At 37.6% G+C, this 72089-nt stretch overlaps 5 protein-coding genes and 2 long non-coding RNA genes across 7 annotated transcripts in view; 6 read left to right on the top strand and 1 right to left on the bottom strand.

The window, feature by feature from the left end:
- The first annotated feature begins 5245 nt into the window (after positions 1–5245).
- Positions 5246–7156, top strand: LOC145460406 (adenosine receptor A3-like). The gene has a single exon (XM_081445186.1). The coding sequence runs from the start codon at positions 5297–5299 to the stop codon at positions 6248–6250; it is 954 nt and encodes a 317-aa protein (XP_081301312.1). The 5' UTR covers positions 5246–5296; the 3' UTR covers positions 6251–7156.
- Positions 7157–9788: 2632 nt separating this feature from the next.
- On the top strand, positions 9789–23545 carry LOC145502424 (melanocortin receptor 5-like). The gene is made up of 2 exons (XM_081481753.1): positions 9789–12288; positions 23488–23545. The coding sequence occupies exons 1-2, from the start codon at positions 11410–11412 to the stop codon at positions 23494–23496; spliced, it is 888 nt and encodes a 295-aa protein (XP_081337879.1). The 5' UTR covers positions 9789–11409; the 3' UTR covers positions 23497–23545.
- Positions 18770–23525, top strand: LOC145502470 (uncharacterized). Its single transcript, XR_014051327.1, has 2 exons — positions 18770–18828; positions 22702–23525. It is a non-coding gene; the product is annotated as an uncharacterized LOC145502470 (long non-coding RNA).
- A 6263-nt stretch (positions 23546–29808) lies between the features above and the next one.
- Positions 29809–31314, top strand: LOC145502052 (uncharacterized). The gene has a single exon (XM_081481350.1). The coding sequence runs from the start codon at positions 29809–29811 to the stop codon at positions 31312–31314; it is 1506 nt and encodes a 501-aa protein (XP_081337476.1).
- A 7446-nt stretch (positions 31315–38760) lies between these two features.
- LOC145460419 (uncharacterized) lies at positions 38761–43273 on the bottom strand. The gene is made up of 2 exons (XR_014039841.1): positions 42516–43273; positions 38761–39649 (listed from the first exon to the last, which is right to left on the bottom strand). It is a non-coding gene; the product is annotated as an uncharacterized LOC145460419 (long non-coding RNA).
- An 18283-nt stretch (positions 43274–61556) lies between these two features.
- The window catches only part of LOC145502054 (proprotein convertase subtilisin/kexin type 4-like), a 297387-nt gene continuing 286854 nt past the window's right edge, over positions 61557–72089 (top strand). The window contains exons 1-3 of the mRNA XM_081481351.1: positions 61557–62260; positions 64604–64708; positions 64899–64988. Of these exons, the coding sequence (XP_081337477.1) occupies positions 62000–62260; positions 64604–64708; positions 64899–64988 (456 nt within the window). The 5' untranslated portion in view covers positions 61557–61999. The remainder of the gene's footprint in view (positions 62261–64603; positions 64709–64898; positions 64989–72089) is intronic.
- The window catches only part of LOC145502390 (proprotein convertase subtilisin/kexin type 6-like), a 6552-nt gene continuing 6051 nt past the window's right edge, over positions 71589–72089 (top strand). Inside the window, exon 1 of the mRNA XM_081481709.1 lies at positions 71589–72089. This exon is cut by the window's right edge and continues 490 nt beyond it. The gene's annotated coding sequence lies outside the window, so the exon portion shown is untranslated.

Genomic DNA, 72089 nt, shown 5'->3' on the forward strand with positions numbered 1-72089 from the left:
ACTTTTCAGTGAAATTAAAGTTTAAGATATTGATACAGGAAGAAAAAAAGAAAGAAACAACAACAACATTAACGGTACGTCACAAGTATAGGGCAAAGTCGAAGTTTAACACCAATATCAAGAACCCAAAGGTCTTTAATTTAACGGGGCTTTTTCACTTACTTACAGGTAATTAAAAAATGTCTGTTTTTTTTTTCATTGTATGTAAATTATTATCTAGCTCCTACAGAGAGGGCTGATGACTATATTTTACTGTTAAATGGCGGATATCACCGACAATGCAAAATGAAATTTTCTATCAGAATAATTAAATCTTCAAATGGTTTTAGCCTCCAACGAGAGCTGTCGACGTATTACAAAGCTTCCTGCCAATCACTGAAAGCTGACTACAAACTAGCAATACGCACCTGCTTCAGTTAGAAATAAGGTTCTTTTTTTCTGAAAGATTAATCAGGCTTAAATCGATAGCTCTAACTGATCAGCAAAAAAGAGCCTTTTAGGACCAGAGAGCCATCTTCGAGGTAATTTAGGTTAAGGTTAACTATACATGCTAATTCTTTGAGTCTGCAAACTTTCGTTTAGGTCGGGTAGCTGTGTGCCAACATATGTACCCTGTTGCTTTGATTCTGTAAATGAACACCCTCTCAATTCCAAGTGGAAATCTGAAGTTTAATTATCGCGTGATTATTGTGCTAAAATCCACTGCGGTGGGTATAATATGTACTTAAAGTCCAGAATCTTGTTATTAGTATTAGTATCTAGACCTAGTTTAATACAATCCAGGGAACGACTAGGCGAGTGATTCCAAAAAAAAAATTGGACAACCGCGAGGCGCGAAGGCGATTTGAAGTTACGAACAAGGATACTTAGTGAATTGTACGATACGAGGTCCAACCACTGATAAAGCGAAACAAAAACAAATTTGGAGATTACGAGTCTTTAAAGGGGCACTATCACGACGATTTTGATGTACTTCTGGTGAAAGTGAGTTGAAATTATGAGTGAGTACCTTCGTTTGTACGTAAACTCTTTATATCCGACGTAATGTAGACGAAAACAGTTGATGCGTTTTCTGAGTGGAAGCTACCTTATTATAAAATTTCCTCGCCGTAGTGCGGACGGGACCTAAACGATACTTAATATAATGTTAACGCTTTAACCAACAGGAAAGATATCAGACGTTTCTGACTTAAAATAAGGAAATTCGTCAACAAATTGAGGTAACTAGAGCAACGAATCGAAGAAGAAGAAGAAGAAGAAGAAGAAGAAGAAAATGGCAAACGTTTCAGTAGATGGAAACCACACCACGATTCAAGTGATATTTTGCATCCCTGGTCCTTATGAATTTTATCAGCAAATGCTTTTTGCAAGTCTTAACATCACTCTGGCAATCATAATATTTCTGGGGAATGCTCTGGTTATTGTTGCTCTTCAGAAGGCATCGTCTCTACGTCCTCCATCGAAACTCCTCTTCTCTTGCCTTGTGAGCACCGATCTTGGCGCAGGTATTGTTCTGCCTCCTCTTTACATTGTTCATGTACTGTCTCCAAAGCATTCCAGGCTCTGTTCGTATCTTTCAATGAGTACTTGGATCTTTGGTTTAACGTTTTCCGGGGTATCTCTGTTGACACTCACTGCAATAAGTGTGGAGAGAGTTATCGCCCTGAGATTGGGGCTAAGATACAAACAAGTGGTAACTTCGAAGGAATTTTGGTTTTTATTATTGCATGTTGGCTTGTTAGCAGCTCTATAGTGAGCTTGTTACCATAACGATAACCTGCATAGTACTATTATTGACTGTGGTGACTTCCACCGTCTGTTACACGGTGATCTATCCAAAAATCCGCCGTCACCAAATTCACATGCAGGACCAGCACATTCACCGAGGGCAGCCAAACAGAGAAGGCGTTCCACTGAATATAGCACGATACAGAAAGTCAGTGGCAAGTGCAATATGTGTGCAATCAACATTGCGTGCTTGTTATCTACCATTCGGAATAGTATTTGCTTTATCGGGAATTACTGGCTAATTATATACATGTACACCATCAATTTCCTTGGCTTTGAATGTAACGATATCCCTCGTTGTCTTAAATTCAGCTCTCAATCCATTTCTGTATTACTGGAGGATCACAGATGTACGTCAAGAAGTTAAGTACATGATCAGGCAGTTTTGTTGCTTCTTCTCGAGTTGAATGCCAGCATTACTTTTTGAAAGAAATTAAAATCAACTTCGTATAACAATATCGAATCTTACTCTAAAAAAAGTACCCTAATATTTAAACACGATAAAAACAAATAAAAGAGTCACGATATTTTAAAAATAGAGTTAAGCTTAGATATCTACTATTCAAGCTGCTTCGTTGGGCATCCTCTCTTTATCCAGTTGCGTGTTGTTTTACTCGCCCTCAAAGCTCTGTTGACGAAGATCCCTGATTTTTCCAACGTCTTCGTGAGAGCCAGTATGAACTTTGCTTATTTGGCTAGCTTTGAAGCTATAGAGAATTCATGGACCCACCCTTTCGGAAAATGCGTGATATCTCTCTACGTGAGACAATAACAATAATCATAACCATAACCATAATAATAATAATAATAATAATAATAATAATAATAATAATGACGATGATAATGATGATAATGAAAATAATAATAATTAATCTCTATGGAGGAAGTTCCCGTCACATTGAGTAAAATTATAAGGCATGATTTGTTCCAACGCTTTCTTTACATAACACAGCGCTCTGCGAATAACGTCTTTCGCAATTTGCAATTCACATCCCCAGTTTCCACGCTTTCCGAAAGGAACGCCTGTCTTTATGAAGTCCCATTTGGTGGCTAAGAAAAGGAACAGCCTGCATTTACTGACTCGGGTTTTTATAGGGAAGCCCGAGTAATTAGATTATTTGCCATCGATTTCTTTCGCGTGATAGTTAAGCGAATAATCTGATTGTTTTAGGCGTATAAATCTACTCAACGTTTAAAACTTCATCTATTTACAGGCACTTCGAAAATGTAAAAAAAAAAAGTGGCCCTCATTTTGCCAACAATCGCACACTGCTAGGCCACTCGGTATCTTTAAGAGAATAGATAGTAAGTTGCGTATAGCGATAAAAAGAACGTCTTGCGCGATAGAACTGTTAATCTTCACCTCTAAAGGTATCTTTTCGGAGATAAAATAAGGGCCTGAGGTTCTCTTTTGTTACACAATGATTATGTTTAGGGTATCCTACAGTAGCTATGATCAAAGCAATTTTGTTATAAAATACAAAATTGTCGTATTTTAACAGCGCTTACTTCAAAAGTTAGATCAAAGTAAGTTGTTGAATCGTTGGAGAATTGACTTCTGAAAATAAAGGATGTTCAGGAAGCCGAAAAAAAAGATTTATATAAGAAACAAAACTTCCGCGCTCGTAATTCGTGACCAGCTTATGTAATAATGATAATGTTGACAGATTGTTGTATGACGACTGCCGATCATTAATATTCAATTTTGTACGTTTATATTCCTTTGTGCTCAGACTCCTCTTCCTTTCGAGGGAATCTTTTTCTATAAGGATTCTTTGGAGATGAAAAAAGTCTTGATGTTTTCTCATGTGACACGATTGTCAAATTTAGAGTTTACTTTATCAGACTGGACTTTTTTTAAGGTGCAACTCCTGGGAAAGGACGTATGAAAAGCAAATATTCCGCCTTTGCAATACGTGACTTTGATGTTATTGTTAGCTTTTAACAGCATTAATTCACGAGGCTGGTGATAATAAATAATTAATGACACATCGTTTCATAGCAAAACGTCCATTCAAATAATGATATTTTTTTCTAAAATAAAATATACTGTATTATTGCTTCGAATTTATACAAGGCAGAGTTTAAAGCGAGGCTTTAATTTGTTTAAATTTTACAAACTAACAAAGATATCGATCTTAGTTTTTTTTAAATTATTATTATTATGGAAACGCATTAACTGACAGATGAAATGGCCTTCAGTAAGGTGCCTATAATTACTGAGGCGTATGGGAACTAACTAACACAGCCACCTGTAAACATTAGAATTGGTGCTGTAAAGAAGGAGCGCTGAGCCAAAGCATGACAAGTTTGTGAAAAGGAGACCAAACTAGACAGGTATAATAACGTTTTATCTTCTTCTTTTTCTAAATCTAAACTGTAAAAAGTAAGTACACTTAATTTATTTATGGCAGGTCTGGGGGAGTTGCGCGGCGAATCTTGAAAAAAAATATGTGATGACAATATATTTACGACAAGCATTCAAACATGTACATTCCGTTTTCGTATGTTTGAGAAAGGGGCGTCAGTAATAAAATATTCCCATTTGTAAAAGAAGAGAGATAAAACCGTCTTTACTCTTTATACCTTATTCATGTGAACTTGGATTCGAGAGAGTTAGGCACTTCAACTATCACCATAGGCTGGATTTAAGCATGAATGTGATTAAAAAGTATATTATGACAGTGTTTTTAATGGACATGAAACTTCGCATGTTTCACTATCAGTAAACCTTTTAAGCATATCAGAACGTAAAATACGTAAAGCGATTCCCACGCCCAATAAAACGTCGAATGGTCAAGATTACTTGCGATAAGTAGTTACGGATAAACCTTCAAACGAGGAGTTCCGAGTTCCCTTGCCTAGGGAGCTCAGGAGTTGAATTTTCGTACTTACTGAAAAAAAAAAGGAATTCGTCATATCATATCAGAGCAATTTTGTTATAAAATACAAAATTGTCGTATTTTAACAGCGCTTATCATCCAATGCTTGATACCATTCACTTAAAAAAAGCGATTGTGTGATGGACCTTTTCGTGACGATTTCGTGTTTCACGTATAGTCAAAAAAGCCCTCTAGAGATTAATTTGTCGTTCTATTTAACTAAGTTAATGGGTTGGCATACATCTTTTTTTGCGTCGGTAGATGCTCGAAACAAGAAAACTTCAATTCCGTTATTTAACACTGTAGGTAATAAATTCTCACCGGGTGTTTAGTAGAACTCTTAATACTTATTCCTTAGACTTAATATTGCGATAGGCATACTGACTGCTTTATATTCATTAGAAAAGTCGTCCCAACCAAAGATTGTTGCACGAAAGACTGACTATTGCCGCAGGCCAATCTAAAGGAAGTTCAAGAAAATAGGAAGTGGCTTATTTTTGTTGAAACAGCTTGATATAAACACTCAGGAAAGCACAAGATGGGTAAAATATTCAACTAACCTCTCGAATAAGACAAACTGAATGTAGAAGGAAGAAATCTTGGCACCTACCTCAGAGCATCACACGATGAAGATGGGGAACCTAACTGTGCATAAGAACGAGACAGCGATTCAAGATTCATTTTGCAATACAAGACTCCTCGATATAAATCAAAAGATAATCATTTCTGCATTTAATGTTCCCCTTTCCATCACAGCATTACTGGGGAATATTCTGATCATCATTGCACTTCAGAAGCCGTCTTCCCTTCATCCATCATCAAAGCTTTTGTTTGGTTGCCTCGCAATCACCGATCTCTGCGTGGGCCTCATAGCACAGCCTCTTCGTGTTACATATCTGATGTCTCCAGAACAGTCCAGACTTTGTTACCATGTTTGGGTCCTTTATAATACCTTAGGTCTCATTTTTTGTGGTGTATCTCTGTTGACACTGACTGCAATTAGTATAGACAGACTTCTCGCCCTGATATTGGGGCTACGATACAAACACTTGGTAACTTTGAGGAGAGTTTGGGTCGTTGTTGTTATTTCATGGCTCTCAATAATTGCCATTGTAATCACAATCTTTTACAACTTTTCAATTAGCGATTTTGTGGTTAGCACGATCTTATTGCTGTGTATAATAATCTCAACTTGCTGTTACACAAAAATTTATTTCACATTACGAAAACATCAAGCGCAGTTACAGGGCCATGCTCACCAAACACGATCGAACAGAGGGTGCTCATGGCAATCCAAGAGATCTACTCCTCTAAATATAGCGCGATACAGAAAGTCAGTGTCCAGTGCATTGTGGGTAAATGTGACGTTAGTGGCTTGTTACCTTCCTATTGGTGTCATCATAGCTATATTTGCTATCACTAAACGAAATACGCTATCCATTGACTTAGGTTGGGAAATAACGACGGTAATCGTTTTCTTAAATTCATCCCTAAATCCTTTTATTTACTGCTGGAAAATCAGGGAAATAAGGCTGGCGGTGACGGACACCATTTCTCGCTTTTGTTATTGCTTAAGGTAAATGTGTACAAATATGTCTTTTTAAGAACGCATCAAGCTTGGAACATAGGCCACCCATATACCTGAAAACATTATTAGCTACAATATAATGATTAACGGATAACTTTAGGGATTCAAACAAAATGATGTAATGGTAGCGGAGAGGTAAGAAAACACCTGCTTTAAGGGTATATCCGCACAAGTTTCCTTCTGACAATTTTAACTAACAGCGCATGACCATTAAGGGCCAATACATTTAGGAAGGGTATGTATTTCCTCAGGACCCTTAAGTGATCCACTGGTTCGCAATAAAGCATTGTCTACCCAGTATCTAGTACACAGGCTGGTCAAGAATAGTTCGTCAATCAGTTGGAATGATAGCACCTCAGAAACGGGTAATTTTGAAAAGAGATTAAGGAGGCACCATTAAGCAAAGAAAATATAATTGTTTTCTAAAGTCACCACTCATCACAATATTTGTTTTAACTTATTTACCTTTAGTGATTTGTTAAATTGGTAGTTGGAGTTGGCAAATAATAAGCATAACGTGGACTGTTCGATTTTAAAGGGTGCATTAAAGAAGCTTAGACACAGAATATTGAGTTATTTTTACCATGCATAAAATTTCCTTAAAATTGAAGAAAACCTGCAAATAATAGTTTACTAATTTAGAAAAACACCATAGGGTTAATAATAAACTATAAGGGACCAAAGATGATCAAGGATGGAGGACATAAACTCGGATTACAAAAGACGAACTTGAAAATTTAGGCTAAACTTTTCGAGATGCGCAAGCTACTGTAACGTCTCTATGTTTAGACGTCTAATAATCTCAGTTGATGTTGCTATGGGCAACTAGTGGATCGACGCTACAGAAATGTTATTACTATTACAATATTACATTATCACAAAGGTAAATAAGGTAAATAAAGTCCATCATTTGATGGACTGCTTACTTTGATCTGAGAAACCCTTTCACAAGCATAATATGTAATATATTGCTGATGCCCTATCGGAGTTTTTCGGAAACGCAATATTCAGGCACGAAAGTAAGGGCATACTGGGTATGAACCCTGAGACGTACAGGCTAACTCGTACCCCTACCTTAGTACAAGGGGGGATAGAGGAATTCCCCCCCCCCGACATTTGACGGAGTCATTTGACCCGCTATCTTGGATTTTACTATTCTTTTTTCAAAAAAAGTTAAGAAATAAAGAAAATTAACGCAAAATTAAACCAGAATTCGTATGAAATGTATAAATTCATAAATTTGTGATATTTGATGAAGAAAACTGGAAAAAAACTACAGAATAAATTCTCTCAAAAACCTGATTTTTCATCAGACTTGATAGTAATGTTAATGGTAACTTTATTTACAGACGGTAAATCCTTCAGAAAAGATTGTAAAAGATCAGCTAATTATCGCTAACTAAACTAACTAACCTAAACTACATACTAAAAGCTGCTTTACAAGGATGCCATGTTAAAACTCATTCAAAACTGTGGTGACGTATGCAAATCATACAAAGATGTTGCTGCACGAAGGTCACTGGATCGGCTGTTCCACAACCTGCCTCCGCTGAAAGCGAAACTCGCCTTCAAATAATTGGTGCGGGGCTGCGGAAAAGCCAATTTATTTTCAGTGTTCCTAAATCGATATGATGTTATGCCTAGCACTCAGATACTCAGGGGTATTCCCATCTAAAGATTTGCACATCATAACAGCAGCTTATTCAAATCTTTGATATTTGAGTTTACACCAACCCAGTGCCCGGAACAATTCATCGATATTAGAGTCATAATTGGCACACATTAAAATACGGGATGCACGATTTTGGAGCTTCTGAAAAATTTCAGAGAGACCACTGCCACAGTTTCCATAGACAACACTACAGTAATTAAAACATGGTTGAACTGGGCTATCATATACATTAATTAACATAATAAAGGTGTATGATGTCGTATTCGCTTGATTGCACCCAATGAAGAGGCAAAGGCAAATGTTTTGTATATGACATGGAATTTGATGGTTGCCATGGCAACGTCAAAAATGATCGCCACACAATTGACATACGAATATTTTAGCAGAGAATGAACGAGCAGCTACTGAAAGTTTCAGCCTCTTTGAGTAAATCTTCTGAGAGTTAAAGGATAAAGTATATGATATAGAATATTTAGCACAGATATCAAGAAGTATCGAGCAGGAAAATTGAATTTGTATTTAATTTGAATTGACGGCTACGGGATATTTAGGCCAACAGTTATTGAGCCATAGGATACTCAGTCCCTTCTCCCCCTCCCCTCCTAATGAGGTCTCATTACTGTCAACGGTCGAAAACAGGAATAACTACGCGAGTGGTATAGAAAAATGAGCATACTGCTTCCTGCAACAGGCGACATACGAAATCGTTCCTCGTAGGGTTCCTAATAGCGATTAGGCGGTCGTTGGTGTCAAGTTAAATAAACCAAACAAAATGCTTTCAAATCCTAGGAGAATGACTCCTGCATTACCTTTTCAATCCTACATTCTTTCGAAAAAACAAACCTGCAAAAAAGAAGAATTCAAAAATTGTCACTTTTGGCTGCATTGAAAATTAAAAGAGAAAATTCAAGGTCAAAAAGACAGATCAACCGAAAATAAAGTCAATATTTATTCAGGTATATAATAATAATAATAATAATTATTATTATTATTATTATTATTATTATTATTTGTATATGTGATTGGGGGCCAATCAGGAGACCCAGAGTTGACATGAATGAGTAATTGTATTTTTCTAAGATTGACATGTTATAAATTAATCATCTGAGAATAATTAGTTTTGTTTTTGTTTTCGTTTTTGTTTTTGTTTTGTTTTTTGTTTTTTAACATGTATTTTTCTCAGCCTCGAAGAACCAAAAAGAATGTTCGAACTAGTTTTGTGATGACAAATGCAACTTATTTTGTGTACCTCTCTGTACCCCCGTAAATAAAATTAGAAGTAGAATCACGTGTCTTGCTTTCTTTGTTCCAGAACAAATAAACATACTTGTACGACAGGAAGACATTTAAAATATAAACAGTTGAATATAACCGAGCATCAAATACTCCAATTGCACCTCGGCAATGATAATAATAATAAAGACAAATTGTACCTCAAAATTTATCAAGGATATCAGCCTTTAAGGCATTTTGCTTAGAAGAAAGAAATTTTCATTTTAGTTAAGGCACAGCGATAGCGGGTGCATATAGACAGGGGTAAAAAGTTTAGGTATTTCGGCTGTAAAATAACAGCAGCAGATTGGAGGCAACATCCCTTTTTTTTTTAGAAACATAATATTACCACGGTAGCTACATGCATGCAGTGTCTTAAGAGTTTTGGGTATTCATAATACATTGTTAGGTAATTTGCACATTCATAATTTATATATACAACAAAAACACAACAATATTTATCAATACACCGATCCTGTAGAAAGGGCCTGAACTATGGGCAAAATCTTTGAAACTTTAGAAAAAAAAATAAAAGAGCTATTACAGCCCTTGTCCCTTTATTAAGGCTGGTTCCGCTAATACACAAACAAAAGTATAATCAACATACGTAGACGCAATAACAAAAGGCGTTAATTATCAGCAATTTACTGCGTTCGCGCAAGTCGGTACATGCGTCAGAGTAAGTCAGCTCTAGCAGGTGTTTTGGTCAACAAAGCAAGTCCTCGAAAATAATATTTAAGGGAAAACGAAGGAACGATTTCTGACTGCTAAACTAAAAGGTGAGTACATTGAAACTCATGCAGTATTAGCTCGTGGACTTATAGGTAAGGGTAGGGGGTAAATCACGTTTTTTTTTTTTCGCCTCCACAAGTGGGATACGTTTCTGATAACATCAGGGTTGATGCATTTTCTTCGTGTCGGGTTAGTAACTGGTGTTGCCGAATTTTTGTAGCAGTTTGGCGAGTCCGTAATACGATTCAAACATTGAGAATAAGGATTTAAAATAACGTATTACGATATTCGTTACGCTATGATATCCAGACTTCCAACAATATTTTTGCATTGTTAACTGGTATCTTGGAGCAATACCATGTGATATTTTTTGCTCGACCTTTTCGCGTCTTTCTTCCGTCGAGTGGTATATGGGTCAAATTGTATTTTTTTCGAAATTAGAGATAAATCTTGTGACTACCTCATCACCGTATTATTGTACTTTGCAATTGATAGCCTACTTGTTTTCACGAGCCTAAAGCTGGTTTAGGAAACTAAGGTAAACATCTTCAGCCAAACGCCCGAACAATATTTGATGCAAGTGATAAATCTTCTAATTTTCCTATGTGCTGATATATATCAATTGTTAGGAGAAAGTACTTGTAGGCTTTATGGCATAAGTGGACCACACACATGAAATCGCACAATCATAATCACGCATCTTTATAGCCCTAAGAACACGTACATGTCTTCGGCTGCGAAATTCCCTTTTTACATTTCACAACCCCTTACCTGTCTGAAATGTTTATACTTAGCGCGTCTTCTCACGGTTATGGACTTGGATGTTGTGTTCCCCAAAAGAAGCATAAATTTTACAAAAACAGTTTTGTATTTACCCGTAGTAAATAGAGGGAAATGGTTAGGAAACCTGGCAAAGTTCTTTGTTGTATGTTTTTGTGCGCTATTTTGGGATTTGACCCTCCACACAACCTGACAAAATACAAACAGTGGTTGTATGTGCTCATTCGAAGCATTCCGATTACGTAATTCACGCAAAGTCGACGAGCATAGAAAAGAGATGTGCAGAGTCAAGGACCTTCCAACATAAATCTCAACATGCATGTTTACTTCTTTGATGTTTACCGGTCCTCCTGACCGCTTCCCTCAATTAACTATGATTTACCGGAGCAGAAATTTGTAATGATTTGCCCTAGTTTAAAGGGAGAAAGTTTACTACTTAGGTTTATGGGTAAGCCAGAACTATACTCTCTGCTCCAGAGAAAATATCAATTATTAGCTATTAATAGGAAATAATCATTCCAATTCAACGACAGGAGCAACAAACGACAGCTAAACTACTGTTACTACGCTCAGCAGGACGCATGAATAGAGTGTTGAAAACGTCTTCGTGAAAGATTGTGGACTTAACAAAAGGAGTGCCAAAACTGAAGAAACATTAACATCTAAAATTACCGGCTCAGAGGGAGAACACGAAAATGGCGACTTCGAAAGTAAATGGAGATGGAAACTACACAAGTCTGTGTAGCACAGGTCTCCATGGCACACATCAAAAGATTGTGTATTCCACAGTCAGCAGCACGCTAGCTGTAATTGCAATTTTGGGGAATGTTTTGATCATTGCTGCTCTTCAGAAGGTGTCGTCACTTCATCCGCCATCAAAACTTTTGCTGGGTTGCCTAGCAACCACTGATCTCTGTGTGGGCCTCATTACGCAGCCTATACATATCGTCTTCTTGGCATCACCAGAAAACTCCAAGAGTTGTTACTATCTTAACTTGCTTTTTAATAGCACGGCAGTAATTTTTGGAGGAGTGTCTCTGTTAACACTGACTGGAATAAGTGTAGACAGGCTTCTCGCTCTACTGTCGGGATTAAGATACAGACAAGTGGTAACCTTAAGACGTGCGTGGATTTTTGTTGCCGTGTTTTGGCTTTTCTGCCTTGGAGTTGCGATGATGTTCTTTTACGACTATCTTATTACTATATCCATCATTTGTATAGTGATGTCATTCTGCATATTAATGTCAATTCTCTGTTATACGAAAATCTACCTGAAGCTTCGCCATCACCAAGCACAGGTACAAGAAAATGTCCACCGAGGACAAACGAACAGTGAAAGAAGTTCGCTGAACATAGAACGGTACAAAAAGACGGTCTCCAGCGCATTATGGGTACAAATTACATTAGTGGTTTGTTATCTCCCGTATATTATCGTAACTGCAATAACTACCATCACAGAAATGCATACACAGTTCCTTGACCTTTTTTGGGAGGTAACGATATCTCTTGTATTGTTCAACTCATCTCTAAACCCATTTTTGTACTGCTGGAAGATGAAGGAAGTGAGGCAAGGAGTGAAAGTCACAATCAGACAGTTGGGGTGTCTCTGAAATTTCTTTATAATAGCTTAATTGTCACTTTATTCGACTATGGTGATATTGTTGCGGGGAGGGGGGGGGATTGGTATCTGAATTCAAATGCTTAAATGGTGAAATTAATTTTAATTTTTCAGTCAAAACTTCAAGTTCCCATCATACTTATAATACACGCAATAAGGACAATTTCCATTATCCTAAGGTGCGTCCCAATTGGTATAAACAGAGATTTGTTTTTCATGCCATAAGGGAATATAATGACTTAGAACCTAGTATAAGAAGAGTGAAATGTTCACATATTTTTAAAACTAGCTAGACCCTTTTGTATAGCTCAAGATTTCTTTGTGGTATTGTATAATTTTACCGTGTTAGTTCTGTGTATTTAGTTTGTAATTTAATTTTCTACATAGGGCTTCCTTGGCGAATTGTGTTCCCTGGTTAAATAATGTCATCACCATCATCATCATCATCATCATCATCATCATCATTGCTTAACTGTTTAGTATCTTTTCGTACGGATACCTTATTTATTAGATAGTCTGTAATCTTGCAATCGTTATGTCGCACACCCTAAACTGGAATCACGTGGTTATACCATTATATCATTGTACATAAATTAGTGTTGTTCAGTTCTAATAAAGCAGTTGTGTAGAGCACTTGTCACGATTCATTGCGTACTCTATAGTAGTACTCCGGATCCTAATACACAACACTGTACAATGTACCTGGATCTAAAGATCATTTACATTGTCATCGGTATGTCCGGGCCTCGGCGCTTAGTGCTTAGTGCTATATAGGTGTCGCACTATTTAACAAATTGAAGTCAGTTTTTCATTCGTCTGTCCTGTTATTGACCAGGAATTTCGTCATAACGTTGTCAAAGTACCTGTGGATCCACGAGGCGATAGCCGAGTGAATCCGCAGACTATTTTGATAATGTTATTTTGACGAAACTCATCGTCAATAACAGGATAGACGCATTAAAAACTGACAACAATTTACGATAACAAATTGTCAAATTGTCCGCTCTTGCTCGTTGACGCATCCCATAAATTATAAATTCATGTGTCTGTTCGCTTGTTGACAATAAAAATTAGCCAATGAGCGCGTCAGAATTTCTGCAGTTATCGTAAAAATCGGAGTTGCGCAAGGAGCATGGGAAGAGTTTTAGCGGAGTTCAGGCGGCCCCAAAGGGACGCCAGGGATCCGGAAACCCATACTCAAATTAAAAAAAAAAAAAGAAAACCCAATAACGGATTTCCTCATGGTTGTCATAGCTAGAGGTATTGATCGTGAACGTGTACGCGCGACGACGACGGCGATGACGGCGGCGGCTGCGGAGTTGCGCGATAAGGCGGCCATTCTCCAGCTAATAGGTTGACAGAGACACGCAGCCCTGGTTTTGAGCGGACTTCTTTGATATTGGACATCTATGTTAGGGTCCACTGACACCTATCGTAACAATTTATATGCTGACCAGTGACACGTGATCATGTCGCGGACTCAAGTCTAGAGCTTGTCGTGGTCATGTGTTTTTCGACACACGATTCGACTGCTGACCAAGTGCTGGTTCTTGATCGGATCGCGGGCTCATTTCAAGTTAACTTGTTGTAATCAGTACCGGGTTGTTCGGAAGCCGTTCAACGCTAACCCAGGATTAAAAGTTAACGGAAGAATATTTTTTTCTTGTATGCAAATACTTTTCATTGCTTATGTTTTGTACAGTTCGAGACTACTCGCAAAGTACACTTAGACCCAATACAGAAGGCCAAACGATATAAACAGGAAACCTTACAGTACAGTTACAAAATTGAAATCAAAACTCTCGCTTGTCCTAGCATAGATTAATTGGGCTTTGAACAAGCCGACCCAGGTGTTCTGCTCTTAGACTTGGCTAAAAGTATTTATTAAACTTAAATCAATCGATCACTTACATCACTACAGAAAAGATAACGCTGAGTTTTGTCATTTGATTAAGTTTGATGCTTTTAGGTTGACCCGAGTCGGAAACTTACAGACTTTACGGAAACATGGCTCATAGATAATCTATGTAAAACAATATTCCGTATATATATATATATATATATAAAAAGTTAAGATGCTTCGAGCCAACAGGGATGCCACGCGCCAGAAGGATCCAAAAGGATTCGTAGTCCAAACCTCGAGTAATGAAATTTGTAGGCAATTGTGGAAAACGAGGACGGACAACTTCGAGCGAAAAATACGACCGATTTACTTAATAGAATTGAGGATCTTAACAGGAGTGGCCCTTTTCCCGAAGGCACCCTTTTAGTTTCTTGGGATGTTGTGTCAATGTTCCCTAACATAGATAATCAACTCGGTCTTACTGCAGTAAAGAAGGCACTGAATGCCAGAGAAAACCAGCTTCCATCCACTAATTGCATCTTAGAAGCAGTAGAAATTTGTTTGAAGAGTAATCACTCGGTTTTTAAGGAAAACTTTTTCCTACAAATTCATGGCACAGCCATGGGCCCAAAGAACGCCTGTAGTTACGCGGATCTTGCCATGGGGGAAATAGATTATCAAGCTAAATTTTCTGGCCCCATAAAGCCGACTTTATGGTGGCGATACCGTGACGATGTTTTTGATCTCTGGCAACAAGGCCTTCCTGCACTGCATGAGTTTACTGACTTTATAAATTCCCTATATCCTACCATTAAATTTGAATTAGTTTTTTCTGAACGCGAGCTTCACGTGCTAGATTTAACTTTACATCTCATCGGGGGTTTCATCCAGACAGACGTTTATTCAAAGCCAACTGATAGCCACTTGTATCTTCCACCATCAAGTGCTCACCCCAAACACGTATTCAAGGCTATCCCTTATGGCATAGCAACTAGGTTACAGAGAAACTGCTCTGAACAAGCATTTCTTGCCGAGAGAACAACTGAATACAAGGGTTATCTAGTCAATCAGGGTTATCCCACAAAACTAGTGGAAGATCAATTTTCTAAAGCCTTAACTACATCTAGAACTGACTTACTTAGAACTCGTGCCAAAGCGGAGAAGAAATTGTTTCCATTTGTAACAACATTTAATCCAAATTTACCTGATGTTGGTCGCATCATCAGAAAACACCTAGGTATTTTGGAATCCAACCCCAAATTAAAAGAATTTTTTCCGCCAAATTCCATCATAGCCTCTTTTCGAAGATCTAAAAACCTTAAGGAGTTGTTAGCGCCATCTCGTTATGGCTCTAACACTAAGGTTGAAGAGGTTGTTGAGGTTAAGGGTTGCTTTAAATGCAAAAGAACAAGATGTGATCTCTGTCGCAGCTACTTTGTTGAATCAAATTCTTTCCAAAGTTTTCAAACAGGCAAGAGCTATAAGATACGATTGAAACTTTCCTGTGATTCAAAAAATGTCATTTATTTGGCTTCGTGTAAGAAATGTAACTTACAATACATTGGCTCTACAACAACAGATTTTAGAGTTAGATTTCGCAACCACAAGTCTGCTATGCTGACCAAGAAAAAGACTTGTGAGGTAGCGGTGCATTTCAACAGAACACCGCACGACTTAAACGACTTTTCTTTCCAGTGTATTGATCAAGTGCAGATAAATGCAAACAATACAAGTAACATCGAAAAGCTTTTAATCACTAAAGAGGCATATTGGAGTGCACAGTTGTTCTCTCTGGCACCTTTTGGCTTGAACAAACATCAGGAATTCCACTCGAAAAAAAGAATAAACTACAATTAGCGCAAAAATAACTTGCAAATTTGGCGGTTATCTTAGTTCAGGTGTTCAAAGGCCCTGACCTTGGATCTTGTTAGCTTTGTTAGCGCTAGGTTTTCTCAGGGGCCCCCATCGGGGAATTTAGTACATTATTGTTGTTTAAGGGCCCTGTTTAGGGCGCCTGTTGTGCCTTGCCGCGGCATAGTTTCAAGGGCTTTGTTTGGGGATTTTGGGACCGCCTTTTTTGAACATTGAATATTTTACACGCGGGTCCCTTCACACTTTCGGCTGACTCGACGAATCGCGTTACTTTTTTGATATTAATCTTATTTGTATTATATTCGATTATTTATTCTTATTTGGTTTGTGTCTTTTGAGTTTTGTACCGCATTGTCATAGTATCTCGCTTAGTAATCACCGATTGTTTATCATTGGTTAATTTTTTCGTTTTCATGTGTTACCACGCCCTGTTATGTAATCATCTTTGTAATATGATGTCATTTTTTATACTGTAAACTTATTTAAGGTTATTGTAATTTATTATTCACTTGCACTGCAACTGATGAAGGTCTTTGACCGAAACGTTTATTTTTATTAAATTTTTAAACTTTTTTTTTTTTAGATTTCTTAGATTTTTTTTCGCTCGAAGTTGTCCGTCCTCGTTTTCCACAATTGCCTATATATATATATATATATGTTATTTGCCGGCTTAGGGTCGGTCCGTATATTGAAAAACTATGAACGATGTCTTGAAAATGCTGCCCGAGGCGCGCCGCAGGCCGAGAGCAGCATTTTGAAGCCCGGGGTTTTCTATAAGGCGGCAAATAACATGTTTATTTTATTTTATTTTATTTTTTTTCCTGCAGTAAATTGGTTTTACAGATTACAAATGGGTTTGTTTACGTAACTCCTGTCATTGAATCGGCTTGCGCTCCCTCTACTAACGATTTGTAAAAAATCTTGGCAACGAGCGAGTAACTCAACTAGCAGACGAAGAAAGATGGTGAACAGATTTTTCCGAACTGTTTTATGTTAGTTCCATAAATTTCACCAGCTAAGTTCTCCAAAATTGTTTTTGCGGTGTGAAATTTCGTGCGAAGTTTGAAGTTTTACTACAAAAACAATTTCTGTCAGTCGTTGCTTTTAAAACCACTTAAACTCAGACTTTTCTACCGTAAATTGAATGGCAGAAAGCGAGGAAATTCTCCTAAATACAGCAACGATCAGATAGGTAAACTCGACTGAAATTGACTAAAATTCTACGGCGAGAGAAACACAGGATTGCGCGCCATTACAGCGCCAAGCTACAAACAACCCAGCAAACTCTCACAACTTCAAAACACTCAATTGAATTTACTTACAGTGACTTTCCTTGCCATTTTAAAGTGAACAGAGAGAAACTTGCGTTGACTAATCGTCGCTAGATATGTAAAAAAGACAAAAGATTGACGATTACCGCTAACTTTTAGGAGCGAAATTTAGACAGCGGGGAAAAACTCCGGCCCGTGGGCCGTATCGTAAAAAGCTGGACCAGTCATCTGCGTATGATTAGCCAATCGAATTCGAGGATTTAGGATTCCGGCCCGCTCAGATGCTTGCGAAGAAAATAGTAGGGATTATCAATGGAGATGAAAATTAATATCATTTGCGAAGTGTGAGAAAACAAATATGATTTAAGGAATATATTCGTATGAGCTTCTTTCTGACAATTTAAACATTAGCGGCCAATACATTTAGGAACAGAGCGTATTTCCTCTGGACCCTCCAGTGATCAACCGACTTGCAATAAAGTATGGTCTACTTAATATCTAGTACTAAGGTTAGTCAAAAATAGGTAGTCAATCGTTTGGAATAATTGTCCTGAGAAAAGAAAATATGGTTGTTTTCTAAAGTCACCACTGATCACAATATTTGTTTCTACTTATTTAGTTTCAGTGATTTGTTAAGTTGGTAATTTTGGAGTTGGCAGTTAATAAACATTATTATACATTGAACTCACTATCTCTTTTCTGAATTGCCGAAAGCGTGTAGTGAATTTTCGAAATCAGCGTCTGTAACGTCATAGCTGCAGATTATACAATAATCATGTCAAGGACACTCAAGGTCACGGGTAATCGTGTCATAAAGGACCGCGGTACATGATTTCTAAGGGTAATCCTGTCAAGTCCGCGCGCTTTGTGTTGCTTGCCGTCAGTGAAGAAGCAAAAACATGACTTTCATTTTTTTCGTTCAATGTGTAATTAAACAATTATTGGATTCGGTTTTCGTGATATCCAGAATAATTAAGGTCTCGGCAAGGGTTATCAGCCTCAGCCTTCGCCTTCGGCTTTCGGCTAATGATATTACTATTACAATACTATTCTTCGCTGGTAGCTGCATGCATGCAGTGTCTCAGGAGTTTTCGGTATTCAAAATTACATTTTTAGGCAACTTACATATTCATAATTTCTATATACAAAAAGACAGCAAAATTTATTAATACCAGCGCCGATCCGGTAGAACGGGCCTGAACTATGGGCGAAATCCTTGAAATTGTGGAAAGAAAAATAAAAGAAAGAGATATTACAGCCCCTGTCCCTGTATTAAGACATAATCAACATATGTAGGCGCAATAACGTGCTGTTGTTGGAAAATAGTCCCAACACAAGGCGCTAATTATCAGCACTTTTTACTGCGTCTGCGCATATCGGCAAAAGCATCAGAAAAATAAATAAAAAGAAAAAAAAAAGCTTTAGCAGGTGTTTCGGTAAACAAAGCAAGTCGTGATAATAATGTATGAAGGAAAGCGAGAGAAAAGCGCTCTGACTACTAAACTGCAAGGTGAGTACATTGAAAGCCATGTAGTAATAGCTCATAGTTTTATTGTTGATAAGATACTCGGTACAGAGCAGATGTATTCTCGGGGTAAATCATGTTTCTTTTCGCCTCTGCGATCATGGATGTTGCCGCATGTTATTTTCCGAAAGGGTCGGGTTAGTGAATCGTATCGCTGAGTTTTTGTTACAATTTGGCGAGCCTGTAAGACGAGTCACACAGTATATATGCACGTATACCCGGGGTAGGGGTAAATCACGTTTGTGTCGCCTCCACAAGTACAAGACGTTTCTGAACATCAGTCTCCAGAAGGGATAATTTTTTTCCTGTCAAGTCAGTGACTGGTATCGCTGGCAGTTTGGCGAGCCTGCAAGACGAGTCAAACAGTGAAAACAAGAATTAAAAAAGTATTACGATATTGACTGGGGAGGCGCGGCGATGGGCCACTTGGCTCGCATGCAGACTTTTTTTTTTTTTGCGATATTGACTATCCCATGATTTCCAAACTTCTCTCAATGTTTTTCCTAGGTAAACTGGTATTGCGGCGCAGAAATACACTGGGATATTTTTACTCCACCTTTTCTGATGAGTGGTATATGGGTCAAATTGTAATTTTTCGAAAATTAGAGATAAACCTTGTGACTTCCTTGTAATCGTATTGGTGTTCTTTGATAGCCAACTTGAATTAACGAGCCCAATGGGGGTATATACATCTAAGGTAAACATCCTCGGCTAAGGGCAAAAAAGCCCTATTTATTTTTGTTTTTAAATATTCAAGTTAAAGAAAAATGTCTTTGCGTCAGTCATACTGAAAAAAAAAAGAAGTGGCGATATAGTAATACAATAATAAGCATTCCACGCCTTAATAGTCTAAACCTCAAAATATTGCGCATATTTCCTGAAAGATTGCCCGATAAATTGTCATTATGTAATATTAGACTTCCATGAATACAATACAAAAATGGTTTCAATAGTAAAAATACGGCCGTGGGCGATATTTGAGGCAATTCATAAAGCTTTTATTTTGAGTTTGCGCCTAGGAATTGCTATTGTTCGGAGAAAGTATTAGTAGGTTCTCTGGCATAAGTGGACCACACATGAACTATCACGTACCTGTAGCCCTAAGTCAATATACGTTGATGCATTTATACACCTGCGTGAATACGTCCAAGTTTCATTTTCTTTTTGAAAATAAGATCATGTAAGTGTTTTTGGTTGCGAAATTCGTTTGCTACGTTTTACACTCACGTACCTGACGAAAATGGACTGCGATCTTCCGAAACGAATCTTGCGCTCCCCAAGAGTCGCACAGATTTTACAAAAGTTTTGCATTTACCGGAGCAAAATTTTGGAATGATTTGCCAACCAATTTTTATAACATAGCTTTAGCGTAGCACGCGTTCTGATTGGCTAATACGCTCGATCCATTTGCCCGTGGGTTGCACGCTCACGTCAGTTTGTTTATTTGTACTTTTTCTCGGCAATTTTTTTCATCGATGTTTTTAAAACATGATTCCTTTTTTTAAACTCCTAAAATATGGAAAGATTTAATCATTCTTCCGGATATGAGAAAGATTATTCCTGTGGGTTACGAAATTTGGAGCTCAAGTTTCTTGACGGGCCTCCACCTAAGAGATTTGCTAATTTAAGCGAGAGGGAGTTGAATCAGCTGGTTGAACAAAGGCACTCGGCACTCGGAGACAGACCAAAAAAAAACAACAAACTGGTCTGTATCAACCTTTCGAGGTTAGTAATGTATAGCGGGAGTTTTAGAGAGAATTTTTCAGCGATTTGGCGACAATAAAATTCAATACAAGCTTTCATTGTAAAACTGTTCTGTGGTCCAAAGCCATTTAAATGCTTTCGGCGAGCAAAACTTGTACAAGAGAGTCAAATTTCTGTTATAAGTCTTGCTTACGAAATCCTTCTGTTCTAAAAATTTTAAAGATAATAGTTTTTCTGAGCTTTAATAAAGGAATTTTTATCAAATATTGGTAGCCTCTGCAGATGAATTATTTCCCTTGGTTACAGTTTTGCTCGATCGCTCGACTCGCTCGATCGTAAATTGAACTCTTGAAATTGAAGAAACAGCCGCTCGAAGGAGCAATTGCATTGTGCATAAATATAAACTTACATTTTTGACAATTTCCTTTAAGACTCAGTCTTCTATTCATTTAAGCTTATTTTACCAAATAACGAAAGAAAGAAAGCCATTCATGTGTTCAACTTCAGACGCGCAACTCATCAATTTAAAACGAAATGGAAAGGAAAACGAAACCCACAAACCTGCTACTGAATAAGAGCATCTCAAACAGCTCAAAGACAGGGGTGTTTGTTCGCTTTCTTCTCCACGCTTTCTTTTAAGAAATGTCTGGTTCCATATTGTTCTTTTCTTTTGCCGGAGAGGCCATCAAGGACAGAGAGCTCAGCAACCAAAAGGTTCAACCATGTGTAGTTGGTTTTCAATTCTTCGGAAAACTGATCCAGATTTAAGCTTGACTAACGTTTGAGAAACACTTTTACCGAATGTAACTTTCGTTTGTTGTCAGCTTGATATTTAGGTTAACGAGCAGTTTGAAGTTGTTTGTTTTCCCGAGATCGAGAAAAGGCAAACTATAAACTCGCCGCGATCCAAGAAATATTTTGATGTGTCGCTTTGCATTATTTTTGAATGAACATTTTCGCGCGGTTTATCGCGTTTTTGACTTCATGTAAGCCGGACGGTATTCAATATATACTCAAAAGTCTCAAAAGTCTCAATTTCATAAAAGAACTGGTAAGCGTGCAGTGTGAAACTATCGAGTTGTGTATGCACTTGGGAGGTTTGCTAAGCACTCAAGAAGCTAGAGTCACACTCGGCAATCGCCTCGTGCGACTCTTACGCTTCCCTCGTGCTTAGCAGCCTCCCACATGCATATATAACTCGATAGTTGCACGCTGCACGCTTACCATTTCTTAAATATAGACGGAAGCTCACTCAAAAGATTTATGGGTAAGCTAAGCCAGTGTTATCACGCTCTGAACGACACATTACTGGAGTATTGGAAACGCCACCGCAACAGACTGTGGGAGAGAGAGAGAGAGAGAGAGAGAGAGACAGACAGACAGACAGACAGACAGACAGACAGACAGAGAGACAGAGAGAGACAGAGACAGAGACAGAGACAGAGACAGAGAGACAGAGAGAGACAGAGACAGAGAGACAGAGAGACAGAGAGAGACAGAGAGAGACAGAGAGAGACAGAGAGACAGAGACAGAGAGACAGAGAGAGACAGAGACAGAGAGAGACAGAGAGACAGAGAGAGACAGAGAGAGACAGAGAGAGAGAAATGGCGACTTTGAACGTAACTGAAGATGGCAACTACACAAGTCTGTGTAGCACAGGCCTCCATGGCACACATCAAAATATTTTGTATTCCACAGTCAACAGCACGCTTGCTATAATTGCAGTTTTGGGGAATGTTCTGATCATTACTGCTCTTTAAAAGGTGTCATCTCTTCACTCGCTATCAAAACTTTTGCTGGGTTCCCTAACAACCACGGATCTTCTGTGTGGGCCTCATTACGCAGCCTGTAAATACCGCCCTTTGGGCGTCGCCAAAAGACTCCAAAAGCTGTTACTATCTTTTCATGCTTTCTAAAATCTTGGCAGTAATTTTTGGGGGAGTATCTCTGTTTACACTGACTGCAATAAGTGTTGACATGCAGACTTCTCGCTCTTCTCTCGGGGTTAAGATACAGACAAGTCGTAACGTTAAGACGCGCGTTGATTTTTGTCGCCGCAGCTTGGCTATTTTCTCTTGGTGTCGCAATGATGTTCTTTTTCAACCGTCGTATTGCCATGTCCATCATCAGTACAATGATGTTATTCTCCATAGTAACGTCGATTGTCTGCTATACGAAAATCTACCTCACGCTACGAAATCGCCAAGCACAGGTACAAGAAAATACCTACCAAGGAGAAACAAACGGAGGAGGAACTTCGCTGAACGTAGAATGATACAAAAAGACAGTGTCTAGTGCACTATGGGTACAGATTGCATTAGCAGTTTGTTATCTTCCATATGCTATCGTAGCTACAATATCTAACAGCAAGGAAACGCGCGCACGATTAATTGAACTTTTGTTAGAACCAGCACTATCTCTTGCATTGCTCAACTCATCTCTAAACCCATTTCTGTACTGCTGGAAGATGAAGGAAGTAAGGCAAGCAGTGAAGATCACGATCAGACAGTTGTGGTGTTTCTCAACCTAAATGTACAATGCCTTCGATCTGAATGTGATTTGCATTGTCCTTGGTACCTTTTAGTACTCTATCGGCGTATATTACAGTACTGTATATTGGGGATTAAGGTGGCTCAAAACTGTTTCCAACGCTTTCCAGTACGTAGATATTGTGTCACTATTGCCACTCTTTACCAGCTGATGCTACAATCATAGTATCCAAAAATTACCTAATCATTGATGAACTTTGTTATCATGTTTGTTACACAATAGGTTACCAAAGCAATTGTATGACCTGTTATAACTACTCTTAATTTTAGCTTTAATTACCTATATTTTAAAAACGGAACTAAGACTTTTTTTTTCATATTATCAAATTTGATTAGCAGTATGACACAACTTTTAGCAAAACCTGAAAATTTCTTCACATATTGTCAGAGGCTCCTTAAATTTTCAAATATTTAATGCGTTCACCAATGTTTTTCTTTTTTTTTTCTTTTTTTTTTTTTTAATACCATGATTGCAAGAGCAATCAATAAAGAGTGGCTACAATTACCCATGGAGTATTGGATACTGTTGGGAACTGTTTTGAGTAACCTTTATGTATTATAGTACTATTTTATCCATTGTTTTTTTTTTTTTTTTTTTTAACGACGAGGAATTCCAAGATGGCGGATCCACCAGGTAGTTGTTTGGTATGAATGATGAAATTACCAAGAGATATAGCTTCAATATCTCACTTTGTTTAACTCAAAAACAACGGTTTTAGAATATTGTATTCCCTCTAATGTTCATTGTCATCGTTAGCACTTTCGTGAAATTACTGTGAAGGAGAAGGAGAATTTCCCATCCCTCAACCGTTCGTAGGCAGACAAAAAGAGCTAGATGTTGATAAATCTTACACCAATATCAAAGCCAATTTAGTAGTGATATAAATTCCAGTTATTGTAAACAACTACGAAGGAGAGGTCAGATAACTTATATGACCAATCTGTTCTTAATATACATTTCTGTCACCCAATTTTCCTGTACAAAAAACACTGTCTCATTGTGTGCAAAGGTCAAATTCACCTTTAGCGCCATTATGGTGTGTTAAGCCTGGGCCAATCAAATTGATGGTTTTTGCGTTAGGTCAGTCAAGGCCATGCGGTCTTATCTTTTCACATATGGTTTACTTCAAGTCCTTTAACCTCTCAGAGTGTTGCGAAAAATTCCCGCCCACCCAACCCTATTTGGCTCTCTTGGAGCACAGTATCACACTTAAGTATAGTTTGTATCAAATCTTTTGCCACACATAATCATATTGCTATGTAGTGGTTGTAGTTTATCCAGCTTAGTGCTGTTGGACTTGAGCACCATACTTGCCCATTGAGAGTTTTATTTATTTCATTCTAAAGTTACAAAGATAAATATAAAGTAGACAAGTAAGAGGAGAAATGGAAAAGGGCAAAAATATAACAAGCTAATTAGATACCCTTGTTTAATTGACAGTAATAATTAGGGTAAAAAAGTTAACTTAACATAGGAGAGGAAGGGGTATGAATTAATTAATACTGAGCAAAATAATACTGGAAGAGTGCTTTTTAAAAACGTTTTCTAGTCGCTAAGTTACGTATAGATAACGGAAGGTCATTCCAATAGTAACATCCAAGAGTTTGTTCTGATTGTTACTGTTAGTGTCACGCCAGGTGCTGGTTTGGACACATGGGCCACGCTTGCTCATTGAGCTTTGCTTACAAATGTTATAACATTAATTTGCTAGTTTAACAGGCTTAGAACAACACTTCTAATTGATTGATTGATTTCTTAGAATAAATAAACTTTTAGAGGGGATGAAGTGCTCAATATAGGTCGCCCTTTTCCCACATAGACTCAAATGGCCCCCCGGATAGCCATGTTACCAAAGAATCAAACCTATGTTGTTTGCTGTTCTCATTCTTCCGAAGGGAGAGGGGTAGGGGTGAGAATTAGGACCCCAGGGGGAGAATTAGGACCTCTCAATAGCTTGGTGCCTACAGTGACTCCCGGAACGGAGGGAGAGGATTATTTCCTCTTAGGGCCTGGGGATTAGGACCCCAGGGAGATTATGAGGACCTCTCTGCAGCCGGTTGCTGTTTATTAATAATGTACTTATCGCTTAGGTCCTCTCGTTGCTAACCACCTGACCGGTGTCATCCTGTACGATTCCTATTGGCAACTCGAGCACTTTATCTCCTGCCCCTTTTCTCACATCAAAAGCTGTTGTTGTCTTGTTTGATTTCATGGGTTGGGAGCATTAATGGTGTTTATAAGGAGCAGCTGGGTACCTTACCTAAATTACCCATGAAAACTGAGACCCAAGGCCTTAATCTAATTTTGTATTTCTGATTAACACATGGCACAATTTGGGTGGGTTTTTTTTGTCTGTTTGTTTGTTTGTTTGTTTTTTCTTTTCTACGAACAACAAGAGCTACAACTCAGAAAGATTTTATTACCACTAGAATTATCAACTTTTATTACCGTTAGAATTATCAACTATAAGAAGTTATTGAAGCATAAAGGAAAATACAAAAACAGTCCAGTTTTACAACACCAAAGAAGCACGCGATTATCTTTACTGGAGATATAAACTGATGTTTACTTTTGCCAACCATACACTCCAATATTCGAATCTTGTCTCGATGTTAGTTATAATTGATCAAGCTGTGAATAGATGACTTGCCGCACATTTCAAGGATCAATTGTAACCAGTACAAAATATTGCACGGGAAGAGAGAGGGAAAGAAAAAAAAAAAAAAGAACCTTTACCTTTTATTATTTTTACCGCAATAATAAAATGAATGATGCCGAACAGAACACAAGAGTAATTTACATCAGTTATTGCAATTGAATCATTTCTTCGTGTAATATCCGAAATAATGAAGTATTTCGCGAGTTTTCCAATCTGAAGCGGAGGGCTGATATTAAAGGGGCTAGGTCACGCTGTTTTAGGTAATTTTGTTTGATTTTGATAATTATGAGCTCTAAACGTCAAATTGGCAGAGCAAAAGTCTTTCATTTGCAAAATCACGGCCACATAACAACTGAGAATGATTTTCCAGCTGTGTGAATGACATTTTGATATAAACTGATATAAATTTGATAAAAAGGTAGGCCGACGTTTTCAAATATACCCAAATGCAATCCATTTTATTCCTATCCAGTTTTGTCCATCCATGTCCTTTCTTGGCTTTCCTGTGTTTTGTTTGAGATCTTCATAGTTTTGAGCCGTTTTTGTGATATTTTAGTTAATTCTATGACCATTTGATCGGTGCTGAAATTGTCTAAAATTGCGTGACCTGGCCCCTTTAAAATTACAGTACATCCCTCGTCATTAATTGTATTACAAAATGTTAATGATGCGTCATTAGAAACGTGATAATTACTTTTACGGTAACAGTTTGGGTGACTCGTTAACATATGCTGAATTACTATGTGGTACATTTTGTTCAGGTTTGACAGAAGAAAAAAAGTCCAAATATTTTAATTGAAAACTTGTTTATTTGCTTGATTTATTCCTTAAGTATTTTATACTGGATTAACCTGAAGGAAGCAGACCATTATCAGTTATAAAAATGGCTAACTTAACGGAATATGGAAACTACACGACTCATGGAACTTTCTATTGCTTTGTGGGGATCAGTGGAATGAAACAAACTATATTCCTTTCAGCATTGAATTTTCTTACATTTATCAGTGCATTCCTTGGGAATGCTATGATCATTGTTGTTCTTCAAAAAGTGTCTTCCCTTCATTTGTCGTTAAAACTTTTATTTCGTTGCCTTGCCTGCACCGATCTCTATGTGGGCCTAATTTTACAGCCTCTCTACATTACATATTTACTGCCTTCAGAAGATTCCAAATGTTGTTACTATTTCCAAACCATTACTAATATGGTAGCTGCGGTATCCTATGGGGTGTCGCTATCGTCTTTGACTGCAATAAGCGTGGATAGACTTCTCGCGCTGTTATTGGTGCTAAGATACAGACATGTGGTAACTTTGAGACGAGTGCAGATCGTTGTAGTCTTTTTTTGGCTTTGTAACGGTGCCGCTGCAATAACATACCTTTACAACGACAATCTTACTATAGCTATCGTCTGCACGGGGCTGTTACTGTGTTTAGTAACCTCGGCCTTCTGTTACACGAAGATCTTTATTACACTCCGCCAACGCCAAAATCATCTTCTACTACCAGAAGAAGATCACCAAGAAGGATCGAACAAAGTGGGAACTCATATAAAAATAGCACGATACGAAAATACAGTATCCAGTCCAATGTGACTACAAATTACATTGGTAGCTTGTTATCTCCCATTTGGTATAGCAATGGTGGTAGTTTATTTAACTGAAACTTATCCTTCATCTCTTGCCCTCGTTTGGGAACTCACACTATCTCTTCTTACGTTTAATTCTTCTCTTAACCCGATTCTCTACTGTTGGAAAATCAGAGGAGTAAGAAAAGCAGTAAAGGGAATGATAAGGAAGACATTTTGTCCTGTCAAGTTAGCCGTACCATCGGCCTAGACTGTAAAGAACAAATACTGAGAGCATGTTACTTACAAAAGAGTTAACGCATACATTATTTCTGAGTTCTAGAAAACAAACACAAACAAACAAACAAACAAAAAAAAAACAGGTTGAAGATGCTTGCATATGAAAGCAGTCAACATTTTATTTTACTAAAATAAGTTAAGTCTGATAAGAGTCGACTTTCCCTTCAGAAAATCGAGCAAATTAACCACAATGACAGGTAATGAAGATAGAACAGTTCAGCAGTGGCTGTTCTCGTAATGTACTCTGTAAAAGTTTCCAGCACTATTATAAGAGCAATAAATAACAACAGAAATCATAATTGATTCGGATTCTGAGGGGAGACTAGTATTATTTACATTAATAATAATTACAAGTCGGTGAAAGAAAATAGCATAGAAAGTGAATATCGATTGGAGCCTAGAGGCTAAAGGAACCGCAAAGTTTCGAGGTGGCTTCTAATAACTATTCTACCTCGTATTTGCATACAATCGGAGGTCACGTGAGATAGCAAGCATGTGATATCCGAGCTCAGTGCAAGTTAGCTGTCCGACCAAGCAGTCTAAAGTTCATTCTCGCAGTCTTATTTTCGAGTGTTTTAGACCTTTCTACGTCATGCGGTTAACATGTCTGGAGGAAAAGAATCCGCAGAATCGGCGAACGAAGACCAGTTATTGGCTTATGACCAAGACGAGCACAACAACGCCGGAATATCCGGAGAGAAACATCTCGACACGCCAAGTGTCATGGCGGCCAAGGCCCCTGTGAGCGACTCGAACATTTCGATGTCGCATGCTGACGTAAAGTTTCTTTCGTCAGCAATACTGACCTTGTCACAGAAAATGGATAAATTCGAGGAATTCCCTTCTAAAGGGAAAGGAAAAGGCAAAGGTAAACGGCTGAGTGATGACCGAGAACATCAACACGGTCTTCCCGCCAAGAAACCCGCCAAAGACAGCTCGATCTCCTCGAGCGACCAACATGAGAACGAAGAAGACATTCAAACTCTCAAGGATAAAGTAAAGGGTGAAGATGGCGATCTTGAGGCGGAAGAGCCAGAGGAAGACGAAATTTTAGCGGACTTGGAGAAGGAGTACGAGTCTGAACACCTGACGGGCAAAAATATTCACAGTCCACAGCTCGCCAAACTGCAACCGCAACCGTTTGCCAGATAAATTGCTGAAAGAAAAGCTTGAGCGCCAAGCTAGACCGGAAAATTGCGATACTGCTAAACCCACAAGGGTAAATCTAGGCATCTGGCGTAAGCTCCGTGAGCCCACGCAGAAGAGGGATTTGCAGCTGTTCAAAATCCAGCAAGCCCTCGTTAAAGGCATAATCCCAGTCGCTTGTTTGACTGATCTGTCCATGACAGAGAGGAAAGGCCTAGACGAGGAAGGGGTTCAACAGATAAAACAGTTTGGACTCGACGCTCTATCGTTGCTGACGCATGTTAACTATGAACTTAACATGCAGCGAAAGCAACACGTGAAACCTGATATTGGCAGAGATTATGTCTCTCTCTGTTCTTCTCATGTGCCGTTCACTGACTTGTTGTTTGGAGATGACCTTCAAAAACAGTTGAAAGACATAGGAGATGTGAATAAAATTGGAGCCAAAGTGCAAGGTCATAGAGGACCCCACAGATCCCAAACGGGCTATGTCAACAACAATAACTCCAAGGGATCTTTTTCCCACAGAAATCAGTCAAAAAAGTTGAAGGGCCAAACCTACAAACCCTGGCGACACAAGGACTACCAGAAGTCCAGCACAAACAACAAGAGGTCATCTCAGTAACCCACGAAGCTAACACGGTAAATGCTGTTTCAAATTTTGTTGCTGGTAATATAGCTAAACACATCTCTAACTGGAGGTTTATTACCACAGACCCAAGCATCCTTGAGATTGTGTCAGGCTATTTCATCGAATTTGAAAGCACACCATGTCAGTCAGCTGTGCCACATATTACTTTTTCTAACGGCGATGATCTCATCATTGCTGGAGAGATAAATAAACTCCTAGAGAAGGGAGTAATTAACAAAACTACTCATTGTGACACTGAATTCATATCCACAGTTTTTACTCGGTCCAAGAAAGATGGGTCTCATCGACTCATCCTAAATCTTAAAAAATTGAATGAATATGTCACATATCACCATATTAAAATGGAATCTCTCCAGTCAGCAGTACAGTTACTTAAAAAAAGACTATTGGATGGCAGTTTTAGATCTCAAGGATGTTTATTATTCTGTGCCCATAAACCCCCAGCACAGGAAATTTCTCAGGTTTGAGTTTAAAGGATCTCTTTATGAGTTCACCTGCTTACCAAATGGCCTTGCATCGGCCTCTAGAGTATTTACAAAGCTCATGAAGCCAGTATATGCAACATTGAGGTCAAAAGGATATCTTATACTAGGCTACATAGATGACACCCTTTTGCTAGCAAAAACACCTTATGAATTAGAGCAAGTTGTGGCTGAAACAGTTGCTTTGCTTAGATCGCTGGGATTTACAATTCACGAATCAAAGTGTGTCACAACACCAAACCAGATTGCCAAATTCCTGGGATTCTTACTGAACTCTAAGGACATGATCATTTATATGATCCCTCAAAAAGCAGCCATTATCAAATCCAAGTGTCACAATCTAGCACATCTGGAAGGAACCATTCCAATTCGAGATGTGGCCTCTGTAGTGGGCCTCATGGTCTCAGCCTTTGAAGGAGTTCAGTATGCACCTCTGTTCTATAGGTCTCTAGAAAATGACAAGACGTATGCTCTAAAAAACAATGGATGGGACTTGGAGGGGAAAATGACACTCTCCCCTCTAGCAAAACAGGACCTTTCATGGTGGATCACCAATGTTGATCAACTCCCCAAAGCCATCACGCCTAAACCCTCAGACTTAACTCTCATGACTGACAGCTCTCTTAAGGGCTGGGGAGGGGTGATTGAGGGCACATCATCTGTAGCGGGTGGCAGATGGTCACACCAAGAATCCCAACTACATATTAACCTTTTGGAATTGAAGGCCATTCATCTCGCCTTGCAGGCCCTCTGCAACCATATGCAGAATCGCCACATAAAAATCGTTTGTGACAATACTACTGCTGTTTCATACATTCGTAATATGGGCGGTACAAAATCTTGCAGTTGCAATGACATCACCAGGGAAATCTTTATGTGGTGCATAGATCGAGAGCTAACACTATCAATTTCCCACTTACCAGAGAAACTAAACACAGAAGCAGACAAGGCTAGCCGTGAATTCCACAGTAGTAACACTGAATGGTCGCTAGACCAAACCGCATTTAATGAGTTGAAATCAAAGCTGGGTGAGCCTGATATTGATATGTTTGCGTCAAGGCTAAACCACAAGACAACCCACTATATAGCCTGGAGACCAGATCCAGGGGCAGTAGCTTTTGATGCCTTTACTATAGATTGGTCCCACTATAACCTTATCTATTGTTTCCCTCCGTTTAGTCTCATCGGCAAAGTCCTTCAGTTCATACAAGAGAGCAAAACAACAGCCATCCTAGTTTACCCACATTGGCCAACACAGTTCTGGTATCCACTCCTGCTTCAGTTAATGAGATCTCCACCGGTAAAAATCAGGATGCACAAGAAGACTCTAACATTGGCCTATCAACCAGAAGAAGTTCACCCTCTGTTCCCCAAACTTCAGCTTCATGGATGTCTTCTGTCCAGTCATCATTAATTAATCAAGGCGTAACATGGGAGCCTTTGAACACCATCTTGGAATCATGGCGATCAGGACCCGTAAGCGATATCATACATATATTTCAGCCTGGGTTAATTTTAGTAGTGACAATTCTATCAGTCCAATGAACCCAACCCTGCAACAGGTTTTGGAGTTCCTGTCATTCCAATCAAAAACAGTTGGATATAGTACGGTAGCAACTGCTCGGAGCGCCTTGTCAACCTTCATCAAAATAGATGGCGTAAAAGTGGGTGATCACCAACTAGTGTCACGGTTTATGTCTGGTTTATTCAATCAAAAACCAGCCCTGCCTCGCTATACTGAGACTTGGAGCCCACAGATTGTGCTCTACCATTTAAAACTTATCCAACCACGGGGAACTTGTCACTTAAGCAACTCACTCAGAAACTAGTCATGCTTATGGCACTCCTCTCAGCACAGAGAACCCAGACTCTTCAAAAGTTATCTCTGGAGGAAATGCGTGCATCGCCTGGAGAGTATATATTCCATATCTCCTCTCTCTTGAAGCAAACCAGTGCAAAAGGGGGCCAGTTATAATGTGGATAAAAGACTTTGTGTTGTTGAATTTTTGACAGTCTATATTGACAGGACAGCCTCTCTTAGAAGAAGCACAAAGCAGCTGCCGATTTGCGATGTAGCACCTCATGGACCTGCCTCTAAGGACGCAATATCTAGATGGGTTAGACAAACTATGAAGGATGCAGGAATCATTACTTCAGTTTTCAAACCCCATAGCACTAGGGGTGCAGCAACGTCAGCTGCTAAAGCTGCTAATGTACCTATTCATGAGATTATGAACACTGCTGGGTGGCGCTCAGATTCAACCTTTGCAAAATTTTATGATCGCCCTATCATAAATGAAAGTAATTTTGCAGAGGCTATCTTTACTAGCAGTAGCCAGTAATTTTCTGTGTTTGCAGCTTTGCATGCTCTAGCAGTGGTACCATACCATATTCTGTTTCATTGTGTTTACATTAGCATTTGGTAATGGTACATGCCATGTAAGGAGTATCATTAAAGTACATGCCATGGTGTTACAGTTATTATGCCTGGTATTTGCTGTGGCTTTGAGCTTTGAAATCTCACGTGACCTCCGATTGTATGCAAATGCGCGGTAGAATCGGAAAATTAAACGAGACTTACCTGGAAGTTGAAGTTTGATTGAAATTCTACCGTGGCATTTGCAGGAATGAGGAGGTCACATCCCACCCATCCCATGGGCCCTTACGCTCTTCATAGTGACCTCTTTTCCTGTACCATCAAAGCCACACCAAACTGCTTTCAAGACTGAACTCGGATATCATATGCTTGCTATCTCACGTGACCTCCTCATTCCTGCAAATGCCACGGTAGAATTTCAATCAAACTTCAACTTCCAGGTAAGTCTCGCTTAATTTTCCAATTTAGAGTTAATTTTAATTAAAAAAGAAAGCCGCAAGAAAGAAAACTAAATGTTAACATTATTATTCAAATTTCTTAGAGTATTGTTGTGACAGTAAATAATGTTTTACTTATTAGACAGTAGACAATGTCCTGAGGTCTTTCAGGTAATAAGAAAAATCATGCCAGGGATCGCTTATCTGGTAGGCAAAGACGGCATATCGCAAAAACTAATGTCTAGTAATATGTGATCTGAAGGCTGTAGCCATATTTATCTAATGCTGGTTATATATAGCACAGCATCTCATTGGATAGGAAGACAAACTAATACAGTTATATGCAAATACAATTGTGATATTTGAACAGTTCTTAACAGGAACTTTTTGGCATGGAAAGTGATATAAGCCTTCGGGTTCCGATTATAAAGTTTATCTTGACCTTGATCAAGGGGGATATCACACTAGTCCCACGGTTGTTTGATAATTAGATAATTATGGTATATTTTATTTTGTTTTATAAAAGGTAATTATTAATAAACTTAGTTGCGAGTGCAAATTAAAAGAAATATGACGTCAGTCTTTTTTTTAAAGCTTTATTGGGTTTCAATTATCAAAAAAGAATACTACCCTCAGTAATAAATAAATAAATAAATAAATAAATAAATGGATAAATAAACGAAAGAAAAGGTATAATAACCAAAAAGGCAAGCACGACCGAGACCAAAGGATCCATGCAAGGAGCCGCCCAAGTAGAAAGTTGATGTTTCTTCAGCGCCACCCACGCCAGGCCAGAGAAATTTGAAAAAGCAGCTTTGTTTTTACTGTTAGGCCTACCATCCATACTAATCTGTCACAAAAACAGAGCTTTTCGAAAACGTTCTTCTTATCGGAGGAATTGGAAAACTTCGGCTTTTCGTTTTAGTGTGAACGGAAAACATTTTAAACACGGAGCTTCTCGAAAACGATGTCGCCACGATAATCATGGGATTTCCAAGCCCAAGTTTTCCTCAAGCAGTAATTAAAAATGAGTGATGATTGTTGCTTTTTCAAATTTTTTCGTTGTAGGGTGGAGCGGAACTAAGTATTAAAGAGTGAGGAATAATCCCGATTTGCATTTAGAGAGAATTCAAAGCCGCTTTAATCCTGTAATATGGGTGTTTGGTCCGGCAAAGAAAGTCTTTTATACATCCTGAGATAAAAAAAAAAAAAAAAAAAAAAAAAATTAATCGAACCGAAAAACACCGACTACACAACAAAAAGGTAATACTATATTTAAAATAGTGCTCTGGCCATGTTAATAAAAATAATGAGAAACTGTCATGTTGTCAAGGCAGGAGTTTGATATTGAGCTGAAAGAGCCACGCAAATCGCCGGTAGCTTTCACTTATCACCATTGGGTCTCCGCAAAAGAGCATCTTTTGCTTCAGGGTTGGGATAAGTGTATGAATCGTTGGATTTTCGTAAAAGATTTGTGTTCTCACGCTTCACAAATAAAATTTATTATTTTTTCCCTAATAATAATCCTTGGCATGTAATTATACGTGTAATTATCTTTTCTTTACAGGATTGATTTTGAACCACGTTTTTAAGTCCATCACTTGGTCTCTGTTTAACCTAAAAGCAATAAACGTGATGAAATGGCCAATTACAACGTGATATTTCATGTGATGGTGTCAGGTATCGATTGATTAAAGTTTAAAACTCTCCCCACTACCCTGTGAAACTCTGTTGTAGTAAGCGCCAATATAGTACTGCGCACTAATAAGCGTTGAATCCCGGAAACACCGAGGACAAGTCGCATTGAGAACTAGAGCATTGTATAGTTAACATGAGAAACCACAAAAAATGTCTGATCGTGACCTTCATTCCTTGCCTCACTTCCTTCATCTTGCAGCAGTACAGAAATGGGTTTACAGATGAGTTGGACAATACAAGAGATATTGCTGCTTCCAAAGATAGGTCAAGTAATCTGTGTGCATTTCTTTGCCGTTAAATATCGTAGCTACGATAGCAAATGGAAGATAACAAACCGCTGATGCAATTTGTACCCATAATGAACTAGACAGAGCCTCTTTGTACCGTTCTATGTTCCACAAAGTTCTTCCCCCGTTTGTTTGACCTTGGTGGACATTTTCTTGTACCTGTGCTTGGTGATGGCGAATCGTCAGGTAGATTTTCGTATAACAGAGAAACGACGTTACTGTGTAGAATAACATCGCTATACAAGTGATGGATATAGTAATACGAAAGTTAAAAAATAATATTATTGCAACTTCAAGGCAAATAAGCCAAAATAAGGCAACAACAATCCACACAAGTCTGTATCTTTACCCCGAAAAAAGAGCGAGAAGTCTATCTACACTTATTGCAATCAGTGTTAATAGAGACGCCCCTCCGAAAATTACACCCAAGATATTAAAAAGAATGGAAAGATAGTAACAACTTTTGGAGTCATCTGGTGACGCCAAAAAGGCAGCATGCAGAGGCTGCGTAATGAGACCCACACAAAGATCAGTGGTTGCTAGGCAACCCAGCAAAAGTTTTGATGGGGGATGAAGAGAGGACACCCTTTAAAGAGCAACAATGATCAAAACATTCCCCAAAAATGCAATTAAAGCTAGCGTACTGTTGACTGTCGAATACACAATCTTTTGATGTGTTCCACTGAGACCCGACCTACACACAGTGGTGCAGTTTCCTCCTTCGGTTAAGTTTGAGTTCGCCATTTACACGTTCTTCTTTCAGCTTGTGTTAGTGTTGATATTCCTTTATCTTTGTCACTCCTTTTGTTGGAGTCCGCAATCTCTCATGAAGATGTTTCCAACACTCTTCTAATGCGTCGTCCAGCGGGTAGTAGGTCTTTTCTGGTTGGTAGAAAGCAAAACGTTTCCAAGGAAATTGCTTTTAGTGATAAATAGTTCTTGATTCATTTTAAGAACATTGAGTCATGAAGTAAGAAAAAGTAAGACCAAAAGCTACTACAAATTTGCGATATTGGCAGAGAAATGCTGCCGAACACATGCAAATATAAATCTGTCATTTCATTTCATTTCGGTTGCTGACAACTTGTGTTGTCTTGCTGTTTTAATAACGATCAAAGAACCCAACATTTTAGAGCTTATCTTTTCTTAGTCGTTAAATCTTGAAAGTCCGTGCAATTACTTTCGAGGTCTGTCTTCTCTGAAAATTATTAACATTGGCTAGGATGACGTACATATATTTGGGCGTCTTTTAAACATGCATGCAAAATATAACCATGCTTCTTTTGTGTTCCGTGCCGCAGTGCGTTAGTCTTTGTTTTCTTAGTATTATAGATAAAATTCGTAATTCAGGGATATAAGTAGCGTTATCAGCATTCCGCTTCAGGTGATAAGGCTTACATCGACAAATGAACAACATAATCCATTTGCAATAAGTTATCCAATGTTTTCCTGTTGTCTGCATCAGCCACTTGATTATGGCAGGGGACATACCAAAAAGTCATGTTAGATTAAAGCAGTTACAGACACTAAATACGAAAGATGATCTAGGTTCTTTTCTTTCCTCTCGAGCACAAGCTGTCTTTTTTACTTGATATAACACTCGACTTTTTTTTAGACATGAAACATGAGACATGAGACATGAGACATGAGACATGAGACATGAGACATGAGACATGAGACATGAGACATGAGACATGAGACATGAGACATGAGGCATGAGACATGAGACATGAGACATGAGACATGAGACATGTCAGCTGTTCCCAGCCTGCTCAATTATAATTAACATTTAGAGAAGATTCGAATACTCGAGTGTTCGAAAACAGTAAAGAAAATCACGTCCCTTTTTTTTTTTTTTGTTACACTGGACTTTCTTCCTTTACGTTTCAATGACTCAATTTTCACTGGAAAAGTTGAAAATTTACAGAGTATGTAAATAACATGTAATTAACATGTAAATAATCAAAAAAAGACTGTAAAGAATAATTTACATGATTTTCCCCCTTTTACATGTTTTGGAGGTTTCATGTAAATAACATGTAAATATTTTAAGTGAAACATGTAAATGATGAAGAAAACACTGTAAATGTTTCAAAGCAAAGGGCTAAGATCATGTAAATAACATGTAAACTGTTCCTGCAAATACTGTAAACAGCCTGTAAATTTCTTGTGATTCAACCTGGAAACCCGTAAATAACATGTAAATTTAATACAGGGAGGGTGCCATAATACTGTAAATAACATGTAAATAAAAAAGGGGAGGCTGTAAACAACATGTAAATAAAAAAAGGGAGGCTGTAAATAACATGAAAAATGAAGAAGGGAGCCTGTAAATAACATGTAAATCGAAGAAGGGAGCCTGTAAATAACATGTAAATCGAAAAAGGGAGCCTGTAAATAACGTATAAATCGAAAAAGGGAGTCTGTAAATAACATGGAAATCAAAAAAGGAGCCCATAAAGAACATGTAAATCGAAAAAGGGAGCCTGTAAATAACATGTAAATCAAAAAAGGGAGCTTGTAAATAACATGCAAATCGAAAAAGGGAGCCTGTAAATAACATGTAAATCGAAAAAGGGAGCCTGTAAATAACATGTAAATCGAAAAAGGGAGCCTGTAAATAACATGTAAATGGAAAAAGGGAGCCTGTAAATAACATGGAAATCGAAAAAGGGAGCCTGAAAATAACATGTAAATGGAAAAAGGGAGCCTGTAAATAACATGGAAATCGAAAAGGGGAGCCTGTAAATAGCATGTAAATCGAAAAAGGGAGCCTGTAAATAACATGGAAATCAAAAAAGGGAACCTGTAAATAACATGTAAATTGAAAAGGGGAGCCTGTAAATAACCTGTAAATTGAAAAAGGGAGCCTGCAAATAACCTGTAAATTGAAAAAGGGAGCCTGTAAATAACCTGGAAATGGAAAAAGGGAGCCTGTAAATAACATGGAAATAGAAAAAGAAAGGCAGAAACCCTGTACGATAAATAACTTGTAAATAATAACTTGAAGAAAAATGCATGGAATGCAGTTTTATTGTAATCAAATCTGTTGACCTTAATTATAATAGAAAATATGCAAATTTATACAGAATCAGAAATTTATTGCAATCAGAACAAACTCAGTCAAATTCAAATAGTTTTTATACGCCATGAATAAGGTTTACAATGTATACATTGCAACAAATAAAACATGTTTTCTTTTCTATCTATCCATAACAAGATGACTTAAATGTAATTCTGTGCATGGCCAAAATATTTTAAAATACCATGACTGAGCTCCTTTAACCGAATTCAAGCACTTTTCAAGAAGACTACTAAAATTCAAGACCTTTTCAAGATTGTGCGAAACCATGTCATATTCGGCTCTATTTAATTCATAAATAATAAAATGATTAAGAACTATATACTGTTGTCAGCTACAACTAGTAAAAATTTTGCAATTTAGGTGTATTACTAAATTAAAATTGTTTACAAATGGATACCTGTCTTAAATATATACTAAATCCACAATGTCAAATGCAACATAATGATAATACCTTTGTCATGAAATGTTTTTTCTTACTAAGTAATTAATGTAGGATTAAATTAGCCTTCATAATGAAAAATGGGGGAGGCACGATGGCCTCGTGGTTACACGTAGTGCGCTCAACTCCTGATCGAGCGATCCAGGTTCAAGCTCTTGGCGGGTACATTCTGTTGTGTTGTTGGGCAACACGCTTTACTCTCAGTGCCTCTCCACCCAGGTGTATAAGTGGGTAGCAGCGAATTTAATGGTGGGGTAACCCTTCAATGGACTGGTATCTCATCCAGGGGGAGTAGAAATAGTCCTAGTCGCCTCCTGCTACAGAAAGCGGGATAAGCTCCAGTCTGTTGGGCCACGTGGCTCATATGCAGACTTAACCTTTACCTTATTATGAAAATTACTGCAATGTAAGTGTGAAGTATTGATCAACTTTTTTCATAGACTGAATTGTTCTTTTGAAATAACAGAAAATAGGGAGAAAAAACATTTACCACAAGATAGAGATTGACATTTTAAATTCATCAAAGAAACATTCATGCCAAAGGAATACTACATTGCATAACATAAAACAAGGCTTCTGACATCTTTTAGGCTATGTTTACAAAGTCACAGTTTCCTTCTTTTTCCAAAACTGTACGGAATCCAAACAGTACAAACATTTTGGACCCCTGACAAAACATTCACTGTAAACAATATTCAAAATTTTACTTTTTCTTTTTGTGATAAAAAAAACTGTAATGTAAAAAAAAAATTCATAGGGGCCTGTTGAAATTGAAAGGCCTATCTAGTACCATAGTTCCCATAACACATCATAAGTTAATAAATTATTGTTCTGGTACTACATGTATGTAAACATAGCCTTTTCTTTTTATGATGAAATCTTATAGCTGCTGTATTGAACAATAAGTATCAACCTAGCAATCTAAGATATTTAAATTTGATGCTAATTCACTAACACAGGTACAGTGTAAGTGATACTTCAAAGCATTAAAAAATAATGTTTAAAGTGGTTGAATTTATGCCAGAAAGCTGCCAGAGCATATCAAAGTGTTGAAGGTCACCATGTTAGACTGTAATGCACCAGGGGCCCATTTCTCGAAGGTCCCAAAAAGTTTTCACACCCAGAAAGCCATACCAAAATCTGAAATCTTATGCTTACAGAGCTGTTTTAATCGCTTATTTTCAATATGAACAGAGGTTTCCTTCACACAAGAAGTTTCAGGCATATACAGCTCTTAGTTTTTAGACACAGCTCAATTAAAGATGGCTTTGTGGGCCCGAAAAGTTTCCAGGGCCTTCAAGAAATGGGCCTTGGACCCCTTATAGAGTCATAAGTACTGTAGACTTCTCAGTGGCTGATTTTTTCCTGATCAAGCATCAATGCCAAGGAGCATGCATGTATTGACCACTCTCAATTTTACTTCCTCCTACAAGTAACATAAAACATTTCGTTAAATAAGATAAGTTATGTCTGAGTATGAATCAGCAAATTCTGTGTATGATATCAATCAGTGAATTTTACATTGGAGTTATTATTTTGTTTCTTATCATTCCAATTTATACTGTGACCTTTAAAATTGGACTGTAGCCAGTCATGTTGACTGGCCAGAGTAATTTTAGCTCGGTCACGTCTTGTTTCTGACCGGTCAGGATATTTATGCAAAAATCAAGTACATGTAATGTGAGCCAAATTAAACCGACAAATATAGTTTGTTTGTTTGTTCCAGTCACTGCTAGACCGTTTAAAAATTGCTTAATGTTTTTCCGAACAGATTTAACCCCAGTCACTCGAATGGCATTCCTATTGATCTTGAATGCATGACAAACAGCAAGCGAATGGTCTTTAGCCGTTCAAACAGATACATGTATGCATTGGTGTATGTTTTCATTAGAGGTCATAATAAAAAAGAGATTAAAAACTTTCAGATTTACAGTTGGGGATTTGATTGTTTATTCAAGAATGAACAACGTGACCGTCTCAACATGACATGACTGGTCAACATGACCGGCGAGTGAAGTTTTTGGCCAGTCAAGTCACCATTCTGGCCAGACATTGCCCATTGACCGGCCATTATTTTGAGCCCTGAATATTCATCAATCAAACAGATCTTACATCTACATCTCTAGCTACTGTGTGACAAAAACTTTGCATCTCTGATTGGAAGGTACTGAATGTCAGAGGATGTAGAAGTACTAAACTCAAAATGTGTGGCAGTAAATATTCAATGTTCACTATCTTCTACATTGTAATATTCATGCACAATAAATCAAACTCCTATCAAACAATTTTTAAATAATAAGTCAAGTTATTTGCAGGCACAATTTGATTGTTTCTTACACGTACTTATGCTCTATTGGTGGACAAAGGTACAGCTGATGTCATAAATGTTTGTTTTTGTTTCTTTGTTATGTATTACGAAGCAGATAGATTCTACATTGTCACGCATCTGTTCAGTAATAGATCACAGAAGACATCAAAATGTGGTAAGAACATCAGTGACACACGCCTGAAAAATTCACAGATTCTGTGACACACCCTGGTAATGGCTCATGTGAATATTTTTTGTTTTTACCACATTTTGGTGTTATCTGTGATCTACTCACGGCAGGAAAAAACCAGGTCTGATTTCCTCAGCCAAGTAAATTTTGCTCTTGGGCAAGTGAAAATAGAAGTTCAGTGGCCCGGTGGGTAAGTGAAATTACAATGTAGCCTCAGTAGTCTTGTGAGTCTGACTAAAAATGCCAGCTTGATAAATGATAATTTCCAGTCATTCCATTTCAAAACTTAAGACCTAAAGATTAGTTAATTATTAGGTTGAAAGCAAGAATTAGTTAGGAATCCGAGCGTACTTCATTCGCATTTGTCCTCTGATTTCCTTACTGGCCACCACACTGGCAACTAATATTTAAATGGGGGCAAGTGAAAACTGAAATTGACTGGCCCACTGGGCAAGTGACTTACAATTTTTTTCCTGCCCTGCTACAGATGAATGAACAGATGCATGACACACGAAACCTGCATGTATTTGGTAAGAGCCCAATTTTGTACAAGTAAAATGTACAGCTGTAACAGGTCTCTAAAATGCTGTCTGGTCATCTCAGGGTAAGGTAATCGATTGAAATTGATCCATAAATTGATATAAATCAATAAACTGAAATTAATGTAAGTGTTATCAGCGCTATCAATCAATTGAAAGAAATTCATCCTCACATGCTAGAGAAGTTTCAAGTTATCAATTTGATTTTACCAAATTTATCAGTCATTAGAGAATCAATTGAAAGTTGGCCTCTCTTTGTTAGTTCACATAAACTGTAGAAAAATTGTGTCCCTCAACACAATGTTTGATTGTAACTTTTTTATGTAGATTTCAAAGGCACTACCAAAGACCCCCAAAACATAGTTCCCGATACATGTATGCCAGCAAAATATTCTGTTTACAAGATACAATGTTATGTTTTTATGCAATTGTATTCATGATTTCATATTTCACTTTATATCTTTTGTTCATTTCTTTCTTATTAAATGTTGCTTAAAAGATAAGCTAGTGTCAGCAAAATTGATAATGCTTATTGAAAATTTGATCACAATCAATTACTCATGACGAATCCTTTCATTGATTTCTGATATCATTGACTAATTCCTATTGATTGTTATGAAATAATTGATTGACTATACTGTGTCGTCCAAGACAAGTAGATTTTCCTGCCTGGGCAAGTTACTCTTCCTTTTTTTTTTTCAAGTCCTGCGTAGTTTTCATGACAGTTTGAGGTACATGTATACCTCTTTATAAAGTATCGTAGTGTTTTTTTTTGGCAAAGAAAATTTCACAACATTTAACTTACTATCAGCACCAGTGGGTGCAATGTCCATGTACAGTTGTGTAGCATATTGTAACTTGCATGTAGGTACAACTGTAGACACTTGAGTAACTTCAGAATACTTACACTAGCATAAGAGAAATTTCACTGCTGAAGATGGCACATTACATTTTAGCTTACCAGCATTCACATCAGAGGGCAACATAACCCTACAAGAGAATACATCAGATGGAATCATAAGGTGCATATAAGCCAATAACAAATGTCGCATGCTCTTACTCGGTTATCGAGAACAGATAATAACAGATAATAAAGCCCTTTTTGCACAGCAGGTAAACATCAGCAAAGTCGATTCCACAAGCAATGTAACTTCTCCTTGATCATGACACATTCACAACCAAAGGCAAAACGAAATGTATACGTATCTTGACGTTACTTTACTCTACTCGTTCAATTTTTGCAAAACTTGCTTACCTGTTATTGTTGTTGCCTGTAATCGCTATCTTCAGCTTCTGGGTAACGGAAAACTTTGCCTTGAAACCGTGCACGATGACGAAGCGAAGGTAGAGTGGATTTTGGCCCGCTAAAACAGAGCTCGAGTTCGATGCAAGTTCCAACGAACTGCCAAACATGGCGGGAGAACCGAGAGGACCTGGTACCTAACATGAAGACCGCTGATTCCTGTTTGTTGGAGATCGGGCACTCACAAGGCTGGTATGCTCTTACAAAGGGACTGGGATAACAGTGACGGCAATGAAAGCACAGAACGGTAGAAATCACCAAAAACAAAACAAAACAAAACAAAAAAACAAAATGTCATTTTGGGTACCGAAAAAAAGTCAGCTATCATTTTCGGAAAGGCGATAAGTCCTAACGTTTTCGGGAAATGGACAAAAAAGCCCTAATAAGTACGAGATACACAAGCTCCTCTAGAATAACCGAACAGATAAATTTTTTTTTTGCGCAACCTAAAATTAACCTACAGAGCTTTGAAAGTACACCAGATAGCCTAAAACAGCGTTTCAAAGCATTCGAGAGAAAACGGTCGTTGGGCCGGCCGTGTCCCTTATGGTTCCCTGCCTAACCTAACTCGCGTCAGTTCAAACTCGGTCACCGGGGCTCTTTCCGTCTTGAACTCACACAACACGTGACGCTTTCATGGTCCTTCATGAATAAATACGTACGTGTCCGAGAATTAATTTTTCTCTCTTCTAGAGACGTAAGCTTGGGACGCCTGCATGGGCAGTAACAATTCTAGTTTTATTTTGTCGTTGTGGATGCGTGGAAAGTTCACAAGAAGACAGCTTAGTACGGTGTCGATCAATGCAGGGATTTAGTTTGGCGCATACCTTCTAACCCAACTTCAATTTAAAGCACACTATAGCACACACTTTGATTTTAGAGATGTTCAAATGCTTCAACGTAAAAGGCACCTTAATGGAGGCTTCACGGTAGGTTTACGGAGCTTTAGGGCGGTGTTACACTTTAACTTTACGCGCCTTTCAAAGGTCCCATTTATATGTTCTCGGTTACCCGAGACAACCCTTCCGCTCTCCCCCCCCCCCCCCCCCGTCCCCCCAAGTTTAACCTGGCCGGGGTAACTTTTCATTTATTTCTTTGCAAAATCCAACCAACCGTTTACAAGAGGATAGCGAACCTGTCGGTAACTTGGAATTTACATCATTTCAACAGTCTCCGTTGGTTGAACCGTTACACCAGAGTTATATTAAATAAGCCCACTTTTCCGTTACATGGTTTTTGCAGGGTTTAGGCAGGCCTTCTCTTAAATTTAGATCTTTTTTTTGTCTAAGAGTCTCCATTTTACATTAACGTGGTCTTAACAGTTTTTCGAAAAGCCCCCATTATCTCATTTAAATTGTTTTCACAGCCTTTGCAAGGTCCCCCTTTTTAATTTACATGTTTTTAACAGGCTATTTATAGCCCCCCACTGCACCCGTGCAACTTCTAGGTTTTCCATTTACATGGTTTTTACATGTTTCTTACAGGCTCCCTTTCTTTCATTTACATTGTTTTTACATGTTTCTTACAGGCCCCCTTTTTTTCATTTACATGGTTTTTATATGTTTCTTACAGGCCCCCTTTTTTCATTTACATGGTTTTTACATGTTTCTTACAGGCCCCCTTTTTTCATTTACATGGTTTTTACATGTTCCTTTCAGGCCCCCTTTTTTCATTTACATGGTTTTTACAAGGTTACAAGCATAACATTTCCAGACTTTTTACAGCATTCGCTTGAATTATTTACACGTTTCTTACATGGTTTAGCAAAGCAATTTACATATTTTTTACAAAGGCAGATACTGTAAAAGTGCGTAAAATATCTTACAGGTTTTTACATGTTCTTCAAATGATCATTGTCGACAAAGATAATGTAAATCATTATTTACAGAACATTTACATGCTGTACTAAAAGCTGTAAATTTCCTGTAAATTTATTTTACAAAACCCTAACATGTAAAGTGTAATTTACAAAGAATGTAAATCAATATTTACATGCTGTAAATTAAAATTGACATGTCCATGTAAATTTTCAACTTTTCCAGTGTTTTATAGCTGATAATACAATTGTTACTAAAAACTTTAAACGTTTTAGCTCATTTGCTTGTAGAACAACGACAACAACAACAACAACAGCACCAACAAAACACACAAAAAAGGTGACATGTGTTAATAGACTCCTAATAAGCAATACAATCGTTTTCGAATGGACCAGAATATACCATTATATTCAAAATGTTCATCGTTGATATTTGAGTGAGTATTTAAGGCGCGTAGTATTGCCTCAGCAGATAACAAATCTTTTTGCGTTGGTCGCAAATGTCATTAATCTTTCTTATGATGCAAACACTTATCCTCCCCTCTTCACAGTAATTTCACGAATATGCTAACAATGGAAATGAACATTAAAGTTTATTAGAATATAAATGTCTAAAAACGTGGTCCCTGAGATAAACAACATGAGGTAGAAAATTAAAAAAGCCAGCCATATCCTGTGGTGATTACAAACATAAATGAATAAAAGTTAATGTTGTTAATGAATTAAAAAAAGAATCCAAATCAGTTTGGAAAAATGCCAGTCAAAATACCGTTGCCATAGAAACATAAGTGTGGAGTACAATGACGGGTCTTAGGAATATGTTGCCAGAAAGTATTTCACATGAGATAGCAAAGTTTTGCAACTCTTGGTCAAATATTGATTTTTATAGCCGACTTAAGTCACAATCAATCAATCAATATATATATATATATATATATATATATATATATATATATATATATATGTCTGGATTTATGAAAACGGTGTTGAAGACTGAATCAGGTGTTTTTTGATTTGTTTTGTTTTGTTTTGTTTTTTTCATTTCTTTGTTTTTGTTTTCTGCATTCGCTATGACAGCAGCTTGTAAATCTTACCTAGCATGAAATGTAGGAACTCCTTGCCGCATGTTTCATTTATTTAGGTATTTTTTTCATTATTCATCGACCCTCCCCCCCACCCCCCCTTTTTCAATTTGCGTTAAGTTTAGCCCAGGCTACACTCGTCTGAATTCAGTTCGCGCGGTGACTCTGACAAGGAGCGACCGATTAGCGTTCTGTATTTGCTGTCTAAAGGAAGTCTGCCCGAGGACATCATTAAGTCCAATGAAGGCCCAAGTCTAACGATTTGCTAGTAAGCGTCGTCCATTATCGTACCTGAGGCGGGCCTGAGGACATGTGTAAACTGTACGGGTCACATTTAGTCCCGTAACAGAAGGCCGTTTGCCCTGTGGCGATAATGTTGTGCTTGCTTTAGACAGCAAAAATCTTTCGCCACATCAATTTAGGGCTTAGACGTGCAATGGACTGGACATTTCTAGCTGCTGTTGGCGTCATTTGCTTTGAACTTTGATGTAGCTAAAGACTTAGAAAAAAAATCTGTTGAAATCTGGATGTGCCATTCCGCGCTCGACAAAATTGAAGTACATCCGGGACGTTGCTATTTGCGAGCAAAACATGGCCACGAGGAGAGAGAAGAACATGAGTTCAAGCGCTGATCGTGAGTAGAATTTCCTTGTTTTATCAATTTTAGGCGTTCTCGGCTTAGCTAAGTATCAGAACTGTCTGTGATTCGCTAGCGCGGAAGAAATTTATTTGCGTGGCTTCCGGGCGATAATTGACGTAACGACAACATGTTGAGTGTTCGCTTACTGCTAACTATGGCCTAGTTTGTCTGAAGTTCAATCGATTCTCGATGTAGGAAGCTCTTGTTCAGTCCATTTAGGACGATGCAGGCCTTTAGAAAGCGATAGATTAGCTCTCCGCCGCGGTTTTGATATCTGTACGTTCGTGTTGATTTAGACTCCAATTTCATGTTAAAAGCACTCTTAATTAAATTGTACAATTCATGATTCAACGAAAAGACGGTGAATTTAGTCTTCCTGGCTTCAAAAGGCATACAGGAGAGTTATTTGCTGTTATTTGAGCTACGATAAGCCTCGTGGAAAGCTAGCTCTAGGACAGAATTGTAGCAAGTTAGATTATCAGTGACAAGTCAAATTCTATGGCTATGTTTTTGCGAATCCGGTCAGATATCGAACTGAAATGTCACGTAACGGCTACTTTTTGGCTGAAATATAGAGGTTAATAACCGATTCCACTGCTTACCATGCTCTTGTTAGCGTGACTGGCTAATTTAACCCACAGTAAAGACATAGTGAGGTCATTTAGGTGAAATCGCAGAGGTTAAGCCTGTCTAAATTAGTGCCGCGGCGAACCAAATGATCAATTTAAGCTCTAATTTAGTTTTGTTTGGCTCGTTCGACTCATTTTGCAGCGACTTTAAAGGCTTGTATAGGCATGGTATGGACTCTATTAAGAGTACACGAGGTAGATAGCACTCTCGGTGCGACATGGCCATATTTATGTACATTTTCTAACCGTTTTTTCAAAAACATGCCCGCTATTTTGGTGCAAAGTCTTTAACACGGTTTTCATAAATTCAGACATATATATATATATATATATATATATATATATATATATAAAACGGTTATAAAATGCCTCAAGCCAACAAAGAATGCCACTGCGTCAGGAGGATCAATGAAGATTCACAGTCCAAGCCTCACCGCAAAAATGAATTTAAAAACGTTTGATAAAGCAAGGACGGACAACTTCTGACGGTAAAAAAAGTTAAAAAGTTAAAAATTTAGTAGAAAAACGTTTCGGTCTTAGACCTTCATCAGTTACAAGAGAAAAAGGACGAAAACTAAGTTTAAATACGGTTACAGTGTGGGAGATTACGTAACGAAATGAAAAATACAATATTGTGCTATTAATACATCGTGATTAATACAATACAGGAAGAAAATGCAAAACGAGAAATACAATGCTGTACTATAAATTGCGTCATACAGGGTGATAATTAATAGACCAAACGAAAAGAATACAATACTGTGCATAAATTACATTATAGAGCGTGATAATTGCAGAACTAGGTTAAATTCAACCTAAAAACTAAAAGAGTTAAAATAGATAAAACGGACTCTTGCAATGCGGTAAATATAACGGGAAAAATAGTTTGCAAAGATAAGCAGTTGAAAAAAAAAAAAAAAAAAAAAAAAAGAAGAAACCTACGTTTACGCTGGACAAGGTTAATAACAAAATCCCAAATCGAGGCCTTTGGAGCATTAAAGGGTTGACAAACAACAAAATCCCTGGAGGGGCCCTTAAACAATAAGCTGTAATAAGATCCCAGGCAGGGGCCTTTGAGCATACCTAAGACCCAAAAAGTCCATATATATATATATATATATATATATATATATATATATATAATTTTTTTTTTTTTTTTTTTTTTCACGAGGTGTCTGTATCCCAATCCCAACAACAGGGCGAAAAGTCTGTCTACACTTGTGGCAATTATTTTTGACGGAGATACTCCACCCAAAATCATGCTGAAATTATTAAAAAGTGTAGAAAGATAGTGACAAAGCATGGACTATTCTTCGGAAATTGTATGTGCTACAAAAAGAGGCGATGTGATGAGACACACGCAGAGATCGGTGCCGGCAAGACAACCCAGCAAAATCTTTGATGGCAAATGAAGAGTCCACACCTTTTGAAGCGCAACAATATTCAGAGCATTTCCAAGAAATGCAGTGACAGATAAAGAAATGTTCACTGCTAAAATAAGTAGTTTTTGATGCGCTGCACAAGAACCTGTCGTGAAAAATAAGTCAGGAGTTGCCGTGCTGCTTTCATCTGATGATAAGTTCGCCATTCTTCGTCCTTCTCTCAGTTTACTGTTAGAAGTCTTAATGTCCCTTTAGATTGTTATCCCTAAACCTTTTTTTTTTTTTTTTAATGAGTCGATGGCTCGCCAAAGAGACGTTTTTAAGCCACTTTTTTCATCCAGAAGATCGTGTCAGAGGCTCAGTTGTTTTTCTGATGGCAAGAAAGTTCTGAATGTGAGGAATTACTTTTATTATGAATAGCAGACCTTCTGAGAACACACTAGTGATTTTTGCTTTGGATATTTTAAAAAGCATTAAATATGAAGTCAATTTGATTTAACTGAAACATCCCTATAGTTAGGTTCTGACCAGCTTTGATCGGAGGAGGTCTTCGTTATCTCATTTGGTCTTTACTTGCGCCATTGATACCAAAAGATACTTGTACTTTTACAGGTTAGAAACAATCAATCAATCAATCAATCAATCAAATACCCAATCAATCAATCAATGAAAGCTTTATTAACCTATCAGTGGGACACACCCCTCTACTTATCGGCGACAATTTATTAACTGTTTGAAGCCTCGGTAAAACCTAAGAACCTAAATAATATATTATATCGATTAACAATTAAAACCGTAGTTATACAAAATAAAAACAAAACAAAACGAATCGGAAAAATGAATTGCGTTATGAGTTACAAAGAATGCAAATTCAGCAATTGTCATCATCTCCCATCATTTACTTAGTTCATAATTGAAAATACGATTTTCCAAACTACCCATGCAGTGATGGTATATAAGGTCCTAATTTCGCTCGATAGTCTACTCTACAACTTAGTTCGCAGTTAGGGTAGCGAATGTTAGGCAGTGCAAATGAAATAAATTAATGACTGAGCGGAGTCCAATTCGGTCTGTAATCATACGAGTGATTAACGAAATCGGACGACCGCGAAGCGGGAGTCCGATTTGTTAATCACGATTGTGATTACAGACTGAATTGGACGACGCGATGCCCTGTTACCAATTAATCAAAACTACGACAAAATTCGAGAAACGAACAAACCATCGATTGAGCGCTGAACGATTTAACGTCGTTATGAATGCTGAAAAACACAGCAGTTTACTCAATAAAGTGCACCGCAACAGCGCGCGCAAAATGACGCGCACTGTCCAATGACAAGCACGACGCGTACATTGTCCAATTGTTAGGCTGATTTAGCAAGAGAACGGGAAAGTCACTTGACGACGGCGTGCGCAGTACAAATACCCAAATATAGTCAGATGACGACTGCAGGGCGCGCGGAATAACCTGGATCATGTTCTAATTTGACCATATATGGGTATTTGTACTGCCCGCGCCGTCGTCAAGTGACGTTCCCGTTCTCTTGCTAAATCAGCCTAATGCTCAAATCGGGCTACTGATGGCCAATCACGTTCGAGAATTTTGTTACAGTTTTGATTAATCAAATTATTTGCAAGAAAAATAGAAACTCAATGTATTTCTTTACAAGCCAAAAGGAAATTAAAGGATCACGGCTTTTGATGTGCATTACGTCATAAAACAACGAGCACGCAAGATAAGGGACTCGGCATGGTACTAGTTTCCAATTGGAGGAAAGTCTATTAGTCTGGTTATAAACGACAATGTCATTTTGCAGTCACATAATTAGCTTTACATTATGAAATTGGACTGCTAAATTACTTTCTTTCGAAACATCGGTATGCGACATATTTAACTCGATAAACAGTTAAGCTTTCTGATTGTGCCCTTCACTGCTTGCCTAACCTCCCTTATTTTCCAACAGTAAAGAAATGGGTTCAGTGTTGAATTAAAATAGAATAAAGAAAGCGTCAAATGCCACGTAAGGTCAAGGGATGGCATAACTGACCCAGTGACTGCAAATATTGCAACAGTTATAGCTATGGAATATAACATAGCAGTAACGTCATTTGCACCCATAGTGCACTGGACACCGTTTTTCTATACCGTGCCCTATTCAGTGGAATTCCTCCCCCGTCTGGTTTACGTTGGTGTGAATAGTTTTGTACCTTAGATCGTTGTTGTCGCATTGTGAGGAAAATTTTCGTGTAAGAGAAGATCGAGGCACAAGTGGTCAATATGAGACCCAAGCTGGCGATACCTGTGGCAACAGCTCTGTCGTAAAAGAACATCATTGCAGCGGCGGTGCTGGATAACCAAAACACAAATACCAAGACACGGACACTTTTCAAGGTTACTATTCTTCTATATCTTAGTTCCAACATCAACGCGAGAAGTCTGTCCACACTAATGGCAGTCACAGTAAACATGGATATTCCACCAAAAACTGTGAATGTCGTGTTCACGAGGAAGGACAAAACACGATAGCAAGGCGAATGAAAATACAAACGAGAAGCGATGTAGAGAGGCTGTGTAATAAGGCCCGCACAGAGATCGGTGCACGCTAGACAACGAAAGAGAAGTTTGGAATGCGGATGAAGGCACGACACCTTTCGAAGCGCAATAATGATCAAATTTTACAGAACACCGACCACGAATATGAGCCACTTACAACAAGAATTTTGCAGGTCAAAAAAGCAACTACAATAATATATAAAAAACTGATTAGTTACAAGAGTTTAACCCCAGTGTCAAGTCAAAAGAAGTGGCTAGAGGATTGTGGCCTACCAATAAATGACAACATAAATTGGAATGCTGCCTATCTTTTAGCTAAAAAATGCACAAAGAGCACTAAGCTGATAGAGTTTCAGTTTAAATTCTTACATAGACGTGTACCAACCAATAAGTTTTTATTTAGAATAGGTCTACAGGGCGATGAAAAGTGCAGTTTTTGTCACACCTCCTCTGAGTCAATAATTCATCTTTTTTGGTCATGCCGTCAAACATCTCACTTTTGGAATAAACTTACTGAATGGCTGAAAAACTTAAATTTACTTCCTAGAGATTATGCTTTGACAAATATTACTGCTTTGGGTCTGAGGCCAGATATCTCTCAATTTGCGCTTCTTATAAATTACTGCTTTCTCTTAGCACGATATCACATATGGCTCGCTAAAACAAAAAATGATCATCCAAATCTTACGCTTTTCATATGCACACTAAAATTACAGTATGAGATAGAAACAAAAAGTGGAGACACGAAGAAATGGAAACCTCTTACAGGATACATGAGGATTTAATTAATATTTTAGATTATATTTTCTGTAGGGTTATCTATCTCCTACCCATTAAGCTATTTCTAATCTCCTGTCAGATGCATAACTCATTTTACTTTTAATGTACCACATGCCTTTGGTCTGTTTTTTTATGTTTCTGTACTACAACCTCAAGCTGTAATGATAACAAGCTATTTTTCTTCTCAGTTTTTTTTTTTCTTTGCCCCTTGTCGTCACTGTATTTCTTAATTGTGTAAGTCGTGTAACTGTATTTGTTAGTAATGTAAGTTGTTTAGTTATTGTAATTTAAATAGTGTAAATAATTAGAGCAATATAATGTAAATAGAGTTAGTGTTGTAAAAAAAATAAAATAAAATAATAAAATAATAATAAAAAAAAAAAAAAAAAAAAAAAAATTCCCCAAAAATGCGGTGATGGAGGTTAACATGTTGAACGCTAGAATAAATTTTCGTTCCCAAGGTATTGCATTAGTGTCAACTATCTTGCAAACGAAATCTTGAATTGTCGTGCCATTCTCCCTTCCAGTTTGGTTTGCCATTTTCCTGTTACAATTCTTGTTCTTTCGATAGTTTCCACGGTGGTTAATGTTCCTTAAGTCCTGTATCAAAGCCCCAAGGACATATAATGTTGGAGGTTGATGTTTCACTCTCTCTGATATCTGTCCGATCCTGACAGAAAATAAGGAATTATAGTTCTAGTTAGGATTGTTGCTATGGACCAGGATCTTATACGGAGATAAATGACACGGTCAAGTTTAACAACAGGTCTACAAACAACGGTAATACTCAGGGAATCTATTTGCATTTCTATTTGCCTTGAGCTTTGACGGAACAAGAGGTTTTTTTCCTAATTACTTAGTCCCATGCAACCTTGTTTAAAGCTTTCAAGTCTGCTATAGACTAATATTCATTGCAAAACACCTACCTTTTTTTCCAAACAATAATATACCAAGGTGAAAGGCAAGTGTGAACGATAAATTTGTAATTTTTAATTTGCCCTTCTTGACAAAACTGCAATGTCATTGAGCACCTCCCTACATAACAATGCGATTTATTACTCATCAATATCATTGCATGAATAATAATGATACATTTCGAGTGTTTTTTTCTTGAGCAACAACACCGGAAATGCTTGATTTCGTTGCATATTTTAACTTCTGTATCCGTTTTAGCACAAAAGGTACCACTCGATTGATTTGGCGGATTCTAGATATACTATTTTCAGGCTCTTCTGCTTTGTTCTCGTTTTACTTTATACAGTTTGCGATTTTTGCGTGAGAAATTCCATTGTCTAACGGCCACGGCGTTGTCTATAATTAAAAGTATTTTAAAATATTACAAATTCAGGTTGAAAAAATGAGAGATAAAAGGGGAAACGATAGTTCACACTACTTTCCGCAATGCTTCTTTATCAAAAAATAACAATTAATTAACCAGTCAGTTATTAGCTGTATTCTTAGTTGAGTTTATCTAGAAACACGTAGCACAAAACTGAATAAACGTAACATTCATGTCAAATGAACTTGTTAAAAATTTCGATTTAAAATAACACGCTGGAGCCAAGAGCAAGGCATCAAAGTAGAAATTTGCTCCTTACGTGGCAAGTAGCGATCTTGAAATTGAAAACGCGATAATCAAGATTCGGTCCGCTTTAATAGAATTAAAGACAAGCAAAATCTTGGATAAAGTTTGTCTTAAATTAAGACAAGTAGAGACAATTAAATTGTATTGAAGATCTGACTTTAACTTTTGAAAGTCCAAACTTAAAATTTAAAAACGAGTAAATTACTCCCAATCTTTCCCTAAATAGAGGTGTTGCTTGTTCGTGCCGGCAGTTTCTAAACTTTGAAAATATAATCATGCCATCCACGCTCCTATATAATACGTTTTCAATTATTTAACTTATTAAAGGGAGATAACTAATGAGTGTTTTGTGTAATTTTATTTGCGTATGATATTGTCATTTTATTTAATGCCTACGTAAATATTTGAAGTTTTCCTGATTCTACTCGTTGCAGCAAAAATGGCTTTTGAATGCTTCGAGTTATTTATCTATTTTATACAATGCATGACCCTTTTGGTTTTAACCCCCTTCTTAAACGATTAAACTATTAACAATTTTTTTTCCTTATATTTCAATCCTTCACAATTATTAAACTGTTTCCTTTTTTGCCTGATAAAAAGGAATCTTAAGCCATTGATTCTGTCTTATGGTAGACTTGTAATACCGAAAAAATGTTACTGTGCAATATGCGAGGAGAATTACTATGTTCTACCTAACGTAAAATAGATTATTTTTCTCAATTTCATCCAGACACTGATCTCCAGTCATTTCGCCAGTTGCAAAAGCTATTTCTTTTGCTGAGCTGGTGCTAAACAAGGCGTGCATGACAAGGCCGATCCGAGACAACCAGGTCCGGTTGCGTATTTTGCTGTTAAACGCCAAGTTGGTGAGTAACGTTTGTATTTGAATTGCAAATGAAAATATCTTGTGGTTACCCCTTCCCATAGAAAAAAAAAAAGATTTCTTGTTTAGATCGAAACCACCTGTCGTGCCCAGCCAATCATTTGAGTTGTTTGCTCTGAATATAAATTATAATATTGATCAGGTGCCCTGCAGGCGTGGGTGGAGGTTTTGTGTGGATGGATACCACCCCAATAAATCTTTTCCACGTGATATTGAGCTAAGGATAATTATAGTTTCTGATGTTCAAACTTTCAGCTGCTGTCCATTTATGCGTCACGAAAAGTTTTGTAGCACAATTTATTTGACATTGACATAGCAACCACGTTTTGACATGCCAAGTTTTGATGCTTTATCAAAACTTGTCCTCTATTGTTTTCTGGAGCAGCATTGCAGAGTCAGTACCTTTATGCATTTCATTTCCTTTTTGGATTAATAGGTCAGGCTCGATATATCGATATTCTAAAATGGCTCTGAGGCTTTCAGGACAAACCTGTAAAAGTGGTAATGTTTTCTTTTTATCCAAGTCTCTTTTAGTAATTGAGGGATAGAAAAATAACATAAAATAAAATAAATAGAATAAAACAAATGCGACTTTTGTCCTGAAGGCCTCGGAGCCATGTTTGAATATTGATATATCGGACATGGCCTAATTTACTTCAATTTATAATATTCGTAGCCGCTTTCACAGTTTACATTGAAAGAGACCTACAAGTCAAGTGTCTCGCAGCCTTTGTTTATTATTATTAACACGAAATTATTGACAATTTCTTTGATCACTGTCATAGAAGTTTAATTAATTGCTAATTCATTATTCCTTTTCCAGTAAACTTCAAACAACTCTTCATCACTTCTTAATCACAGCGATCTAAAGTAATACAAACGCTACTTTCAGTTATTTTATTTCCCTCAATGCTTTTGTACTAACGGATCACGTCAATGAAAGAAAGCTTAACTATTTTAGAACAAATTAGTTTAGAACGCTTGGTAAAATTACTGAGTCCCGAAGGTTGCCCATTCAGTGGAAGGGGTTTGACTTGTTTTCATTGCCCACTGATAAGAGCTTGTGTTGTTTGATTTATGAATAGTAGTAATATAAGAACCCATTTTTCCTGAGGGGTCAAGATGGAAATCCTAGCCTGATAGATTTATAAAAATTAGGTTCTCATATGCGGGTATTACAGTATCAGCAAATAATTTAAGGGAATATGAAACACGCCATATTGTAATTCAACAGGCACCGATTGGAAAAAAATAAATACAATAAACTGCATTAAATAACTTAATGTAATTATTCACAACAAACTACGCTAATATAACATAAAATGATTGCTTTCAATTTGTGGTACGTTTCGAGAAACATTCTCATCGGACGAACAAGCGAGGCGAAGCAATTTCATGTTGCTTTGGTCTGGTCAAAAATCAAGTTATGTTTACTTAATTCTCTATTCCAGTTTTCTTCATTAAGGTACGATAACTTTATTTGTCCACGGCATTTTCACCAGCCCATTTATGATACTCACCTAGCTATCTCTCTCCCTAACTAAAATCATAGAATAAAAATTCCAAACGAAATAACAACTGCTTTTCATGGCGGCCGTGTACAAAAATGTAAATGACTTAAACTGTGACGACTTAGTTTAGTCTTAGTTCTATACGTAAGTTGTATCAATAACTAAACTCTACTACGCAAAAAAAAAGTCTCGTTCGATAATCAGAGCGAGGTTGTGGAAGAGCTATATTTTTTTAGTATTCCTTAAGCGATAGGCACTCCTATAGTCGCGAAGAACATAGCGGATCAAATGACGTCATTTGATGTCATTTGACGTCTTTACCAACAAAAATTGTGTGATATTGTGGAGCAAGCTGTGCCTTAACAGAACGAAAACTCAGAGAAGAGGTTTCACCCCTTTGTACCAAGGTGGGGTTATGAGTTTACTTGTACGTCCGAGGGCTAATTTGCGAAGCACCAGCACTTTCTCGCCAAGACCTTTACTGCTTGCCTCGCTTCCCGCATCCTCCAACAGTACAGAAATGGGTTAAGGGATGAGTTTAAGAAAACCAGACATAATGTGGCATGCCAGGCAGGATCAGATTTTAAATCCACTCCAGTGAAAAGATATTTTACTGTTAATATACCATATGGAAGATAACAAACGAATAATGTCGATTGGACCCACAATGCATTGGACACTGTCTTCCTGTAGCGTGCAACATTTATTGGAATACCTTTCCCGGCCAATTTATTCTGCTGATTGTGTACAGTTGCACGGTGGATGCGAAGCTTGAGATAAATTTTCATGTAGCAGATTGTGGAGGTAACCACACACAGTAAAGCTATAATACAGCTTAAGGAAATAGTGACACGTAGCGTATAGAAGTATGATGACAACCCAATACAAAAAGCAAAAAGCCAAGAAAAAACAATAAAAACGTGTACCCGCGTCAAAGTCACCACCCTTCTGTATTTTATCCCCATAAACAGAGCCAGCAGTCTGTCCACACTTATTGCGGCTGTTGTAAGCAATGACACATTACAAAACGCAAAACCTGTTACGCGCAGCGGAAAGCCGGAATAGGTAAACGTGTAGAAACAGCCTTCGGAGTCTGCTGGCCACGGAGGCATCAACGTGGAATAAATGTAGAGAGGTTGTGTAAGGAGGCCAACACAAAGGTCTGTGCTCGCGAGAGATTGAAATAGACGTTTTGATGGCGAATGAAGGGATGACACCTTTTCGAGAGCATTAATGATCACAAGATTTCCCAGAAATGCAGTTATGCATGTGACCATATTAAATGCTGAAAAATATATCTTTTGATGAAATTCATTTATTCCGTGTCCGCAGAAAAACTCTTGAATTGTGGTGTTGTTTCCGTCGTCGGCTATACTGGCCATTGTCGTTTGAAGAACTTTCGCGTCAGGATCTAACAGAAAGAGAAAGTTTGAGTAGCATACTGATGGCCTCATTATGGGGGCTACAGTATTTGTGACCGGTTGAGAAAAACCCTTTCTTGTAGTTTTTTTTTTTTTTTTTTTTTTTTTTTTTCCCGTTTATTTGCTTAACAGCACTCTTCATCTGAATAATGTCAAGAATACAAAGCACGCAGAACGCGTGCTTAAAACGCTTTTCATATGATTTGTCACTAAGCAATTGAAACATTTAAGTTTTAGAAATACATTCGCCAAGTTTACATGCATATACAGCACAAGAGACAATAATTTACTTAAATTCTATTTCCAATTCACCGCATACCTAAGTGATGGTTTATAAATTAAGTTCCCTCATCCACTGGAAGCAGCTCAGAGCAAAATAAGGCCGTGTTTTTTCAAAGAAAAGGAAAAGAGCTTTGATAAAATCCTCACAATTGCTTCTTATCACATCTACGCCTTAGCACCCGAAAGTTTTGAAATCTACCTTGACCCTGTCGCCGTGTAGTCTGAAAATTTTGCAAATTATTAGCTCCATTTCCGTTAACAGATAAGAATCAAGCACATATATTGAGCAGGATATCTATTTCGATTACTTAAAATATCGTCCCTAATGTCAAGTTCCTAAATAGCTCCTAAAAACTCCGAATAGAGAGCGTATACACTTTCACAAACAGGAAATCAAACTCCTAGCACCTGTTGTATTTGATTAGCTTAGGTTGAGAGCTTTGATATTAAAGTGGACTTGCTCATTTCACGTTATGTTTAGATAAATAACCACGCTGATTATTCCATTTCCGCTTCCAACAAACAGTCCTTCAATGCTGCCTTTTCTTCATTAATCATAAAAATTACAATTTCCTCGATTATGATTGGTTTAAAAAACTCCTATTGTTATTACTCCAAGTTGTTATCGGACAGTTTGTTATCGGACAGTTTGTTATTGTACAGTTTATCATTGGACAGTTTGTTATCGGACAGTTCAGTGAGCCGATCACATTCAAAGTTGTAGTTACGTGCGTGTGTACGCGCACGCGCTTTTTTAGCGCCTAATTGCCGGTAGTAGGCCCGGTGTTTACATCTCCTTTGTAGGTATTTTAATGCAAATTTTCCCTTTCTTTCATAACTTGGCTATTCTTCTTTTTTCGGAAATTGTAATTTTTATGATTAATTGGTAATAAGACTTCGTGTCGTCCAATGCGGTCTGTAATCATACTCGTGATAAACTGATTTTGTCATCACTAGCTCTTGTGATAACAGACCGAATTGGACTTCACTCGGTCCTATTACCAATACAAATCGTGTTGTAAACGGAGGCCTCTCCTTGAAAAAATAAGCCCTGTTGCTTACGTCAAGCAGTCAAATTCGAGGAAATTGGTACAGCAACAATTGGTGAGACTAATGTTGTACTTAACGAAAAGGACATTTTCAACTGGATAGCCTTATGAACCCTTTTCCAGTTTGTTATAAGTCTATAATTATTTGAAAACTTATTAAAACGAAATTCCAAAAACCAAAATGAAAAACATTATTTTAAATTGAACACGTTGTCAGTTGAGCATGAACTTCAGGTTCTCCACTTACTATACAACTAAAGCGTACATCTCTTGCTCATCTCAATATCCTTTAAGGTATCATGGTAGGTGGATTGACAGTGTTTGGAAATCGCACTCTTACGCTGGCGCTTTGAAAGAAAACCCCATCAACCTGTACATTTTCTGAAAGCTTAATAGTTGTAGAATACAACAATATCTTTAAAATTTTCTAAAAATTTATTGTCGCAGTGATATTAAAAGAAACACCCAGAAACACTGCTTCTCTTAAACTGGTTCGCTTCCGCGCGTGAATTATCGGAGTGGCGCGATTAACATCGAAAATGTTTTCTCACACATCACCCTCAAAAAGGGAATCTGCGATCCAGATGTTTTTTTGTTTTTTTTCTACACCGTCCTAAAGTTTGATATTTTCAATGGGGACGTTTCCTTCTACTAAAGAGGCCATAACTTTGAAACGGAAGCGAAATTAAACAACGCCCGACACCCTTTTTCGAAGGAGGTATCTTGGAACATACCTGCCGATTTTCAGCCAATTCCATCGAAAGAACTAAAAATGTTCATCCTTATATGCAATTTTATTTTATGGAGAAAAAGACAAAAATCTTTTATGAAATTGGTTTGAATAGGTGCTAAAAATCCCCTCCGCACGGACAGCTGTCGGCATGGGTCAGTTTACCACAACAATGGGTTATGACAACTTGAAATAAACAGATGACTACAATTCTGGCGCGAAACTCGTTGCAATGAAACGTGAGTGAAATCGTCCGAGAAGCGACAAACTACAAGTTAAACTGCCGGGATTTCTTTTACTTAAAAGATTTCGTCGGCGGCATTGGTATTATGTTGCTTAAGTTCAGGCTTTTCGTTCTCCAGACACTTTTTGAAATCATGCCTCGTAAAGCCAAAAAGAGGAAATCTCGAGGTCTACATTGTGTACATCTACGTCTGCGCTTGATTCTCTCGTTTTGGAAGTTTTGGAATCGCGTCCGTTCTCCAGCAATTTCGTGCGACTAGCACTTGCTGTATTTTGCCCTTTAGCTTTATTGGCGGGACTAGTGTCCTCGAGCTCCTTCAACCATTCTTCTTGGTTAGAGTGCGACCCACGGTCGCTCAGAGCCAAAGATCTTGTTCGAGGCTGAACCTGTGGGTTCCAAAATGGGCAAGAACTTTTCCTGCGTTTTCGTCCTGACATGAAAAAAAAAAAAAAAAAAAAAAAAAAAATTGACAAGAACGAAAGCTAACTTGCGATGAAACAACCAGATCGAGAACAGCGTGCACAAATAAAACGTCAATTCGCATTACATGTGACAACTGGTGGTGAATTTTAATTAGAGGTGTCAACGTGCCGTAAGAGGTCACTGAAATTCAAAAATAGTTTTTCTTTTTATCTTAAAAAAGTAAGAAAGCTTGCTCTCCATTCTTTTTGCAAAAGATTTATCTCAGTCTTCTCAATTTGAACAGCAAAAAAACAAAACAAAAAACAAAACAAAACAAAACAAAACAAAAAACAAAACAGAGCAAAACAAAAAACAAAAAAGGTTTTTCATATTTCTCGTAAAAATCCACCAATCAAGATACCTTTATATATAAAATGCTTAACACGCCCGCTCTTGAATGTTTATTATTTTATTATTATTGTTGTTGTTATTATTATTATTATTATTATTTTAAGTCTTTAAAGTCTTGCCACTTTTAACTTATGGTGCCGAGTTCAATCCATGAGCCTAGGGCAGTCATAAGTCTGCTGGATTACTTGATGGATAGAGTCCTCCTAAGTATGTGAGCAGTTCCAAGGAGGACGGTCTTCTGTAGCTCTGTTATTCTAATATTGCCTGGGATCTTGCCGATGTAGTTTTCTGTTCCCTTCTTGACAAGCCCGAAAGCTCCAATGATCACAGGGACAGTTGTTGTTTTCATTCCCCACGTTTTCTCGATTTCAATCTCAAGATCTTCTTCTTCTTCTTCTTCTTCTTATTACTATTATTATTATTATTATTATTATTATTATTGTTGTTGTTGTTGTTATTGTTAAATGTTCTATTTGCTTTTTCGACCAAGGAGCGGGTTTTTTTGAAGATGGTGAATTGATTTTCATTGGAATCAAAACTAACGAAATTTGTACTATGCACTTAGATAACGAATTTTCTTGTTCTTAACACAGGCCCCGCGTTTTCCACGCAGAGCCCGTGTTTTCCACGCATTCCCCGTGTTTCAAGGCAGATCCCGTGTTTTCCACGCGCAGTCCCCGTGTTTCAAGGCTGACCCCGTGTTTTCCAAGCGGACCCCGTGTTTTCCACGCACCCCCCCCCATGTTTTCCACGCAGACCCCGTGTTTTCCACGCAGACCCCGTATTTTCAGGGCAGCGTGTTCTTACGGAGTTTACGGAGATTCGGCCTCTAGTCATGATTCTATTTTCAATACGGTATTGTAACCGTCAAAAAACAGTCAAATAGGCAGAGCAATATTACAGGAATCTCTTTCTTTTGATCCAGCAGGTCTTGAGAGAATCATTTTGTTGTTTTACGTAACTAGAGATAAAATGTGCCCCCGGGCCTGGGGTGGTCTTCCAGAAAAATTTATGACCAAAATCTGCGATATTCCCTATCCTATTTATGACTTGATCCTTGAATCAAAACCCTGTTTCGGACCTGCGTTATAATTAGTTCCCTAGCCTAGTTCAGACCAATGTGAAATTACCGTAAACATAATTTGTAAACGGCTTCTATTGATTTTCTTTTCGATAATGATGAAAAAGTGGCTTCTTCTTAAAAAAACATACCCATATCGAGGCTAGAGTGTAAAAACCATGCCCTATTTATGACCTGAAGTGGCCAAAAATCAGCTAAAATCGATACCCTGTTTATAACCAAAATGGCTGAAAAACCCTTTGGGGCCGCACATACCTATATAGCCCATATATACATAACTTATTAGATGTTTTGGTGTGTAGTATCGCTGTATATTTTTTCGAGTTGTGCCGTATTTTGACCAGGTTTTCTACTGTACAAATATGGCAAACAGGTTTTCAACCGTACAACATCGCTGTATACGGTATTCGCTGCAGTTGGATAATAAAAGGGAGTACCCCCCTCCCCCCCCCAACCCCTCCTTGGAAAATGCCTCGGATTTATTCAGCTGTTGAAATGAACCGAGTTGTCCTTGGATTTTATCACTTGTCAACGAATCATCTTGTACATTTTAGCGAAGCTAATTCACGGTGAATTCTTGTTATTTTCAAGAATTTTAATTATTACAACATACAGCCATTTTTACTTTCTAAATGCAATACCCAGCAATAAGTATTCTGGTGACGTTCTTCGGTCAACAGGCTGAATTACGTGTTCGGAACAGGGGTAAGCTCACTCAGTTTCCGCATATTTTATTCAAACGAAGTGGGGAGGGGTGGGGAGATCTTTCATACCGCTCAGAAAAAATAAATTTATTTAATAAAGGGCAATAATAAAGTTCGAAAGAATACTGTAGATCTGCAGTACGATGCGATCTTTTGAAGCTAGGTCAGACACTAATGAAAAAAAAAAAAAAACATGCCAAACTGAGGTAACAAACAAGGGTCGCTCCACCTACACCTAGTCGTGAAGAAAATGCATGCCAGGTCACTCAGCACAACTACAGCGAAAACAGCTCAGCAGGAAGTGTCAGGAAGTGTTAATTCAACACTTGCTTGTAAGATGGAGAACGCGGGCAAGGCAGGACTTTTGTGCTCTATTGTCCTACTGTTCTTCAGTGGAAATCAAATTTTTGCCACGGACATTTACACTAATATTTGGGCCGTGAAGGTTTATGGTGGTGTGCAAGACGCCAAGAAGTTAGCCGTCAAACATGGCTTGTCCTATGAAAGACACGTAAGTTAACTCAGTACACTTTAGCTTTTCGTCTCTGACTCTCGGATCCATTGAGGAAGTAAAAAACGGGACCTCTCGGCATTTCACTAATGCAACATAGTACGACTGGATTCTCACAAATCGCTTGTGTATGTGGTTTAAATTAAACTATAAATTCCGCCTTACTAATTATGAACGTTCTATTTTAGTCCATCGAGTTATGTAAGCTTTAAAGTTTACATTGTTTTTGCTTTTTTTTTTCCTAAAAACGCCCCGATCTTACAGCCAAAGATTGTTTCTACACCTCCAATACACCTCCATTTTCGCAGGAGACCCGTTGAATTAGAGCGTAGTATTTTCGGCAGGTTTCTTTCACAGGTCACAGGTCGCAAGTGACAGGTCACAGGTCACAGGTCACCAAAAGTGTGCCAAAACGTCATAAAACAGATGTATACAAGTGTGTGCCAAGTGTAACTATAACAGCTCTTTTCTGAAAAAAAAAAAAAGAAAAGAAAACGCATAAGGGAAATCAGCTGTAGCACTGAAATAAAAAGAAAATTGATTCAAAGAAAGCCGAGACTTGTTTCTGTTGAAAACAGACAATCTTTGTAGCCTTTCATTATAATATGAAAACGAAAGAGGCTTACACTGATCTGTGAATTATGCATTTACTTACCCTCGCCTAGGGTGTCTCTAGGTCGGCCTTAGCCAACTTAAAAGCCTTGGAAATGGCATTAGCCATATTCCAGGCAGTGTTGCAAATCCTTCTTGCATGGCAGCTAACATAGCTGTTGAGGGTCCTTCACAAAGGAGAAACACCAATCTTGACGCCACTCTCCACGACAAAGTAGACTTCAATGGAATTTCCAGAAAATATCCATACCATACCACAGGCGGCATCTTGGATTTGCGAGGGAGAATGGGGTTTCCTGGACTGGAATTCTGAAGGCATGGGAGGGTAACGCAGTTTGGAATTCCAAACAAATTTGGGGGTTTCAGCTCTGAATTTTCAGAGGGGGAAGATGACGAATGCTTCGCTCTAAATCGGTGATCTGATGACCTTTCCAGCTTATATATCATCAAGCACAAACCAACTGTGGAAGAAGGATAAAGATCGATTAGACAGGTGTTAGCAATCATGCAGAAAAGTGAGTGTATGAATGGTGCGGCAAGCTCCACATCAAAGAGGCCTTACAGTTGATTGATGAATAAAATGCAAAACAGGCCTGTGTTTCTTTCCAATCTAAAATTGTCCATCGACGATCTTGTTACGTGAAAAAAACTTGCACCAGTCTCCCTTTTCCAAATGGAAATGCCAGACAGATTTGCAGGGTTCATTACTAGTGGTCAGCAATTACTCAATGAATGCAATTTTCAATATGGCAGGTGATGGCACATCATGAACTTTACTTTTGTCTTCCGCTGGTATCAATATGATCTACTTTCCTGAAAATACGAAGGCAATGAACTAGAAACAAAAAGTTTTGTTCAGTGGTAAGCAACATATAGATAACACTTAGAAGGGAAAGCTACGTTGTACTTTATTAAACGTTAAACAAACTTGAGTTGCTTGTTCGCTTGACCAAAAATTGTGAGCAGAATTTTCTTGGAGGGGAAAAAAGTGCATTTCCTGTTCGGTGGAAATTTTAGACAGTTAAACCGGAATTCCAAAGGGTATGAAAAAAAAAAAAAAATCGGAAATTCCGAAGGGGAGGAGGGGTTAACAATTTTGGAATTTGGAGGGCATGGGAGGGGGGGGGGGGGTTGAGCATTTTGGAATTTCCTATGGCAAGGGGGGTCAAAATATTCATGCCGCCCATGGTAAGGAATGGAAATTTTCTGGAATCACCCAATGTCCTTGGCAGCTATTGCTGCTTTCCTTTTTCTATCTAGATGTTTTCTTCCTCTGACTGGTATCCGTGTCTTTGTCAGGAATTCTATCGTGCTTTAGAGCAAATTATTGCTGAAAATGTTCACTAGACATAAAAGACTTCTGTTCGCTCGAAAAGGTGGCAACACACTGAGTTTGCGCAGGCACAATGCTATCTCATGTAAGACCTCAATGCGGTGAGGGAATAGAATTCTGAATATACAAATATACATAATTTGGCATAATTTGATCATTTTGATGCCAGTTTCAAACCCATATTTTGATTTAATAGGCCACCTTATAACTTCAAGGGAAAAAAAGAAATGACTAAAAATGTTTGAATTATCATTTGGAGATGTAGATTTTGGATTGAAAGGTCCACTCACATCTTCTGAAATTAAACAACTTACATGCAATTATATTTATGAGTGTTTATTAGGAAGCAGAATGAATATATTAAGTACAAAACTAAATTTGATTGATTTATTTCTTAGCTCTTGGAGGACTATTACACTTTTAAAAGTCCTGAGATACATCATCGAGCAGAAAAGAAATCTGAGTCACTTGAGATTGACAGTAAGCTGGATTTGGATCACAAGGTTAGAATTTCATGAAGTTTTGTTTGATTTTGTATGTAGATACTATCCAAAAATTATAAATTTCATTTATTGTATCTCAGTAAAGTCAAGAGTAATAGTTGGCAGTGATAAGCCCAAAATGTTTTAGACCAAGGGCACTCAATCAAATTCTAATTTACAGTTTATGTCCTAATAGTTTCTCTTTTAATAGGTTGAATGGTTTATGCAGCAGAAGAAAAAAGAATATCAACTACTGTCTACAGTTATCAGAGACCCTTTACTTAAGGAACAGTGGTATATTGTGAGTTGCCCATTTTATCTGCTTTCAAAGAGTAGTTTGACATACATTACTTACTGATGACCATTGCCTAATGTTAACTTGCAAATGTATGTACATACGTACATTGTAACATTATACTTCTAGTTGCTTTGTAAATAGTAATTAATATTGGATTTCTGCTTACTCTAAACACAACATTGATGGTGACACCCATAATTGTGATATGTTTTTATCTTGGAAAATTAAACATTTCAATTGGTATGGATATCAATGGACACTCACTCCTGACCATCACCTCTTCGCTTCCTGTTCTGAAGACATTTCAAACATCCACTGACAATTGTATAGAGCCTTATTAGAGAGGTACAAACTAGGTGTTCAAAACGACTTTGCAGTTGTAAAGGGAATAGACCTCATGGTTCTTCTTAGATAATTTGATTGTAAGGGAAAGTCTTTTTTTTTTTCTTCACAAACCCATGAGACACTAGTCACAGGTAATTTAGGGCACGACAAAGGCTGCTAACATATTTTGAGTTCAAAAATGATAAAAGAAGAAGTCATATATCAAATTATTAAAAGTTCCAGATGATTGTTTAAACTTGCAAGAAACAGAAAGGCAAATACACTTCTTCAGGTAAATGGTTTCTTGACAATAAATGAATGTGATAAAAATGACAACAGTAAAAAAGAAAGGAAAAAGAACCTTAAGATTATTGCTCTCCACAGAATGCGAACCTGAAACCTCCTGCATGTGAGGAAATTGACTAACCAACTGTGCCACATCTGCAACACCATTCATGATGGGAAGAATATTCGTGTTAATTAATGTGTAGTGAAATGCTAGGTTAAATTTACACAGCATGCCCATGTGAGTTCTGAGTACGTACAGTTGAGCTGAAGTTCGAATGAGTTGATGACTGGCTCTAATCCTGTAAGTGAGCCATTTGCCGAGCTTGTACAAGTGGAGATGACGCAATTTAACCTTGATTAAAATTTTTTGGATGAAAAATGGAGAGGAGAATTGAGAGAATTTGAACATTGCATTTTGCTAGATACAGTAAGTTAAATATATGGTTGCTGTAAATTTATACATGTACAAGTATGGCCATGGTAAAATGATATGCCTTTCTTTGGTTGAACAAATGGTTGATGAAGAGAAGAAAAGACATTGCACATGGTTGCAAGTTTTGCAGTCACTGATATTACCTCGGAAAGAGAAGAAAAAAATAATATTTATAATTTATAAAGTAAACAAGAAATCATTCACAGTACAACACATAGGCATTTTATAATTACCTGGTAACCCAACCAAGTACTAACTCTGCCAAACACGTCTTAACTATGTTGATATGAAGAGACATGCTGCTGTTCTTGTGGTATTAATAGTGATTCCATGCTGAGCATAGAAAGACAAAACAAATTTCAAAGCCCACACCTAGAATTGACCCCAGAGCCTACAATGTTGTCATCAATGCCTTTATAACTGAAGAACAGTTTTAGATCTCATCAAAGATATTGTATTTATACTAATTTGTAACCTTACATACCTACCTACCTACCTACCTACCTACCTACCTACCTAACTACCTACATACATACATACATAGATTTTATTTTGTTTTCAAATTATTTTATTTTCATTTTTAACCTTATATTTGTTGAGTGAAACAATGGAATTCGGCTAATTAAGCTAAAGAGAATGCAGCTGTCAGTAATAAGTTTTGGCACCGAAATATTATTGAAGAACACAAAATATATAATTTTAGTATACACCACACAAGTGAATAGTGCTTTTCGCACGCTCTGATTGGTTAACTTAGAGGTGATTAGCAAGTACTATTCACCTCCAAGCAGCCGGCGTGAGAGATTTTAAAATTTCCGACCGCTTGTTACACATAAAATAACGTTTTGGTCAGCTAATTATTTAGCTTGTGTGGTCTATACTAAAACAATTATTGACCCTCAGTGTCGGTGAAAGTGATGGATATTTACCTCCACTTCGGTGAATAATTGTTAAATATAACTTAGAGAAGGAAAACCTAAAATACAGGGATTTTAATATTTGGTCACGCATCTGGCCAGTACTACGCTTACCCTAATAGCTGTAGTGATTAGGTAAGAAGCCGTATTTTCCTTGTGATAACATCTTGAACAAGGATGGCTTCATGAATGTTAATCTACAGCACCACAATTCTCCTTATGTATCTGTTACTGTTACATTTTGTACTATTTCTTGACAAGGCCAGTGCGCATTAGCTTCATTCTTCACCTCTCTGGCTCAATATATATGATAATTGTATGAATTTTATAAGATGTTATAGGTCAAAATTAAATTCAGGTTAAAATGAAATTCCTTTCTTTGTCTCATAACCCAAATTATTCATGGATCATGATTAATTAGGGTTAGAAGACAATATAGGAAATTGAGAATCAAACTAGGTTAAAATCATTTTAACCTGAATTTCATTTTTACCTGTATTACTGTGTGACCTTATGCATTAAAAACCCAGTTCAGTGGCATCAAAACTGCCAGTGCTTACTGATCCATTTTCCAAGTTGAGTGGTTCATAGCCACTTTAAGTTCCTAACAAGAAAGTTCAGTAGTGCAACAACTAAATTTGTTCAGCCAATCACATGCAGGGTGAGTCTTCAACAAAAAGGTCTGGTTAATTTTAGCTGCGAGCAGTAATTAAAATATAGAGTTTTAAAAATAATTTTACACCCTGTATTCATTATAGCGGAATGAAATGCGAAGAAAATACATGTATATAAAACAGCTCTGAACTGTTCAGTGACTAATAACTTTGAACCTGAGTGCAGACAAAGCAACTCAGCACCCAGCAGCTTTGAAAAATAATTTGTTTTTGTCCTAGTGACAAATATCAAAAGCAATACAAAAGGAGAGGACTATAGGACTACAGCTGCTGTATTAGTATGCAATGCTTTGTTTGGTCAACTGTTTTAATTTACTCAAGCTACATCTTGTATATAGACACTATTAAATGATTTATAAATCTCTCTTATTTATGTTAAATCTTTCCTTGAATCTCATTTTAGGAGAGACCTAAATATCCAACATCACTTCAGTTTGGCCGACGTACACAGGGGACGAATTCTAGTGGCAGTACTTGATGATGGAGTTAATGGGAATCATCCTGAACTATCATCTAATTATGTACTGATTTCGAATTGTTGAGTTTCCTTTCACTCTTTACATTAACACTGGGGGTGGTGAATGGCAAAATCTGAGGCTTATGGAAGACCCTTCTTTAACATCTACATGAGACTGAGACTTTCAACAAGTTTGTAAAATCTGGGCCTAATAATATGCTTTACAGAAAATAGCAAATGGGAGACTTGTTAGCTAATTGACTAATACAGTGATTATGGCAAACTTGGTCATTAAGTGGTAATTTGGTATTTATTAATCTAGATTCTTTTGAACCAGTTAGAATGACAGTCGTGAACAGTACGGGTGATTGTGAGTTCTAGCAATCGAAGAGCTGTGTGCATATCAATCTGCCTTATGTTGAATTTTAGGCCTTTTTTTCTTTTTCCTGGGTCTGATCTGAAATAGCAAAATCAACATTGTTTCAGGGAGAAGGGGGCAAGGGAGGAGGGGGAGGGAGAGAAATGTTTTCACCGAGATGCTCAGAAATGAAATTTTACTGCCGAGTGTCCGATTACTTTTGTTGCCCATTATGGCTCTGATCTGCCTCTTTGGTATGGGTCGCACTTGGGAAAAGTTTTCATCTTTGTCGGCTAAAAAACCACAAAAATTTGAAACCGCAACCGGAAAGGAAAACTTTTAGACAGAAACGGAGGGTCGAACTAGTGGGAGATAATTGTCAGTACCAAATTTCAAATCTGTTTGCTTGGCGATGTCATCCTAAGCTTTGCGGGCTTCACTGCTGTTGATGCGATCGAAATTCTCGGCCCACTGGTTGATTAGCATTTTCTCTTTGTTATCTGACCATCTTTCATAAGATTGTTTTCCAGTATCAGCGGGTTCATGATCAGGAGACGATTGGGAAGACGAAGACGACGACGCTTGTGAAGCACTTGCCTGCATGGACCTCTCCGGTACAGTGTTTTCCTGCGCAATGCTCGCATGTGAAGTGCTCGGCTGCGTTCCCCTCCCAGTCATATCATGTTAGACAGGAACATACTGCGGGTATTCCATGCTATCGCCGTAAAAACCTTGAAAACCTTGAAGTTGTGCCGAATTATAATAATAGCCTCGTTCGTTCATGATGAAAGACCGCAAACTAGAACTGAACTTCCCGTGCATATCGTTTTTCATGTTACGCTGACAAGCGTTGACAGTTACCGTTGTGATTCCCATTGTTTGGCTCGACTTTTCGAAAATCTGCCTGCCCCACCCAAGCACTACGGCGTCTTTGATGTTTTGCCGATTCGCAAAGTTTTGCTAAAGCGAAAAACCTGCGGTCGCACTAGGCAAAGGCGCGCGGTGGCAGATTTCCACCGCAAAGTAAACAAATTCTGGCAAAGATTTCCAAAGTGCGACCCAATCTCAGCAACTGGGCTACAAATTATATTTTAAACATTCACCCGGACTTTTTCCACTCATTTACACATTTTTTGGAAGAAAATCTGCCTGGGTCTAGAGAGCTTTCTCTCAAGCAAAGATGGCTGTGTCTTATACCAATATGATTCATGTACATGTACATGAAATAATGGTGCTTCTGTTTATAGTGTTCAAAGTCAAAATCAAATCCCTCATAATCTTAGCTGTCTTCTCGTAAGTTAAAGGAAAATAGGAAACAGAGCAGCGAACCTGAGAAACATATTTATTTTAAAAATATTTCTTCTCTTCTAGGTTGCGTCTGCAAGTTATGATTATGTAGAAAATAATCCAGTACCAGTTCCGAGTGGAGGAACAGTGTCAGGGTATGTTTTTTACCTTATTAATTTTTGGTTTGGTTTTTGTTTAAGATCTACCTTCAGAATAATTGGATCAAATTTCAGTACTGCTCAATTAATATACAATTGGAGAGAGGCCTGAGGGTGGGGGGAGGGCTGCTACTTCCCAAAAATTTGGGTGAGGGTGGGTTGCCTGCTTCCCGAAACCCTTACCCTATTTATGACCAAAATCTGTGATATTCCTCACCCTATTTATGACCTGACCCAAAATTTGGTACCTTATTTATGATGCAATCCTTAAATCAATACCCTGTTTCAGGCCTGCTTAATATAATTTAGTTTCCTAGTTCAGACCAATGTTAAATTAATTTGAAGTTTACAGCAATTATTGCTGTAAACGTCTAATCTTAAAAGCATACTGTCTTAGAGTGCAAAAAAACACAGTACCCTATTTATGACCAAAATGGCAAAAATCAATACCCTATTTTATGATCAAAACACCTGAAAAACCATACCCTTTGGGGCCACACATATACCTACTGTATACCAGTGTACCCCCCTTCCAGGGGGATGCTTATTTGAGAACAGATGCACTTTTTTGGCACCATCTCTTTTGAAGTGTTTATATACGCAAACTGTAAACTGTAGCATGGTTAAATTTTCTCAACATAGGGATTGAATTTACTGTTAAATGAACAAGACAAGTCTTTCCTAACCCAACATCAAACTAACCTTGATACACATAAACATTGAAAGATGGGAGCTAGCATATTGTTAAGTGCACTTGCATGTATCGACAGCAAGCTTTTATTAGTAGAATAGGGGTGTTGCTAAAAGAAATGACAATTAGGACTGAGTGGAATCCAATTTGATCTGTAAATCAAATGCATGATTAGCAAAGTTGGACAACCCTTCAGGGGCAGTTCAGAACAAATTGGATGACACCCAGTCCTGTTACTAAATTTGCTCTGGACAGAAATTGTGTACAATTTCACCGGAAGTAAGGCTGTGTTTTCTAGCCTGTGGATGAATGTTCATAAGTTCTGAAATATAGAACGCTACAAATGCATGGGTGCAAGTGCAAGTCACATAACTGTTGGATTCATGGTTGTGATATACAGTTAAAGGGTGTTTTTCAATTGAGTGTCGCAAAACCAAAACCAAGTCAATTACTAACCAAGTAGACTATACGCACCGAATCTTAAGCCATTATTAATAGTAAAACCAAATTCAAAACCAAAATATTTGCCTTATTACTTTCGACACTCAATTGTATACTGATCTATTCTAATTCATGAACAAATAACTGAAGAAAGTTAGCATTTTTCATTTCCTTCTCGCTTCCTGCCCTCTTAAGAGTGCCACTTCCTGCCCTTTTTCTTTCATATCAATCTGCCCCCTATTCTCCTGAGCTCCTGCCCCAACCCCCTGTCCACACCAATAAATTGTGAATGATGTAAAAAAAATTAAAGAAAGAAATACATGTACATCAGAAAAAGCAATTAGCCTTAGTTTACTGTGAGTCTTGGTTTAGAAAATACAAGGTTAAATTTGTTAGTTGTGTCTTATTTATTCACGGAATAATAAAATGTAGCTCTTCATGATAATGATTCTAAGTTGTTGATGATCCTAGACATGGCAACAAGTGTGCTGGGGTTATAGCTGGAGCAGCTAATAACAACTTGTGTGGTGTGGGATTGGCATACAATGCAGGTAAGTGAGCTGGTCAAGATTAATAGCTTGCAAAATGCTGAATAACTGCCCCTATCTTGATACTGGTACATTGGTAAATGATGTAGGATTTAGACGGTTTTTTCAGGTTTTTTGCCCCATGAAAGCCATCTTCAAAGGTAGTTCCCTTAGGAAACCAAGCGTATAAATTTACACTCTGTTCAAAGCATATATACGATCTATTCTAACTATTTATTAATATTAAACTAATTTTAAGTCTATTTTATAGAAAAGCTATTTGGCCAGAACTCATTGCAGGTCATACACTGTAGTCTATTTAATTCTATATTTTTAAAACTCTTTTTCAATACATTTAATTACAATTCTGTTTAAAACAATAAAATAGATTAGAACTTGGATTTAGTAAAAATATAGTTTGGAGGATTCAATCAGCCTGTTCTGTCTGTTCTCTGAAAAAGATTACCCTAAAAGAATTTCTTTATTGGACGTAGAGGAAAATAGAATCGACATGGTGGAATTTACAATCCATTTTTGCAGTTTTGAGTG

The sequence above is a fragment of the Orbicella franksi genome, chromosome 11 (assembly GCF_964199315.1).
Source record: "Orbicella franksi chromosome 11, jaOrbFran1.1, whole genome shotgun sequence".
Taxonomy (NCBI): Eukaryota; Metazoa; Cnidaria; class Anthozoa; order Scleractinia; family Merulinidae; genus Orbicella; species Orbicella franksi.

Bases quoted from the DNA above. Each gene is read 5' to 3' on its own strand.
- LOC145502424 (XM_081481753.1), top strand. From the start codon at position 11,410: ATGGCGACTTCGAAAGTAAATGGAGATGGAAACTACACAAGTCTGTGT.
- LOC145460406 (XM_081445186.1), top strand. From the start codon at position 5,297: ATGAAGATGGGGAACCTAACTGTGCATAAGAACGAGACAGCGATTCAA.
- LOC145502052 (XM_081481350.1), top strand. From the start codon at position 29,809: ATGGCAGTTTTAGATCTCAAGGATGTTTATTATTCTGTGCCCATAAAC.